This window comes from Malania oleifera, chromosome 8 (assembly GCF_029873635.1).
Source record: "Malania oleifera isolate guangnan ecotype guangnan chromosome 8, ASM2987363v1, whole genome shotgun sequence".
In the NCBI taxonomy this organism is placed as follows: domain Eukaryota; kingdom Viridiplantae; phylum Streptophyta; class Magnoliopsida; order Santalales; family Ximeniaceae; genus Malania; species Malania oleifera.
Genome location: NC_080424.1, coordinates 76,263,938 through 76,336,026, shown reverse-complemented (window position 1 = coordinate 76,336,026; position 72,089 = coordinate 76,263,938). Strand labels below are relative to the sequence as shown.

The 72,089-nt window shown below is 36.0% G+C and overlaps 2 protein-coding genes across 3 annotated transcripts; one reads left to right on the top strand and one right to left on the bottom strand.

Annotated features, from left to right (window-relative positions):
- Nucleotides 1–22,158: 22,158 nt before the first annotated feature.
- On the bottom strand, nt 22,159–22,867 carry LOC131162736 (uncharacterized). The gene is made up of 3 exons (XM_058119341.1): nt 22,729–22,867; nt 22,526–22,685; nt 22,159–22,417 (listed from the first exon to the last, which is right to left on the bottom strand). Exons 1-3 carry the CDS (start codon nt 22,865–22,867, stop codon nt 22,159–22,161), a joined length of 558 nt encoding a protein of 185 aa, XP_057975324.1.
- Nucleotides 22,868–34,363: 11,496 nt separating this feature from the next.
- LOC131161586 (QWRF motif-containing protein 2-like) lies at nt 34,364–62,992 on the top strand. Of its 2 annotated transcripts, XM_058117433.1 has the most exons (7): nt 34,384–34,472; nt 34,632–36,107; nt 52,904–53,023; nt 54,108–54,224; nt 54,351–54,440; nt 61,563–61,670; nt 62,549–62,992. In XM_058117433.1, the coding sequence occupies exons 2-7, from the start codon at nt 34,725–34,727 to the stop codon at nt 62,621–62,623; spliced, it is 1,893 nt and encodes a 630-aa protein (XP_057973416.1). In that variant the 5' UTR covers nt 34,384–34,472; nt 34,632–34,724; the 3' UTR covers nt 62,624–62,992. The 2 variants fall into 2 exon arrangements, with proteins under 2 accessions (XP_057973415.1, XP_057973416.1); XM_058117432.1 differs by having other exon boundaries at nt 34,364–36,107.
- Nucleotides 62,993–72,089: the final 9,097 nt, after the last annotated feature.

Sequence of the window (72,089 nt, the reverse complement as noted above, 5' to 3'; positions counted from 1 at the left end):
AAATTCTCAAGAAAGACATCAGGAAAATCCCTCACTATCGGGATATCCTCCATCCTCAACTCACCCTCTGGTACCGCCTTTACACATGCCACAAAAACCATCTAACAGAAATCGCCTCACCTAAATGGCGGATAACAACTATAGTGGAGTACGCACACAAGACCCCACAAACCGATACTTTTGTCCCCCTGGAGGTTTGAACACTACCTTCCTCTGATGACAATCTATACTGGTATAGTGAGCAGCTAGCCAATCCATACCCAGTATCACCTTGAACCCATGGACATCCAAGAAAACTAGATTAGCCATTAAAATCCTCCCCTAAATATACACTAGACAATTTCTAAGTACTTTATCACATATCCCCACAGCCCTTGTTGTCGTAGCCATTGAAAAACTGACACTCAATTGCTATGTTTGTAACCCATAAAATTTAATATACTCTCGGGCGATAAAAGAATGTGTCGCCCCCAAATCAAATAAAGCAGTAGTTGTAAATGACAGAATTGAAATTGTACCTGTCACCACATCTCCTGCAACCTCTACATCTCCCGGTGTCAATGCATAGACTTGAGATGTGGAAATATTCCTCTCCTATCTGCCACGAGGTTCCTGATGACCTCCTCTGTACGGTCTCGGAGCAGGCACTGTCGCCGATGGTGCACGACAATCCCTCGCCATATGTCCCAGCTAATAACACTGATAGCAGACCGTCTCCCTAAGCCAACATTTACCCAAGTGTCTCCTATAACATATAGGACAAAGAGGGGGCACCTGACCACCCTGTACAGCTTGATCCCTCACTATATGTCTCCATCCGCCTCTACTGTTCTGCCTCCCCCATGACCCTCGACTAGACCCTGCCTGAACATCTGAAGACACATTCCTCTTTCCCTGACCTTGCACTGCGGTGCCTCTCTGAAGGCCACCCTCAATCACGGCAGCTCTATCTACCACCTCTACAAATTTCTGAGCCCGAAAGCCTATAACCTACTAGAATAGATTATGTCTCAGACCCTCCTCAAATTTCTTTGTCTTCCTCTCCTCATCAGGTACCAGATACGGAGCAAACTGAGATAGCTCAACAAACCTCGCCACATTTTGTTGTATTTTCATCGGTCCCTGCATCAGATGCAGAAACTCTGCCGCCTTTGCACTCCTAACAATAGTGGGAAAGTACCTCTCAAAAAACATCTCCCTGAAATAGCTCCACGTCACCGCTACATGGTCCGGTCTCTGCTCCTCTAACAACCTTGCTGATCTCCACCAATGCTTTGCCTCCCTTATTAGTTTAAACGTCATAAATAAGACTTTCTACTCATCTGTACATGGCAACACTGCCAACATATCCTCAATGTCCTGGAGCCAATTTTCAGCTACCAATGGGTCAACTCCTCCAGAAAATGATAGGGGTCTCATCCGAGTGAACTTCTCAATTGTGCAACTCCTCCCCTAAACCTCTAGCCATCTCGGCCATCACTTGCTGGGTGACACTACATAGTACAACATCTGGGTTTCTTATGCCCATACTAGATGACCCTGCATCATCACCTCCAGCCTGTGCACTACTACTCCCTGGATCCATCCTGCAAAGGATACAAAATCATTTTAGAACTTTATCATCATAACTCACTATCACACCCAGCATACCAAAATCCACAATATATTCCATTATACACATCTCTCTATCCCCATTCAAGATTCAATCCTACCACAAAGAAACACGATCCGGTGATAGTATCTATGGTTTTCTAGAAGTCGCCACCCCAGGACAAACACAGAAACAACCACGGAACTCCTGCTTCCAAGTCGCAAGACAGAATCCTAAATTCTAATCTCATCCTCTAACAATCATCAGACCCATATCTCATAAATATCCATTCATATACTCTGGTATTATATTCCATTGTTTACTAATGTTTGTAGAACCTAGCAAACCTAGGCTCTGATACCAAACTGTGATGCCCTGATTTTTCATACCAATTTTTTTTTTTTTATAAACCACACATATCAGCCATGTCAACCACTGATACCATAATACACAACCCGACCCGCAAGTGGGTACCGGGTATACATCATACACACATACATAATCCTAACAACGGAAGTCATTTCATATTCATATATATACATCCCACAGCAAATACACATACCAGAGTACAAAACCATCCATATATACAAGTCTAATACAAAACCTCTAGGAAATCAACTTCCCTGACTCAAAATACTCACCTTGGCTACTCAGGGTATCTGCTCCCCTCTATCTTGGAGCTCTTTCACCGGATCTATCTCGGTTTCCTAAAATATTTAAATGATTGGATGAGACACATCTCAGTAAGACAGAATAAATTATTTACAGTGTGTGGAAATATGAGATTCATTATATCGTAACATATAAGCATACTAGTGTTAGTATCTTCTGAAAAAATATATCATTCCACATTTACTATCATATAGATATACAAAATAAGCTTTCAAAAAGCTTCTATTTCCATTTCTAAAATCATTTAGTATAACCCAAATTTACTTGCGAAGTTCCTAAGAATAAGGAAGCTTACCCACACATACAAGCAGCTTCCCTCTGCCCTGATATCATTTGCAGCCTAGCTCGATTAACTCGAGTTCAGCTACAACTGATACTTATCAGAGCACTCACCTTACTCAGTAAACCCTCACGCGGTGTGTTTTACTTCGCTTTAATTATTTATTAACTCACACTATTCATTCCTCATTTCATTATTGTTCCCATTTTCATGTTCATTTCCATTCTCATTTCATTTTCATTTTCATTTTCATTTTCCATTCCCTTTTCCTTTCCATATCTATATTTAGCTCATGAGTTCACCATATTGAGGTATTCGTGTCTATACTCATGACTGCCCTGAGGATCTAACTCCACGTCATGCTTCCCCCTCATGAATAGGGTTGTGCGGCCCGAAGGCTAGACCTAACCACGGCTAGCCGACCCAGTTAGGTCAAATGTCACCATATATCTCATGTCTATAGTACAACTGGTCGTCCAAAGCTTTGATTCGGACTCAGGGGGAACAACAACTCTACTATACGGCTCAGTCTATTGCCACGCGACACGCTCCATAAGCTCGTGTGGTTGCATTGCTCCACTAGCAATGGTACCATGCTCTCATTATCATAATCCATCATTAGGGTTTTCATATTTATCCATCAGGGTTTTCACTGTCACATACCAACAATCATTATGTAGTATTGGCATTTCATCCATCACATGTATGTATTCCCCGTGCGGAATTCCATATTTCATTTCTCACAATTTAATATTCATATTGCAGAATTAACATGCAATATTCACATTTCACATATTTACATTTCCCATAATCATATTTCACATTTTCATATTGCCGAATTAATATTGCAATATTTTCATTTCCTATATTCACATTTCTTATCATCATGTTTCACATATTTACATTCCTCATATTCATATTGCAGAATTTTGCGTTGCAATATACACATTTCAAAATCAGTATTCTCAACACGTTTTATCATATAACGTCTCTTTTCACAAATATTCAGTATGTCTCAAAACACATTCACATATTTCACATTTCCTCATTTTCTGCATATTTTACTTTCATCATTTTCCCATAATTCAATTCTCATACCATAACACATTTCAATATCACATATTTCACAAGGTAATTCGTTTATCACAGTTTAAACATTTCCTAACACAATTCATATGCCACACAAATTTCATCTGATATTTATAGTATAAATAAATTTTAGGTAAAATATCATATACCATTTTCACATATTTTCCAACCCATAATTTCCATAAAAATACTACTATAATTTATTCCTCTTACCTGGCTTACTGAGATGCTCACAACAACACCCAATTTGACGCTAATTGGCGTTCCCAAGTTAAAAGCCTAAAAATCATATTTTTACCAAATTAGTCAACTCATTTCCCACAACAATTTCAGTATAATACTACCTACATTTCAAATACTCCAAACAACTCATAATACCCTTAAATCTCTTACTTATCCTAATTTTGGGATGGTGCCCAAGTTGGCCTAATTAACAATCTACTCCGGCAGACTTGTAGAGAATCTCCCCAGGATCAACGTGGGGACTTCTGTTCGTCGAACCGGGAACATTGGGGCTGAAAATATAAGGAGAAGGCAGAGAACCCGAGCTGGAGAGAGAAAATGTGAGAAAAAAGTCTAACTTCCTCGCTGAATCCTGATTTTGGCCTATAAGTAGAGTGTTGTCCACGTGGCCTCATCGAAGAAACACGTCACCTCGTCAACGAGCGTAAGAAGGGAGTTTGTTGACGAACTCATAACTCTCGTCGAAGAAATTCAGGCTGTCGATGAGCCACGAGTCCACGTCGCCGAGCCCAAGAAGGCTGCTCGTCGACAAGCGCTCTGCGTTCATTGAAGAGACCCTGTTGAGTCCCTTTAGCAAAAATCCTTCTCTCTCCTTTCTTTTATTTACTTAATTTCTATAATTCTTCGATTCTCTACACAAAGAATGCTGAAGGAATTCTTTGGACATTACGTGTTGATCTGGAAGGTCATCCGCACGGCTCGACACATCTTGGAACATTATGGATTCAGATACGCTTCCGCATTTAGTTTAATGTTCTTGATGATTTGACATGATTGATTTTAGCATGATGATGGTTCTTATCACTTGAAGAAATACTCTTTTAAGTTCTTACAAGTGGTACCAGAGCGGCTTCATGTTGAATCATTAGGAAATATGCAATTTAGCTACGTTATGGCACAAGAGATTAGGTCATATCTCCAAACGGAGAATAGAGAGACTTATGTCAGACGAAATTCTAGACCCCTTAAATTTCACAGATTTTAATGTTTGTGTAAATTGTATTAAGGGAAAAAAACCAATAAAAAGATATTTGAAGCCAATAGGACCTTGGACGTCTTAGAACTTGTACATACGGATATTTGTGGGTCATTCCCTACGGTTGCTTGGAATGGTCATCAATATTTTATAACGTCCATAGATGATTTTTCTAGATATGGCTATATATATCTCATTCATGAAAAGTCACAGTCATTGGAAGTGTTCAAAAATTTTAAAGCTGAAAGTTAAAATGAACTCAACAAAAGGATTAAAACCATCAGATCTGACCATGGTGGTGAATACTATAGTAGATATGATGGTTCAGGTGAACAACATCCAGGGACATTTGCTAAATTCCTAGAGGAATACGGTATTGTCCCTCGCCCACTATGAATGGTGTTGCTGAGAGACGAAACATGATGCTTAAGGATATGGTGAGGAGTATGATTAGTCATTCCACCTTGCCAGAATCACTTCCGGGGAGAAGCACTTAAGGCTACAGCATGTATACTTAACAGAGTCCCAACTAAAGCAACTATTAAAAACCCTTATGAACTTTAAACAGGTAAAAAACCTAGTCTAAACCACTTTCATATTTGGGGATGTCCAACTGAGGCAAGACCTTATAGGCCTAATGAAAAGAAACTGGATTCAAGGACGGTGAGTTGTTATTTTATTGGGTACTCTGAAAGATCCATGGGGTTCAAATTTTATGATCTCAGAACTATGTCGTTTTTTGAGTCAAGAAATGCCCGGTTCTTTGAGGATGTCAAGTTTACCGAGGGGGGGGGGAGGAGAGAGATAAAACTAGGGACTTTGTCTTTGAAGAGGAATATGTAGATATGCCCAAAGGTATTATTGGCATTGATCAAGATTGTATTCCTGACCCTGTTCAAGACACATTAATTCAAGATAATGTCGTAGAACCTTCCACCCAAGAAATTACTAGATTCATATGGACGATTATATAATTTCTCTTTTTTCATCCCATCGCCAAAAGAGAATACAGAGAATGCAGAAGGAATTCTCTAGATATTACATGTTGATCTGGAAGGTCATCCGCACGCCTCGACACATCTTGGAATGCTATGGATTCAGGTACGCTTCCGCATTCAATTTAATGTTCTTGATGATTTGACATGACTAATTCTAGCATGATGATGATTCTCATCACTTAAAGAAATACTTTTTTAGTTCTTACAAATGGTATCAGAACAGCTTCATGTTGAATCATTGGGAAATAGTTTCTCAATTTTGGGTTGATTTAAATAAATCTTTGTTTTTTTTTTTAATTTGGAAATTCGGATAATAATAATAATAATAATACAAACTTTTTTGGAAATTTTGTTCTTTGCAGGGATTGTGAGATATTTAGTTGCAGTTTAAATTTAGTTATTGTATTTTTGAGATAAAGATTTGGTTTGAATTTTTATTTTATCTTTTAGTAAAGTCAAATCAAATTAAAATTACGGCCCAACATTTTTTAAAGGGAGGATGGTCAAAGGATGGAAGTTATAAAATAAATTCAAATATGGGTATTTTTAAGGATATATATATATGTTTTGAAACGAAGTTGATTTAAACAGCAAGTCACCAAAGTGACCACTCCTCTAACAATCAATTTTGTTTTAAAATATAAAAGGCTTGTATGCGTGTAATGTATGTAAAAATTGATCGACCCAAACGAAGATAAATTTTTTACAAAATTGCACGTGCACCTATGCTAATAAATGCGTGATAATTTTTCAGTCTATTTAACATGTGAATAATAGTTCGGCCCAAAGGAAGATTTATTATTCAACATATTCTTATTAACAGCATTTGATTACTACACCAGGATATCACTTACAAATTAATATATTTGTCCAAAGATAAAATATTAACAGAGTACACGATATCTAGAGATGGGAATTATCTGTTTTTGAATTTAATTTTGGTTCAAGATTTATGTGAGCTTGTTTTAATTTTTATGGTTGTTTGTTATTCTCTGTTTAGCTATGACTCCTACTAATATTACATCCAACATCAATTCTATTCCTCTGCTAAATGGCTCGAACTTTAAGTTATGGAAAGAGAATCTTTTAATTATTCTCCATAAACACTATATATATAATCGTTGGCTATATACGTGTATTTTCGTTTTCGTCCATCATAATAAACGAAAATAACCATTAAAGTATCTACACATTAAAGGTTCACAACCATTTCGGATACATTAAGTCCATTGTAATTCAATATAATCGATCACTTTTAAATAGGGTCTTTCCTTATTAGACAGTTCACAACACATAATTATTTCACATATATGTCCATAATTGAATTTTGATCCAACATTCTCCTCACCCTTTTTTTGCCTCAACTTCTCTTTTTTAAAAGTAAAAGTTCGGTCAAATATGTTTGATAAATAGGTCTTTAGTTTCTAAAAGTTAGCTTTTAACTTTTTTGGTGAATTTTTAAAAGTTACATATTTGAAACTTTTAAAATTTCAAAGCTAATTCTTTTTCAATAAATTTTGCAATTCCATTGTTGTCAAATTTTTTTTTTTCAAATATTACAAAACTATCAATGCATTAATATATTTCCTAAAATATAGATCTATTTTAATCATTTTAAATACTCTTAGGCATCTTATAACTTTTTTACCAAACACTAAAGCCAAATTTTCTTTTCAACTTCCTTTTCACAGGGAACCAAACATTTTAAAATTTATATAAAAAAAACTCTTTTCATATGCTCCTTTTTAAAAGATCATTTTAAAAGTCACTGAAGGAGGGGGTCAAATTAAGCCTCCATATTTATACTACTTATTGACACAAGTACGTAATTTAAGTACTTTTCCTTATGAGTATTTACTTTTTTAAACGTTGCAAACTGGGTTGAATTTTTATCGGCCAATCCCAGTAATATAGTGCCTTTGTCAAGGGTTAAAGCCCATTTCATATTCACGGGGGGTATGTACAAGTGTGTTTGCACTTTGCATTTGATGGGCATGACGGTTTCATTCTCTTTGTGATATATCTGATGCTAGGGTTTGAGGATTTGTGTGATTATGATCTTTGATGCATGGATGTACCATTGTTCGATTCAAAATAAAAACTCTTTCCTTCCTCCCAAGATGTATCGGCTTCGAAGCATAATCACATAAATTTTGGTGTTTGTGTTTAATTGTCTTTCTTTGTTTCATTTATTTGCATTACTGTTGTGTTTGTTGCGTTTATTCTTAAGAAAAAAATACTAGTCAAATAGAAATGCTTAAGTTTCACTAGATGGGATCAGTTAAACACTATTAAATTTCCTTTTACTATCCTGATCCAATCTTTTTTTTCCCTAGGCCTCCGTTTCCTCGCACATCAACTAAATTAGTTCAAAAATATTGGAAAGGGAATATTTTTTATTTAAAAAAGAAATGAAACAAACAAAGAAAGTAATGTTCTAATTAATGTTGTGGAAATATTTTACAGCTGCATTGGCTACTGCCTGCTGAGCTTGAATGATATTTAGACATGGCCTCCCCTCCTTGACCAACTACAATGAGATGAGCAGAGAACATGAGAAGAACAATAATCATACCATTACTAACAAAGGTACCCCATTTGCAGTTGCCACAGGCAGAAGGAAGAAGGATGGGACCTTGCACTAGCCAGTGTGCCCATTTGTTTTCCCTTTCTTTGTTTCAAATTATTAGTCTTGAATTGTGTTCAAGGGCAAAAAGAATAGTAGTGCTAATTAGCAGGGGAACTGGTCCTCGTAGGGTGACCACAGCAGAAGCTAAAGGCGCAGAAAGCCAAAGCAAGTGCAATAATCAACAGCACCAAGCCACCAACCTCATTGACCCATTTCTAAAACAATGGGTGATCCCTTCTTCCTGAAGCTAATTTTCATTACCCATCTGTGGTTCTTCTTCAAATTCAACCAATCCTCTGCCACCACATTTAACACTTTCGGAATGTGACAACCCCATCAGTCCACATCTCCACCAAGTGCATCACTGACTAAGCAAATCAAAAGAAACACAAGAACAAGAAGTTAAATCTTTGTCCTATACCTGTGAAAATCTTTGGGAATGTGATATTCAGACACACAACACTAGGTGAATGTGCAGGTAGGCTTTTCATGTAAAAGTGAAGTTTCTGGTACTTACAAATTTCAAGTGAACCAACCTTGTCAATACGTGTCACAATTCCATAATTTTTTTTTTTCTAATCTCTTAGATATTGTTTCAAAGCTTGGAATTTGGGCATTTAGATTCATATGAATAGGATAGATTTGAACGAAATGCATTATAAACTGATATCAAATTTTATATGAATATGCATAAATGTAAATGTAAAATTAATACTCATGTTCTTAAAGGCAATCTTAATTAATTAGTGATTGATAATTAGCTGTCACAGAGTGGAAAGGAGAATCCTCGTCCCAAAGGAAATGGACCAGGGAAAATCATTTCTGTGCTAGGCCTAGAATCACTTTTGAATGTGGGCTATACCATACTTGAGTTTCCCAAACATTGCTTTTGGAGATCTGTTAGTTTAACTTTTAATTGTACAATGAAGTGTTTCTCAAGTCATGACACTTTCCAACTCCTTGCCAACATCTTTTTCTAATAAAGGTATGGTTTAACTGAACATCATCCCAATTAAGTTACTAATGAAATGACCCATGCAACAACATCACAGATCAGCTTGGACCCAAGTTCTGTCCTCGCCTACTTTTCTTTCTGTTGGTTCAACCAATGATGTTGGTAGGATCTCAGGCTCTGTTTGGCTGCAGAGAAAATTGAAGAAACTGATTTCAGCGTTAGAGCAAGCTTTTTGGGAAAAGTTTGGTGTTGATATTACAATTTGGGAAAATTAACCTTAGGTTTAGGAGCTTAGATTTCAAATTATGGATTTGAATTTGTGTGGATTTAAATAAAAATAGTATAAACTTGTATTCAGGGTCATCTAAATCCATACAAATCGAAATTTTCAAGAGTTGAAAAATGCTACCAAACATTACTTGAGAAAACTTCTTGATGAAGTTATAAAATTTTGCCTAATATTTGGAATCTTAACTAGAAGTTAATTGGAATCATATACCTTGCTTAAGTATGCATGTAAATCCAAAATGGTAGGTAAACGTAGACTACCAATTTTCTTTATTGTAGTTAAATTGTGCAGAAAAGATAGAACAGAAACAAAAGAGAGTATTTGCAGCACCCCGACCTACCACGTGGGCCCAGAGTGTTATTAAAATATAAAATACTCTCTGATTCCGCATATATATATTGCAACTCGCCCTAATAAAGGAATCCCGGGTGCACCTGTCATTACTAGAATTAAAAATCATACAACGGAAGATACTAAAACATTAAAACACTTTACCAAAATTCTAACTATTCCCAAATACATACATACAACTACATGTCTATATAATACAACTCAATAAAAAAACAAAATGTAACAGCTGGTCACTCATGAGCTCTCTCTATCACCCCCAAAGTCTAATCCTTGCCCCGTAGTAAGCTAGGCACAATTACATGAAGGACCTGAAAAATGATTTGTATAATGGGGTGAGACGCTTCTCAGTAAGACTGATTATATTATTATCAGTGTGTGGCTAGCATGAGTTCCCGTGTGAATATAAAACTTCCATTATTTAACCGTATATGAAATGACATTTAAACTGTACTTTCGGCTCAATGTAACCCATAAATAGTAAATTTTCTCATATATGCATAAAAGATACAACTTGTACTGTTGAACTAGCGTCATCACGCTTTCACAAACTCATACGACATGCTTCCCCCCATGACGGGTTGTGCGGTCCAAAGGCTAGACTCTGCATATGGCCGGCCAACCATACCTGAGTCAGAAAAGGGAGTAAGTACGATTATGCCTACCCTTAACCAGGAATTGCATCGAGAAGGATCACCCATAACTACTTTGGATGGGGCCTTCGGAACTGCCTCGGGGTAGTACTGTACCTAGGTCTCCAATCGACTATCCTGTATCACACTTTCATCCTAGTGTGATTGCACCACCTCCCAAAACTAGCTACAGTATCGTGCTCATAATACAACATCTCATATCCACAGGATTCTTAAATCCTATATGGCAATTTACATAATAATACCGAAATCATCATTCATTTTTCATAACACTGTATAAAACATAAGTTGTTCATAATCTTGTAAAATATCTATCATATTTAGTCTCGGTCTAAAACCGGTATATCAAATCTCGACTTATAGCCATCACATCATACTGTATAATATCAGTTAAAAAATTCTATTCAAATATGTCATTTAAAAACTATTCTCATGCCATACAATTTTTATCTGATAAACCATAAATAAAATAAACTAACGGGGAAACATACAAGTTGCTGAAAACAAGGGTATAAGCATCTTCAGGGTTTTATTTAACTCAAACTACATATTTTGTTGAAAATAGGAGATGTTCAAACCATTCACGTTAGTTTTCCCCAAAAACATATAAAAGTCAAAACAACCATTTTCATATACTTGATTCATTCAGAAAAGCATATATACTATTTCTGTAAACATAAATTGCAATTTAATCGGTCCATATTTTAAAAATAACTGACATAATATAATCCCCTAACCTGTTCCTGAAGAAAAAGCCTAAAACCTTCGAAACCATGAAAACCCTAACCGCACTAATCTATTGAATATCAACGGCCTACATGCCGAGAGAAAGGAGAGAGGACCGGAGAGCACTTGCGAAGAGTTCTCGACGCTAGAAAGAGAGTGAGAGATGAGAGGGAGGGAGAGAGAGTGAGAGAGAGAGAGAGAGAGAGAGAGAGAGAGAGAGAGAGAGAGAGAGAGAGAGAGAGTTGTGAGAATTATGAAGAAATAAACATAACTTAGCCCTTTGGTAACTCTGCCCGCAAGAAAACCATCGACGATTTTGTCGGTTTTTCTGAGCTTGACAAAATCGTCGACGGTTTGGCGTTTAAACAGCTCTCAGTAGTTTACCTGCAGGAAAACCGTCGACACTTATTCTGATCTCACAAAACCGACGACGGTTTGGTCCTGGCCAAACCAATTTCCTCTTTTTCATTTTCCTTTCTCTTTTCTTTTATTTATTTCTTTATTTTCGTGGTTCGGGTTACTACATTCTCCCCTCCTTATAAAAATTTTGTCCACGAAATTTACTAACTGATTTCCATCACATCCACTAAAGGATTACTAATCTTCTGATCCGACTCTAATAAGAGCCGGTAGCCACCCACATAGCAGCCTCGTCCCAAATTTATTAAATACCCTCACCTCACTTGTGGCGAAGGAATATCATGGTTACACATACTATTTTGAGAGATTACAATACCCATACAAAACTCTCCCAAATACCAACCATATACTAAAACAGTAAACAACTGATAAAGCTAAAAAAACCTACTCTAAGCAACCTATATACAAAACCAACACTTACCTACTGTTCTACTTACCTATCTAGTGTTGAGCCTCTTTGAATAGCTATGGATACTTCTAAGATATTTCCGTCTCTAATTCCCATAAAGCTTCCTCCATTACATGATTACACCAAAGTACATTCACAAGTGAAATTCTCTTAGTACGTAGCTCCTGCTCCTTACGATCTAGGATATGTACTGGTATCTCCTCATATGCCAAAGTGTCCCCAAGCTCCAAAGACTCATAACTGATCACATGCAAAGGATCCAAAACATATTTCCTCAACATAGACACGTGGAACACGTCATGAATCCTAGATAGTGCTGGGAGTAATGCTATTCTGTATGCTACCGAACCAACTCTCTCCAGAATCTCGAATGGCCCGATGTATCTAGGGCTTAGTCCCTTTTTCCCAAATCTCATTACCCCTTTCATCGGAGCAATCCTCAAAAATATCGCATCACTTATCTCGAACTCCAACTCTTGCCGGCATATATCCACATAGCTTTTTTGCCAACTCTGTGCTATCTTAATTCTTTCCCTGATAAGCTGGACCTTCTCAGAGGTCTGCTAAACAAGCTCCGGCCCCAAAATCTTCCGCTCACCGACCTCGTCCCAATACAACGGAGATCGGCACCTTCGACCATACAATGCCTCATACGGTGCTATCCTGATACTAGCCTGATAACTGTTATTGTATGTGAATTCAACTAACGACAAATATTCAATCCAACTTCCCTCGAAGTCCAGTACACACGCCCGCAGCATATCCTCTAGAATCTGAATGGTCCTCCCTAACTGACCGTCGGTCTGTGGGTGAAAAGCAGTACTAAAAGTGAGTTAAGATCCCAATGCTTCCTTTAGACTCTTCTAAAACTGGGAAGTAAACGTGGGTCCCTATCTGAAACGATGGACACAGGCACCCCGTGCAGTCTAACTATCTCCTTCACATAGAGTTTTGCCAACCTATTCATGGAATAACTAACTTTAATTGAAATGAAATAGGCAATCTTCGTCAGTCTGTCAACAACTATCCAGATAGCATTCTATCCATGAAGTGCCAATGGCAATCTCGTGACAAAGTTCATGGAAATGTGCTCCCACTTCTACTTAGGAATGAGAAGTGGTTGCAACGGTCCTGCTGGCATCTGGTGCTCGGTCTTCACCTGCTGACACGTCAAGCACTGCTCAACAAGATAGGCGATCTCTCTTTTTATGTTAGACCACCAAAAAGATTCCCGCAGATCTTGTACATCTTTGTACTCCTTGGATGCACTGTATATAGAGAGCAATGTGCCTCTTCCATAATGGTCCTTTTAATCTCAATGTCATTCGGTACGCATATCCTGATGTGAAATCTCAACACCCTGTCATCTGAGACATTGAAATCTGCCTTCAATATACTCTGTACTCCATTCACAATCTCTACTGGTAACGCCCCGACCATCTATGTGGGCCCAAAGTGCTACTAACCCATTCATTTACCTGATAATCCACATTCTAATATCATTTATGCAGCGAAAAACATAACTATAATCTGCCAACAAATATAATACCATAGTTTTCTACTCCTATCTATACACCATAATAAATTAATCATCCACCTACATTCAAATATATACACATCTCCAAAACATAACCTACACTTCCAGTATTCTCAACCATTCATATCTCATAAGACTTAAAACATAAATCATAAAACATAAAATATACATATCAAAATTAACTTAAAAGTATACCATTTTCTCTTTCTATTTCCCAAAAATGTTATAAAATCTTGAGCTCTCTAAGCTCGATCTCAAGGAAATCCTGAAAAAGATAAATTCATATTCGGGTGAGACACGTCTCAGTAAGGAAAGAAACAATATATTAAAACAATGTGTAGCTAACATGAGTTTTTGCAACAATATATTATTCATCATTTGAAAATCATTAACTTAATCTCTAAAATCATTTTTTGATCCTAATCATACACATGCAAGACATTTTACCCACGAGATTACTTAAGGATAGAGGTGATTATCCCCCCCATACAAGTAGCACCCCTCTGCTCTGATACCTAGGCAACCCAAAGGTCACAGCTAAAGCATACTAGGGCACTCACCTTACTCAGTAAGCCCTAAAGTGATAAATTGATCTCGTACTCACACAGTTCATACAAAAGTTTACCGCCCAAGGCTCCCAAGAATAGGGAAATCTACTCGCCTATACAAGTAGTTTCCCTCTACCCTAGCACGTTATGCAGCCTACTGCTGCACGTGATACAACCAAATCACTCGCCTTTCTCAGCAAGCCCTCGGCCGAAGAGTTTGCCCTGCCCAAACGTAACATGTTCTACTAGCATAAATACTACTAATACCATAATACATTATTTTGTTTGCTATTATTCTACATCTATCAACTGTTCATGTTTTCATCTTTTACTTTTCATTTCATTTCACTTTACGTGGCTCTTTCCTATTTTACATTGTTCACATTTCACATTTCATTTCCATTTCATTTATTTCTATTTTCATTTCATTTCATTTCATACCCAGCATCTTTCAACTGTTTTACCCAACATCTTTCAACTGTTTTACCCAACATCTTTCAGTTGTTACACATTTACCCAGCATCTTTCAACTGTTTTACATGGTTGCATTAATACTAACATGCAACATATTTCATATAACATTTTCATACTCAGTTCATTTTATGTATATCCTGCATCTCATACATATCACATATTTTCACACAACATTCTTATTTACTCATGCCACACTATTTAGTAGTAAAATTCATATATTGCCTAAAAATAAGCCAACCCACATTTAATATTCATATACTAGAAAAATACCTTTAATTTCTTACATAATTATTCTGAAAAATATTTCACTTTCATTAGTTCAATTTCACATATACGTATCTAATAAACAGTCCTAAACTCGGAAAAACATAATTTTAATGGTTAGCATTTTAAACTCATACCAAAATATATACACGTATTTATAACACAATTCATTTTCCATTAAATTCATAAAAATTCTGATTTAATATATATTTTTCCCCTTACCTGATTTCTTGAACTACGCCAACAGGGACCCCACAAAATACTTGCGGTGCTCACCCGAACCTTGAATAAAAAATCCTAATTCCATTAAATTAATCCTAAATAAAATACTATTTTAATATTTTCTAGGCCCTTAAATACCAAATAAACAATTATATCCTCAAATATAACCAATTTGCCAAATTTTTCAAATCCCACTCTCGCTTTGGAGTGGGACCTAAAAAACCCCAATTGGGAATTTACTCATATCAAAATGATGACGATCACGACTAGGACCCCATGGTGGTGTCTGATCGTCGATTTAACAGCGGATTTAATGAAAAATTGAGAAATTAGGGGAAATATACCTTTCCCCAGGAGTGGTGCCTACGCCGCTCCCACGACAAATCCGCTCAAGTAGAAATATCGGTGGCGGAATTAGGAATCCAACGGCACCTTCCGTTTCTCGATAGAATGAATATCCGTCAAAAAATGAGGGGAGAGAGAGAGACGCAGACGAAGACGACGGAGAGAAGCTGAGAGAAGGAAGAGAACAGAGACGTTGGAATTCATGTTCAGGTAAGCTTCTTTAATCTTCTTCATCTTTCTTTCTTTTTTTTTTCTTTTTTTTTCTTTTACTTACTTTAACATAATAACCTATTATATTATATACTTATACTTATAATAAATATTATTGAATTAAATTAATTAAGTTAAGTAAAATGGTGGTTTATATAATTATACTTATACTTATATATATATATATATATATATATATATAAGTATAAGTATAATTATATAAACCACCATTTTACTTAACTTAATTAATTTAATTCAATAATATTTATTTAATTAATTAATTACTAATAAATAATTTAAATTTAATCTAATAATTTTTTTTACTATTCCTTTTATTTGTTTATTTAACACATTAATTTAATAATGTTAAACTAATTAATTGATTGATAATTTTAATTAATTAATAATATTTTTTTTTCGGGTTATTACATTCTTCCCTCCTTTAAAAAATTATGTCCTCAAAATTTCTTTACTAATCAATCATCCATAGCCAAATTAAATCATTATTATCTTAATCATAAACTTATACTTGCCCCTTTAGCAATATCTACCTTAGTCGGGATCAACAAGTACACTCGTGCTGAGCCACCTCCACCTAAAGGTACTTGCTGATTTCTCCTGATACCATGACCTCTGAAATCAACTAACCTAACTGTCGAATTCAAATCCCAAGTTCGAATTTCTCTACTCAGAAACATCACCATTGATGGATTTACCATGATTTTCTGAAGCTAGCTACTTCTTTAGAAAAACACAAAAGGCCATCAAAGGATTTCTGCCCCCAAACTTACAAAACACAACTCAGAATTCTTAACGGTATCTTAATCTACCCATTCCTATCCTTAGCGCAACTCAATCCTATACTCTGGTATAAATCATCCCTAACCTAATGCTCTAATATTTCCATATCCAGACGATGTGAAATTAATCACACTTCTGGTTGGACATTGCTCTGATACCATCTGTAACGACCCCCCTTTCAGGCGTTGTCACTTTCCTTATGGGCCTTGCACCCGTAGCAACAACGGGTACCTATCAGAGCACTCACTGAGATTGAGGTGTTATGTATCGCTGTCCCTCAATTCAGCAAGCCCCCAGGCAAAGAGTCTTACTTCGCCATAATCATTCATAAGCGAGAGTTCCCGAGGATCAAGGGTAACTACCCCTTTGCTCTAATACCATCTGTAACGACCCCCCTTTCGGGCGTTGTCACTTTCCTTATGGGCCTTGCGCTCATGGCAACAACGGGTATCTATCAGAGCACTCATTGAGATTGAGGCGTTACGTATCGCCGTCCCTCAATTTAGCAAGCCCCCAGACGAAGAGTCTTACTTCGCCACAATAATTCATAAGTGAGAGTTCTCGAGGATCGGGGGTAACTAGCCCTTTGCTCTGATACCATCTGTATCGTCCCAACCCTCTACGTGGGCCTGGAGTGCTATTAATCCATTCATTTACCTGATAATCCACATTCTAATATCATTTATGCAGCGGAAAACATAACTATAATCTTCTAATAAATATAATACTAGAATTTTCTACTCCAATCTATACACTATAATAAATTAATCATCCACCTATATTCAAATATATACACATCTCCAAAACATAACCTACACTTCCAGTATTCTCAACCATCCATATCTCATAAGACTTAAAACATAAACCATAAAACATAAAATATACATATCAAAATTAACGTAAAAATATATCATTTTCTCTTTCTATTTCCCAAAAATGCTATAAAATCTCGAGCTCTTTAAGCTCGATCTCGAGGAAATCCTAAAAAAGATAAATTCATATTCGGGTGAGACACATCTCAGTAAGGGAAGAAATAATATATTAAAACAGTGTGTGGCTAACATGAGTTTATATAACAAGATATTTTTCATCATTTGAAAATCATTAACTTAATCTCTGAAATCATTTTCTGATCCTAATCATACACATGCAAGACATTTTACCCATGAGATTACCTAAGGATAAGGGTGATTACCTGTCCATACAAGTAGCACCCCTCTGCTCTGATACCTAGGCAACCCAAAGGTCACAGCTAAAGCATACTAGGGCACTCGCCTTACTCAGTAAGCCCTCAAGTGATAAATTGATCTCGAGCTCACACAGTTTATACAAAAGTTTAACGGCGAAGGCTCCCAAGAATTAGGAAATCTACCTGCCCATACAAGTAGTTTCGATCTGCCCTAGCACATTATGCAGCCTACTGCTACACGTGATACAACCAGAGCACTTGCATTTCTCAACAAGCCCTAGGGCGAAGAGTTTGCCCCGCCCAAACGTAACATGTTCTACTAGCATAAATACTGCTAATACCATAATACATTATTTTGTTTGTCATTATTCTGCATCTCTAAACTGTTCATGTTTTCATCTTTTACTTTTCATTTCATTTCACTTTACGTGGCTCTTTCCCATTTTACATTGTTTACATTTCACATTTCATTTTCATTTCATTCATTTCCATTTCCATTTCCATTTCATTTTGTTTCATACCCAGCATCTTTCAGCTATTTTACCCAGCATCTTTTAGCTGTTTTACCCAACATTTTTCAGTTGTTATACATTTACCCAGCATCTTTCAGCTGTTTTACATGGTTACATTAACACTCACATGCAGCATATTTCATATAACATTTTCATACTCAGTTCATTTTCTATATATCCTGCATCTCATACATATTACATATTTCCACACAACATTACTATGTACTCATGCCACACTATTTAACAGTAAAATTCATACATTGCCTGAAAATAAGCCAACCCACATTTAACATTCATATATTAGAAAAATACCTTTAATTTCTTGCATAATTATTCTGAAAAATATTTCACTTTCATCAGTTCAATTTCATATATGCATATCTAATAAATAGTCCTAAACTCGGAAAAACATAATTTAAATGGTTGACATTTTAAACTCATATCGAAATATATCCACGTATTTATAACACAATTCATTTTCCATTAATTCATAAAAATTATGATTTAATATACATTTTTCACCTTACCTAGTTTCTTGAACTACGCCAACAGGAACCCCGCAAAATACTTGCGGCCCTCACCCAGACCCTTAATCAAAAATCGTACTTCCATTAAATTAATCCTAAATAAAATACTATTTTAATATTTCTTAGGCCCTTATATATCAAATAAACAGTTATATCCTCAAATATAACCAATTTGTCAAATTTTTCAAATCTCACTCTCGCTTTAGAGTGGGGCCTAGAAAACCCTAATTGGAAATGATGATGATCACGACTAGGACCTATGGTGGTGCCTAATCATCAATTTAACAGTGAATTTAACAAGAAATTGAGAAATTAGGGGAAATATACCTTTCCCCAAGAGTGGACCCTATGCCGCTCTCATGACAAATTCGCTCCAATAGAAATGTCGGTGGCGGAGTTAGGAATCCAACGACACCTTCTATTTCCCAATCGGTCGAATATCCGTCGAGAAATGAGGGAAGAGAGAGAGAGGCGGAGACAAAGACAACAAAGAGAAGCTAAGAGAAGGGAGAGAACAGAGATGCTGGAATTTATGTTCAGGTAAGCTTCTTTAATCTTCTTCATCTTTCTTTCTTTCTTTTTTTCTTTTTTTTTGTCTTTTACTTACTTTAACATAATAACCTATTATATTATATAATTATACTTATACTTATATACATATATATATATATATATATATATATATATATATATATATATATATATAACCACCATTTTACTTAACTTAATTAATTACTAATAAATAATTTTAATTTAATCTAATAATTTTTTTTACAATTCCTTTTATTTGTTTATTTAACACATTAATTTAATAATGTTAAACTAATTAATTGATTAATAATTTTAATTAATTAATAATAATTTTTCAATTATTTTTTTTCCGGGTTATTACACTATCAGCTCTGCATCTTTCGTCTGAGTTGTCCTGATCCTTTCCCGTAAAGTCGATTGCACTACCAGGCTAGCAATGAACGTCTGGTGATTTCCTTCCACTAATTCCACACCCAACCTTTCTAGGTTCATCCTGATCCAGTGCTGAACTACAACTGCTGGTACTGACGCACCCACTGACTTTCGACTCAAAGCATCAAGTACCACATTAGCCTTTTCTAGGTGGTAACTGATGGTACAGTCGTAGTCCATTATCAACTTAAGTCATTTTAGTTGCCTTATGTTCAACTCCTTCTGAGTGAAAAAGTACTTAAGACTCTTGTGATCAGTAAAGATCTCGCACTTTTCACTATACAGGTAGTGCCTCCAGATCTTTAATGCATAGACTACTGCTGTCAATTCAATGTCATGCGTCGAACAGTTCTTCTCGTACTCCTTGAGTTGGTGAGAAGCATACGCGATAAACTTTCCCTATTGCATTAATACACACCCTAGTCCTTTCTGAGATGCGTCACTCTAGATTACAAATCCACCATCTTCTGATGGAATGGTCAACACTAGAGCTGTAACTAGTTGTTGCTTCAGTTTCTGAAAACTCTGCTCGCACTCACCAGTCCACTCGAATTTCATGTTCTTCCTCGTGATCAGTGTCAGCAGACCTAATAGTCTATAAAATCCAGCTACAAACCGACGGTAATATCCTACCACACCCAAGAAACTTCTAACCTCATGCACATTCTTTGGTATCGCTCAATCAACTACCGCTTCTATTTTGCTCGAGTCGACTTAAACACCTTCCCTGGACACTGCATGTCCCAAAAATGCCACTTGCTCTAACTAGAATTCGCATTTCTTGAACTTTGCAAACAACTTTTTCCCTCTAAGTACCTAAAATACCAACCTCAAATGAGTTGCATGCTCCTTAGGACTCCTCGAATAAACTAGGATGTCATCAATGAATACCACCACGAACTTATCTAAGTACTCGTGGAACACCCTATTCATCAAGTCCATGAATGTCGTAGGAGCATTGGTCAATCCGAAAGGCATAACCAAAAATTCATAATGGCCACACCTAGTACAAAAAGCCATCTTTGGTACATCCTCTGATTTAACCCTCACCTGATGATACCCGGATCGCAGATTGATCTTGGAGAAGATCTGTGTGCCTTGTAACTAGTTGAATAGATCATCAATTCAGGGTAATGGGTACTTATTCTTTACTGTCACTTTATTAATCTCTCTATAGTTGATGCACATCCTCATTGACCCATCCTTCTTCTTTACAAACAACACTGGTGCTCCCCAGGATGAAACGTTCGGTCTGATAAACCTCTTGTTAAGAAGTTCCTATAGCTGCTCATTTAACTCCTTTGGTTCAGTTGGAGCCATTCTGTATGGAGCCTTAGAAATAGACGTTATCCTTGGAAGCAACTCAATGGCAATCCTGGTAAGTCCACTAGGAAAACATCTGAGAACTCCTTTACCGCGGGGATATCCTCTAGTTTAAGTTCATCCCTTGGTGCTTCTTTTACAAATGCTAGGTACCCCTGACATCCCTCTAGGAGTAACCTTTTTGCTTGAATGGCTGAAAGAATCTATGGTGCAAAGCGCACACACGACCCGACAAATATAAACTCCCGCTCCCTAGGAGGTCAGAACACTACTTCCTTCTTGTGGCAGTCAATACTTGCATAGCTGGCTACTAACCAATCTATCCCCAGAATGATATCAAAACCATGCATATCAAAGATAATCAAGTTAGCAGGCATCATTCTCTCCAGAATCTCCACTGGGCAGTCTCGGATCACTTTACTACACATTACCACTGACCTTGTTGGTGTGACCACCTCTAACTCGGCATCTAACAATTGTGTTTCTACCCCGCACAATTTAACCAATCCTCGAGACATGAAAGAGTGCGTCGCACCTGAATCAAACAACACTACAACACTATTTGAAAAAATGGAAATAGTACATGTCACCACGTCATTGGCGTTCTCCGCATCTCCCAGCGTAAGTGAGTACACCCGCGCCTGGGCGGTGCCTCTTTGGTGACCACCTCAAGATGCCTGGTTAACACCCTAATACTGATGCTATGGAGGTGCGAAATTCAATGTCGTGTGGCAATCTTGTGCCATATGTTCAAGCATACCACACTGGAAACAACCACCTGGTCCACCCCTGCACTCTCCCGAATGCCTCTTGCCACATGTAGGGCAAACAGGGTATGATGGGGTACCCTGAAATGCTCCACCACCCATATTTTGTCACTGGCCTCCATCGTTACCATGCCTCCTCCAAGGATCCTGCCTCGCACCCGTATGAGAACTAGAAGGCATCGACCTCTTCTTCGGATTCTAAACCTCCATATCTCCCTGTAGACTCGTCTCTGCCACAGTGGCCTTATCCACCAGTGTAGAAAAAACTTGCACCTGCAAGACAGCCACTTGCTTTAAAATATCCTGCCTTAGACCCCTCTCGAACTTCCAAGCCTTTGTGAACTCGTCAGGTACCATATAGGAAGCAAAACGTGATAACTCCACAAATCGGGCGGTGTACTGCTGAATAGTCAGCTGTCCCCGAGTTAGGTTCAGGAACTTCTTTGCCTTTGCTTTCCTAATAGAGGCTAGAAAATATTGATCAAAGAAAACCTATTTGAAGTGGCTCATTGTCGTCACCATCGGTACCAGTCTCTGCTCCTCTAGCAGCTTTACCGCTTCCCACCATCTCTCGACCTCTCCAGTCAGCTTAAATGTGGCATAGAGCACCTTCTTCTCATTAGTAATCGCAATACAGCCAAGATCTTTTCGATTTCCTAAATCCAATTCTCCGCAAGAATCAAGTCGGTACTTCCCGCGAAGGTAGGAGGCTTCAGGAGAGTGAACTGTTCGATAAAACCCCCTAGCTCAATAGTTGGACGATCCTACCCCGAAAACTCTGCATAACCTCAGCCATAAAGAGTTGGGCGAAGTCCCGAAGCACCATTGTAGAATCACTACCACCCTCATGGGCAATTCCCTCACTGCTACTCCCTCTAGCGATAGCGTTATTGTCCCTGGGATCCATCCTGAAGATAGAACCAAAATGAATTTAGAATTCTAATATCCTAACATGTCTAGTGCAATTATAACACTAAAATGCTCACTTTAAATAAATTCCAAATATTAGCCTAAATCTTCTCCCCTAATTTATGACATACTTTGCCAATTTCATATTCTAGTTCTAGTTTTCAAGTTTCTGCCATTCTGCTTGGAAACAAAACCATCAATGGATTGCCATGGTTTTTTGAACCCGTCGATTGATCCAAAAAATCACAGAAGTCGTCAATGGATTTCTGCCTCCAGGATTATAGAATAAACTCAAAATTCCTATTCTACCCATTCCTATCCCCGCCCTTAATCTAAACATATACTCTAATAAAACCATCTGATACCACCTGTAGCGCCCCGACCTGCCACGTGGGCCCAGAGTGCTATTAAAATATAAAATACTCTCTGATACCACATATATATATATATATATATATGTATATATTGCAACCCGCCCTAACCAGGGAATCTCGGGTGCACCTGTCATTACTGGAATTAAAAACCATACAACAGAAGATGTTAAAACATCAAAACACTTTACTAGAGTTCTAACTGTTCCCAAATACATACATACAACTACCTATTTATATAATACTATAGTAACCCGGGAAAAAAATTTAAGATTAATTATTAATTAATATTATAATAATAAGATAATACTTTTGTCTAAGTAGATATATATATATAAACATATGATTGCTTCTTTTGTAAGCATCAGAGAACCAAATTGAATTTGGTTTTCTCCTTGCCGTACTCTCAAGCTCACTTTTTTTCTCACTCTCCGTCTCTCTCCTCCGTCACCTCTCCTCTCTTTCCTCATTTTTTGATAAATATTTGGTCGATCGAAAAACCGAAGATACTGCTAGGTTCCTATCTCCGCCACCGACATTTCTATCAGAGCAGATTTGTCGTAGGAGTGGCGTAGGCACCACTCCTGGGGAAAGTTATACTCCCTCTTTTTTCTCAATTTCTTCTTAAATCTTCAGCTAAATCGACGATTGGACACCACCACGGGGTCCTAGTCTCGATCGTTGTTATTTTGGCCGAAGTAAATTTTTAATTTGGGGGTCCTAGGCACCACTCTAAAGCGAAAGTGGGATTTAGGGAATTAAGGAAATTGGTTATTTTTGGGAGTTTAATTATTATTTGAAATTTATGGGTCTAAGAAATGTTAAAATAGTATTTTATTTAGGATTGATTTGATTAAATTAGGATTATCGAATCAAGGTTCGGGTGAGCGCCACAAGCATCATTTTGGGGTTCCTATTGGCGTAGTTCAAGAAATCAAGTAAAGGGAATATATTAAATCAAGATTTTTAAGGAAATAACTAGAGAAAAATGGAAATATTATGCAAATATGTATATGATTTTCATGTGGGTTCTGAAAATGTCAACCGTTTGAATTGTAAATTTCTGAGCTTAGGGTTGTGCTATTAGATATTATTTGTGAAAATGAAAAATAAAATGGCAGATTTTCTGGTTTATTGTGTAAGGAATTAAATGTATATTTTCAATATATCAACGATGATAATGGGTTGACTTATTTTCAGTGAACGTATGAAATATGTTGCTAAATTGTGTGGCATGTATAAAATGAAGTTTTTGTGTTAAATTATGATATATGTATGAGATGCAGGAAATACTAGAAATGAATTGAGAATTAAATGTGATATGATTTATTTTGCATGTGTTTGGTAATGTTAAATTATAATGTATGGTTGGAGAACTCCGGTGGACCAAAAAAAAGGGCACAATACTATTGCGGTAATGTATGGTAGCGCTAGTGCACCCACCCACACGTCTTAGATAGAGTGTGGAGATGAGATGGTCGATTATGTTGGGGAAGGGTAGTGTCCCCCTAAAGTCTAGACCAGTGTGGGAATAGCCAATCGGACCTATAGACTATAGAATGTGGTTGATTTAACTCTAAAAAGCCAATCAGGGTTAAGTCCAGCCTTTGGGCTGTACAACCCGTCATGGGATGGAAGCATGATTATGATTATCACTGGTATAAAAGGTTCTAAACGCATGATTGTAAGTTTAACCATAGATAATATGAGAACAATGGATATGGAAATGGAAATTATGGAAGCAATGGATATAAGAATAGTAGACGAAAATGATATGAAAATAGAATATGTGAAGATAGACATGAATATAGAAAGAAATGATGAATATGTGACACATGAATATAGAATATGAAAGTGAATGTAATGAACAGTACAATGATAACAACATAAAGGGTAATGTCATAAGGTATTATCAGTATTAGATATAGTAGTATTACATGTATTTGGAGCGGGGTATACCCTTCGCTCGAGGGCTTGCTGAGAAAGGTGAGTGCCCTGATAGGTATCAAATGTAGTTGTAGGTTACATAACGTATCAGAGTAGAGGGAAACTACTTGTATGAGCGGGTAATCTTCCCTATTCTCAGGGTACTTCTGTCGGTAAACCTTTGTGTGAATGTGTGAGTACGAGATAAACTAACCACCTGAGGGTAGGGCTTATTGAGTAAAGTAAGTGCCCTAATATGCTTCAGTTGTGACCGTAGGTTGTTTAAGGTATTAGAGCATAGGGGCGCTACTTGTATGGGCGGGTAATCACCCAAATCCTTGGGAACTCTCGTTGGTAAAATACCTTGCATGTGTTTGAGTAGGAACAGAGAATGATTTTCATAATTGTGGTTTCATTTGAAAATAATGAATATACATATATGTTGTACTTAAACCTCATGTTTGTCACACATTGATTTAATGTATTCCATCCTTATTGAGATGTGTCCCACCCGATAGTTGAATTTCATCTTTTCAGGACCTTTGTAGGATCGAGCTTAGAGAGCTCGGGTTGTTGTAACATTTTTTAGAGAGAGAGAGAGGGTATGGACTGTTGGTTATGTATATTCTCTTTTGGGTTTGTTTATGTTTTCAGAGATATTTATGGATGTTTGTTAATACTGGATGTTGGTTATGTTTTTGAGATGTATATAGATGTAGAAACTCTGGTATATTTTATTGAGGAGTTGTTATTATTTCCGTTGCGTAACTGATATAGAGCCAGGTTCAGGTAAATGGAACACGTGGCACCCTGGCCCCACTTGGCGGGTTCGGGGCATCACGAGGTGGTATCAGAGGTGTTCTTCAAATAACACTCCAGACCCTAGTTTTGGGTTCGAGGCGTTACAAATACAACCCAACAAAATAACAAAATGTAACAGCTGGTGACTCACTAGCTCTGTCTACCACCCCCAAAAGTCTAATCCCTGCCCCGTAATAAGCTAGGCACAACTACCTGAAGGACCTGAAAAATGATTTGTATAATGGGGTGAGACGCTTCTCAGCAAGACATATTATATTATTATCAATGTGTGGCTAGCATGAGTTCCCATGTGAATATAAAACTTCTATTATTTAACTATATATGAAATGACGTTTAAATTGTACTGTTGGCTTAATATAGCCCATAAATAGTAAATTTGCCTATATATGCATAAAAGATACAACCTGGACTGGTGAACTAGCATCGTCACACTTTTACATACTCATATGACATGCTTTCCCCCATGATAGGCTGTGTGGCTTGAAGGTTGGACTTTGCATATGGCTGGTCGACCATAGCTGAGTCAGAAAAGGTAGTAAGTACGATTGTGTCTACCCTTAACCCGGAATTGCATCGAGAAGGGTCACCCCGAACTACTTCGGATGGGGCCCCAAGAACCGCCTCGGGGTAGTACTATACCCGAGTCTCCAATCGACTATCCCGTATCACACTTTCATCCCAATGTGATTGCACCACCTCCCAAAACTAACCACAGTACTGTGCTCATAATATAACATCTTATATGCATAAGGTTCTTAAATCTTATATGGCAATTTACATAATAATACTGAAATCATCATTCGTTTTTCATAACACTGTATAAAACATAAGTTGTTCATAATCCTGTAAAATATCTGTCATATTCTATCTCAGTATAAAATCGGTATATCAAATCTCGGCATCTAGCTGTCATATCAAATATCGGCTTATAGATGTCACATCATACTGTATAATATTAGTTAAAACATTCTGTTCAAATATGTCATTTAAAAACTGTTCTCATGCCACACAATTTTTATCTGATAAGCCATAAAATTAACGGGGAAACATAAAAGTTGTTCAAAACAGGGGTATGAGCATCTCTAGGGTTTTATTTAACTCAAATTACATATTTTATTGAAAATAAGAGATGTTCAAACTATTCACGTTAGTTTTTCCCCAAAACGTATAAAAGTCAAAACAACCATTTCCATATACCCGATTCGTTCAGAAAATCATATATATTGTTTCTATAAACATAACCTGTTCCTAAAGAAAAAAACTAAAACCTTCAGAACTATGAAAACCCTAGCCGCACGAATCACCCAAATATCAACAGCTTACGTGCCAGGAGAAGGGAGAGAGGATCGGAGAGCACTTGCAGAGAGTTCTCGAGGTTAGAGAGAGAGTGAGAAATGAGAGAGAGAGTCTCCAAAAACCCTAAGTAGAGAGAGAGAGAGAGAGAGAGAGAGAGAGAGAGAGAGAGAGAGAGAGAGAGAGAGAGAGTTGTGAGAATTATGAAGAAATAAACATAACTTAGCCCTTAAGTAACTCTGCTCGTAGGAAAATCGTCGACAGTTTTTCTGGGTTTGACAAAATCGTCGACGGTTTGGCCTTTAAACAAGTCTCAGTAGTTTACCTGCAGGAAAATCATTGACGATTTTTTTTATCCTCATAAAACTGGTGACGGTTTGGTCCTGGCCAATCCAATTCCCTCCTTTTTCCTTTTTCTTTCTTTTTTATTTTATTTATTTCTTTATTTTCTTGGTTCGAGTTATTACAATATTACCAAAATGTGATTTTTAGTTTCCTTTTTTCTCTTATCATTATCATTGGTATGTTTTGTTTCAGGATTACAATGGGATTGCAAAAGAATGAAATGAAAATTTGAATGAAGAGTATGACCTACCAAGTGATTCCATTCCCTCGGATTCCATACCATTCCTATACACCAAATTCCTTGTTAGAGTGCTCCTTTAAATGCTCCTAAATCCTAAAGCCACATTTGGTAGCATATATTTCAAGTTTTGAATTTGAATTTACGTGAATTTGGATAAAATTTAATATAATTTTGTATTACATTTCTTAAAGATTCATACAAATCTAAATCCAAGGTTTCTCCCAATCACATGATAAAATGTATTTTTGCTCATCATCTTAATTTCATTTTTACTACATGAACACTATAATTATGTAATTGAAGGATTAAAGTCTCTTTTTTCTTGTGGAAAAATGTTTTTAATTTTTAATTTTTTCAAAAAATTATAAAAATGTCTAATTTTTTAGAATTTTTGTAGAGTTTGAAAAGCAATTTAAAAGAAAATTTTCAAGTTTCTTAAAAAAAATAATAATGATTTTTTTTTTGTAATTTTAAGAAAATAAAAAATAAACAATACTTTTCACAATTATAATTAAAAAAAAAAAAAAAAAACCAGAAGAGAAGATGCATCAGCATGATCCAAGATATAAAAGTTACAATTTGTCTTTACCCTATATTGGGAGATTGAACTTTGGAGATTATGATTTATGTGAGTTAAAACAAAATATATTATAAAATTATACTAAATTTTGTACAAATTGACAAAAATTTAAACTCAATACCTATAAGTTATGTCCTCAAACACAACCTTAATAAATTTGTCCATCTAGTGGAATACCCTCAACAACTAATCCAATTTCGATGATTAATTCAAAAACAAACTTACCCTATTCCATTATTCATTCCCTGATAAGTTAGATGGAATAAAAAATTTTTACTTGTAGGTTGTCCTACATAGGAGAGCATAGCAAAATGAATTAAAATTTGTGGGTCAAGTCTTACAACAATGAGAGTAAAAGAATGAATTAAAATTTTCTGATAAGCTCCTACATAGAAAAGTGTAGAAAAACGAGTTAATTTTTGGGTCAAGTATAGTGATCATATGCATCAAACCCACCCATAGCACATGTTGGGATTGTCCCACATTAGTTGTGGAAGGAGCTTGGTAGTTAGTTATTAAATGTGAGAAAAAGTCTCATCCCGTGAGCTAGTTTTTGGAATTAAGAAGACCCAAAACTACTTAATACTGGTATCAAAGCCCATGGTTTCCCCCTGAGATATTGGGCATGTGGTGCTGCTGATATGGTGAGCCCAATTCGTGAGGAGTTTGGAGTTCGATGTGTGAGGGAAAGATTGTTAGAGTTGTCCCACATCGGTGGTGGAACTGGTTTGATAGTCAGTTATTAAGTGTGAGGAAAAGTTTTGTCCCATAAATTAGCTTTTGGGGTTGAGAAGACCAATACCACCCAACAGTACATAGAGATTATATAAGCAATTTTTAATCTTTGAACCAAATTAATTTGGAAGGTTGGGCTCTAACTGGCTTCCCAATTGAGTCTGTACTAACCTGCTGGGTCAGGTAATTGATAGCAACTTTAATTTGAAGGAGATTCAGCTTTGTTTTCTCACATCCATTTTTTGGGCGTACTTATTATTATTTGGCTCTGTTTGGCAATGATTGCATGCCCGCTATAATGGTCTTGGAAAAGCTATTTGCTCATAATCATGCTGCCTTTTATGTGTTACTTTTTTTTTTTTTTCCATTGCTTGGTATTGTGCATCATGCATTGGGAGGCCCAATGTGTAATAAAAATACTAGGTAGAAGGGGCTAATCACTAACTCTTTTATAGTTTCTTAATAAATATGTATCTAAAGCATATGAGAAATTGATTGTTGCTGAATGTGTATTATGTTTTATGATTTTCTGATTTTGTATTAGTGTGGGTAGGGATGGAAAAACGGGTTAGCGGATCGAGTTTGGACGGGTCATAATGGATTTAAGTTCGGATTGACCCGTTTCCTAATGGGTGACTAGCATATAAATTCAAAATCGTCTGTTCAATAAATGGGTAGCTATTAAGAATTTGTTTAAAAATATAATTTATTTTTTAAAAAAATTTTAAAACATTTCATATAAAGTGACACGCTTTTTTTAAAAAATAACACTCTTTTATTTTATTTATTAATATCTTAACAAAAAAACATAAAATGTAAAAAATAGTATATATTTTTAGTTAATATTTTTTTCAACATTATATATATATAAAATTGAACGGGTCACCCGATGGGTACCCAATCCAAACTCGCCTAACCCATTTATTAAATAGGTTGAATTAACTCATTTATAAACTGGTCACATTCCATTGAACTTGAACCCGATTTATCACTTGTTGAGTTCGGACCCTTTTTGTCACTCCTAACTGTGGGTTATATTTAAAATATGAAAGATAAATGATTGATGATTAAAAGTTGTTATGGTGTTTCTGTAATTAGTAATTAAGTTAAGAATATGCACAAATTCTGCTGCATTTGTTGTTTATTATAAATATTTTTTAATATTATCGGATACTTATATATATGAGTTTTGTGAAATTATGAGTGGATGTTTATATTGATTAATAATAATAATAATAATAATAATAATAACATGCATTTGCAAACTTAATCATGATTATTTAATTTACTAATTCACCCATTATTTGAAAATGTTTTTTTACACTTGAAATCGAAAAAGAAAAAAAATCTTTTGCCAAACAAAAAATAGTGAAAGAAAAAAAAACGAAAATTTCCAATTAAATGTGGGACAAAAATACATATTTAAAATAGTCTCAACCATGAATTAAAATTAATTTATCAATTTCTTTTCTCAAAAATGTGAAAATTTGTGGCCATATTTTAGAAATTCAATATTTAAATAATTTTTTAAAAAAATATCTATCTATCCGTGTTTTGAAAATATTATTATTTAGTGATTATTCATGAAAGTTATTTTTTTTTTTTGAAAATATGAGAATGAAAATATAATAATTGAAAATTATATTTTATTTCTTTGACCAATAATTGAGATTTAAACAAAAATTATAGATGTATTTAAAAATGTTAAAGCATAGCACTTCCAATAATTAGAATGGGAGATATATCTATTCTTACCACTTAAGAAATTGAGACTGGCTGACCAAGTGAAGTGATGTGGGTTGATAAAAGGGGAAGGAGTAGGTTTGCAACCAACCAATCTTTCTCCTCTTCTTAAGTTGCCACTCAGTGAAAATGTTGTAAATTGGAAACCACAAATTCACCAAAGGATGCACACAAGCTCCCATTAAACCTATACATGCTTTTTCCAAAAAAATATTATTGTCACCTTACATTTATATTGTTTACTAATTAAATGATAATTTTATTTTTAATTTGAATTTATAGATAAAAACACAAAAGGACAACCCAGCGTACAAAGTTTCTGTGTATGCAGGGTTTGGGGAAGGAGAATTATTTTAAAAAGAGGAATGCAACATGAGGACTTCCTATGAGGTCATCAATCCTGGTATTACTCTCGTCCAAGCACGCACTATGAAGTTTTGATGAGATTCGGTGCATTAGTGCTGGTATGACTTTATAAATGAAAAAAATAAAACAAGAGAGATCAAGTTCGTTGTCTCATTGCGAGAGGAAAAACTAATGGAATTCTAATGGTATTTTTTTGAAGTATTTACATCTCATTTTAAGAGATTGGTGTTTGAGAAAAAGTAATTACATCACGAGTCCCTAATTTAGCTGAATTGCACTTCACTCCCTAAATTTTAAGTTGTGTCGATTTGATCCTTCACTCCCTAGAGGCAGTCAACTTGCTTTGCCAGTTCAATTTAGTGCAACGGATTATGGAAGGACTTGTATTCTCCAGTAGTTACCTATTTAAATTTGTGGAAATCAAAATCACAATTTTTTTTATTCTCGAGATAAAGATATTTTAGAAGTTCTCTTCAACAATTTAAATCTTTGACAATTTTGGAAGTCTTTGAATTGGACACGATTCAAATAGGAGGGAATTTCAGTTACTTTGAATGGTGAAATGCTTCTTGAATGCATTTTATTATGGTAGCTGCTCTCTGAAAACTAAAAATAATTGATTTTAACTTGAAAGAGTTTTTGATATTTTTTTTTTGTAAAGATTATAACTCTTTTGTTAATCCTATTAGTTAATGTTTAGTAACATAAATTTCAAGTATTAGAGTTGAATTTATGTGTTTTTTTTAAATAATATAAAATAATATTATATTTTTATCTTAATTATATATACAATATAAAATTTATATTCCCAAATATAGGATTAATAAATTTAATATTTTTTTTTTTTAAATTGTGCTCATTATCCATTAATTTAGTCATCAACACTCAACAGCATAGGAAAAAATAAATAAAAAAAAGGGCACACGTGGAGTACACGTGGAGGAATTTGAATTAGAAGGAAGAGGGGAGGCGTGGGTTAGTTCAGACGTCCCCCGCACGCACGCACGCTTGGAGAAGCCAAATATTAATTGGTGTGGCTTAGGATTAAATTAAGGAGAGTTTGTTAAACCCCACGGAGGTGAGCTATGATTATGAATGCTGTCTTTTTCCTTTTCACATAGTTATAGTTATTGCCTATTGGTGGATGTGGTGCTAACTGCTGAGCCCTCCCCCTCTCCCCTTCTTTAATTATTGCTTCTTCATCTAGTTTTGTTTCATCATTCTCTATGGTTTGCTTTTCTCTTTCTTTTGTTTTTCCCCGGTTAGTTTTGAGATATACAATACAATCATGTATTAATCTTATAAAGATAAATTAAGTTCATATCGTGCGAAATATTTTTTATTTATAAAATAACGATACTTAATTGGTTGAGCTAAATATTAGCTCATCTTTTTTTTTTTTTTTGTTGATTATATAGGAACCTAACAAGTCCTTCAGATCCCCTGATACGATACTAAACCTATGGATCAACGTCCTTTCCTTAGGTCTCGTTGATCAGGTAAAGTCCAGAATGCAGACAGGGCTTCCGTACATCAATTGAACGTTCGGCCAACTCGACCCTTGAGACACATCTCCATTACCATCCATGGTACCTGTTGGCTCACAAAGAACTTTCACCATCCATGGTCCCCAACTCACTTTATTATATATATATATATGTAACAATGTCTTTCTTGAATGTTCAGTTAACTATAAGTTTGATTTCAGAAGGAATCGAACTCAATATGATGTTAATTGTTCGTTTCAAAATCTGCTTTCGCTGTTGTTGTATGCGATGGGTTGAGTTATTTTTAAATTTAAATTAAATGTTATTCTTTTATTTACAAAAAAAAACAATTTTTTTTTAAAGTATTTTTTGAGTATGTGGTGAAGAAAATGTTGCAAACAATAATGCAATAAAATAGGCGAACATGAAAATAAAAACCCCTAAAGACCCACAAGCACTCGACATACCATGTGTCTATCCAGTTGTGTTGAGATCCGCTTCAATGTAAAACCTAGTGAGTAGGCTTAAAGTGAAGGGGCATATAGCGTGCATCTATGCCTAGGCCATGTTCTTTGATGATCAATAGGTGCAAAATATAAAAAATTTGGGAAACATGAATATCATAGATAGTAAGTAATTTGCTTTCCCTAATTTTTTTTAATATATTCTTTATTAACAAAATTGGCACTGAAGCCTAATATGTGATTTTTTTTTTTTTGAAAAAAAAACATAATGTTAGATTTAGGAGCTTAAATGATAATTTATGTGGGATCAAAAAAATGGTACGTCGATTTAAAAGAAAAATACGTTTACAGATTTACTTATCTATTTTAATAGGATTGTAGAGGAAAGAACAAGAAAAATGGTAGCTAGTCATATGGATCGAGCATAGGCATTATATAGTTTATATAGACCATTTTGTATTTTAAATGATAGTTTATTCTTTAACTTTTATTTTACAATCAAGAAGATAAAATAAAAAAGAAATGATGAATCTATTAATTCATGCAATAATAAAAAGTAAAAGTAATATTTTAATATATAAAAAATAAATATAAAAATGTCAATAATATTTTTTTGGGTGTTAAAAATATTTTAAATTTAATTTAATTTCATTTTTAAAATAAAAACAAAATATATGTCCTAATCTTTAAAAATTAAGTTTGAAATTTCGTCTTAAAAATAAACTACAATAATTATATTTTATATCATTAAAAAGAGTGAACGGATGTCAATTGGTTATTCAAAATTTTAATATCAAGTCAACAAAATCTTCTATTTCTTATATTTTGGATTAAATTTTCATATTTATTAAATTTTCCAAAAATGTAAAAAAAATATTAAAAAAAAAAACTGAAATAAAAAGCCATTTACGTAACCGGACTAAGTCTCTTCGAAGACCCCTAAGACGCCGCCTCGGCGGGCCGACGAAAGTTCGAACACGCGTCTTATTTTGTCAGCAACATTACATACAATTACCCAAATACCCTCGTTTTAAAACGTTGCCATCAAATGCTGGCGAGTACCCTCAATTTTCGTCAACCCTGCGAGTACAGAATACTGTTTTTCCTTTATTTATAAAATTACTTAATATGATATATTTTCAGTCCAAGGCGCAAAGAGACTCGTACGACCGTTATGCTCCCAAATCTCGCCTAAACTACTCGCACCGGCGTCGCACGCCGCCGGCACGGGTAACGGTCTTTTTTCCGATCCCTTTTTGTTTCTAAAGTTTCCATAAAAGCTCTCTCACCTTCTCACTTACACCCTCAACTCTCTCTCTCTCTCTCTCTCTTCAAGAGCACCAAACCCTCGAGCGTACCCTTTTTATGTACTGGCTCCTTTTTTTGCAGGTTGTGGTAGCAGTGCTTGAGGAGAGAGAAAATTAGGGTTTCTGAGTGATCGTTGAGGATGAGATTTGGAGTGAGTTCTGAATTTAGTATTGTATGATGGTGGCTGCTGTGTCTGCTGCGCCGAACCCTAAACCCTCGTCTCATCGGAACCCTGTGAGGCCACCTCTGCTACCATCTGAGGGCGACAATGGAGTCGGTCCTCGGAGGCCTAGGGCGAGAGAAGTTACTTCCAGATACATGTCTTCTTTATCGTCTACTTCGTCGTCGTCTACGTCTTCTGCGAATTCCTTATCTTCGAGGCGGAGTGCGTCACCCATCGTTTCAAGGACGGGACCTACTACGGCTGCAATGACGCCGGCGAATAAGCGGTCGCAGTCGGTGGAGCGGAGAAGACCGGGGACTCCTTGGGCTAGCACAGTTGATTTGAGGGCTGGCAATGCCGCTCAGGGCTCGACTGCTTCGAGGAATTTGCTCACTTCGGCTAGGAGTTTATCGGTTTCGTTTCAGGGTGAGTCGTTCTCCCTCCAGGTTAGTAAGGCGAAGCCTGCGCCATCGTCCAATGTTAGGAAAGGTACACCCGAGAGGAGGAAAGCGACACCAGCGAGAGGAGTGAAGGGTGATGAATTGGTTGGAGCGGATCAGAGTGAGAACTCCAAGCCGGTTGATCAGCAGCGATGGCCGGGGAGATCACGCCAACCAAATATCATGACTAGAAGTTTGGATTATAGGGACGATAGGAGGAGTTTGGGTTTATCTGGGAGCGTGGTTAGGGCACTGCAACATTCTATGATTGATGGAACTCCTAAATTACAGTCAAATTCAGGCGACGCTGACCTGGAAAAGGCCGCTCTGCCTGCCGTTGATGGGAATTCGGCTATTGGATCTGCTGAATCTTCGGATCCCGTTGCGTCTGATACAGAAAGTGTGTCTTCTGGCAGCACTTCTGGAGCACGGGAGTGCAGCAGCACGGCTCAAAGTCGGGGTGGGCCACGTGGAATCATGGTGCCGGCTAGGTTTTGGCAAGAAACTAATAATCGGCTGCGTCGCATGCCGGAGCCAGAGTCGCCACAGTCAGGGAGCCCTGGATTGAAAACAGCAGTGCCGGTAAAGCTGTTTGGGCCTAAGAAATCTGCGAGTGATAGCCCTGTATCATCTCCCCGAACAATCTCAACTAGCAGGGGTTTGTCATCTCCTCTTCGCGGCGCTGTTCGGCCAGCATCACCGAGTAAGCTCATGACATCTTCAACCTCTTCTCCAATGAGGGGAATACCCAGTCCGTCTCGGGTAAGGAATTTAGTAGCGAGTACCCAGCCAAATATTCTCAACTTTGCTGCTGATGTTCGAAGAGGGAAGATGGGGGAGAACCGGATTGTCGATGCACACTTATTGAGGCTTCTATATAACAGGCACTTGCAATGGCGTTTTGTGAACGCGAGAGCAGATGCTACCATGATGGCTCAGAGGCTAGCAGCAGAGGTACAGCTACAGCACTTACTGTTGTGAATGATCTTTTATTTTTTCCATTGCAATAATGCATACCTTGGATTTTTTTTTTATTTAATGCATAGTACAAATTTTTATCTTATCTGATGACAAGTGTTTTAACCTTTTGTTTCTTTGCTGCTTGTTTTTTAAATTTAGTAATGGTTCCTTGTGAAATTTGTTCTTCAAAATAACAGTAATGAGATCATTTCGAACATATTATGATGGAGAGGTAATATTGATGACAATCAATGTCAGAAGGTAAGCTTGCTGATAGAGTAGCATAAATTAGAGGTGGCTTCATTTTAAACCAAAAAATAAGTAGGATAGAGAACAAATTTTCTCAGTTTGAATGACATTTCCTATGTGCACCTTCACTTAAGTAAAATTACTATAATGGTGAAAATTGAAAAATGATTATAGCTGAGTCAAGTGCAATATCCTTTTGCATATTTTGAAATATTTGTTAAAGGAAGAAGAAAATGCAGGAAATCTTATGAAGGGGGGGGGGGGGGGGGGCTTGTTTTTGCAATTTGCCATTTTTTAAAATGCTGGACATAAATCTTCATGAAACTAACCAGAAATAAGTGAAATGAATGGTGTGTTTCAATTTATTAGAGGCTAGGAATGTGAGGACTGTGGAATGCTCTTCTAGCAATGAGTTAAAGGAGGAGTTTGACTGTTGCTGTAATTGGAGTGAGTTTCATGGAAGCAAAAGTTGCAGATCAGCTGGCTTAAAGGGAATGAAATAGCTATTTTTTTCCATCTGTCAGAGTATCATAGAAAAGTTGATCTTATTTTTAATTCAGGTTATCTTTGTGATGAAAGAGGAGCAATAGACAATAAAAGGTAGTGCCATGGATTTATAGGCTGTACCAAAAGAAGCTAATTTGTGAATCCAGTGCTCAGTAGTTAAATTTTTTAATCTTTTAATGTTTATTTTGAAGAGTGCATGGAGAGGTTGATTGATGGGTTACTAATGTGGGGGGGGGGGGGGGTATCAAGGGGGAAAGGACTTTTTATGCATGGTGGAGGATGCTGAGATTTTATCATTAATTATTGGGATTTATCTTGTTTTGGAAATTCCAAAAAAATGTGGCAAATCTTTCATCATTTGATTCCTAACAAGAAGGGCTTGTGTGCATTTTACGTTATAGGTCACCAAATTTGTTGGTTAATATCTTCATTTTGCTATATAAGTCTTTATTTTATGGTTGAAACGTGGGGATTTTGATCCCTCTTTAAATATACTTTCAACAACTGCTTCAACACGGGGGAAAGAAATCGCCTCATCTGGAACAAAAATGTTTCAATTCTTTGTTTTATACAAGTTAGATTTGGTGGTGGTCAGATTTATTTGGATTTCCTTATTAATTTGAGATGTCGATTGGGGCTTGGAGATGTGTGAAGGAAGTGAATTTTTGGTTGAAGGTTTGGGGGTATTGATGTAGGGGATCCATTCTCTTGATTCTAATTCATTTTGATGATCAAGGCATTGGCATGGTTGTTAGAAACTTTAAAATATGCGGCTTTGGGAGGATCATTTGAAGTTCTTGCCATCAAAAGTAGTTTGGCAGTTGGGTGTGTAAAGATGTGACTTCTTCTATTTTCTATGTTGGTGTCATGCTAATTTTGCAAGCAGGGAATAATCTTTGTAAGCTGGATTGTTTTATGTTGATATTTTCTTCGGAGGCAAATTTGGAAAAAAAGTTAGAATTAGTTCGTAGGCTTTAGAATAAGTGGATTGATTTAGCCTATGGTTTTTACAAATTGATTTTTGGTGTCTTGACACTGTTACACGCCACTAAAGCAGTGGGAACAAAATTCACAGCCGTAGTGGGCTTCTTCTATTTTTTTTTTTTTTCCTTTCACATTTTCTCTCATTTGTCCTTTGGTAAATCAAACTCAATCAGCTGAGTGAATGGGAGGGGAGAATATTAGAATGAGGATGATAATGATACAAAATTATTATTATTATTATTATTATTATTATTATTTTGTACTATTCACAAAAGATGCATTAATTAACAATTTGATATGAACAAAGAATTGTTGAACAAAATTATTTATTTTGAAAATATTAGTGATTTTTTTTATTTCTTTGCTATATTGTTCAACTTCAATCTTCATCTCTTTTCTAGTTTTTGTCTTGTTCAAATTGTTAATACTTTGGTTTTTTAATGATATATTTTATTTTATTATTATAATATTTTAGTTTTAGCTTAAGTTGCATGGACCGCATGATTATACATTATAACTTGTTGGTTTAAATTGATTAGATTTTTATTACTTGACTAACAAAATAAAAGAGCTTGTCTAATTTATTGTGTGTTTTTATGCGTCTAACAGATTAATTGAGTATGACATATTTTGTTTATCATGCATATGATTAATGAAAAGTGAAACAAATTTAATTTTTCTGTCAATACTTCTTTAAAACTAGTGTAAAATTTCTTGCCCTTACTATACAAGGTTAGTAACTTGAAATATAAGATCCAAAATCCAGTAAAAATATTTTCGAGAAGGGTTAAGGACTTTTTTGATTAGCAAAGGGAAAATTTATTAATGAGGGAAAAATGGCATCAAGGGGATGCCATGCAAGTACAACGAAGAAAATGAAAACATTACAACCATTGTTGTCAGGTGTCAAGAAAATCAAGAATTTCATAGATGTTCCTCCTAATCATCTTACTCTGCCAATTAGAAATCATAGCTTAACTGATGATCTTTGAGAACATGCAGAGGGAAAGTTGTTCCCTCAAAATCTCTTCAGTTCCTTTCCTTTTGACCTATTTGCCTGGATCCCAGCCCAAGCCCATCTCACTCTCCACTGAGGTTGCAGTTACCCACCTCTGCCTAACCATGGAAATGGCCAAGCTCCAGAGGTTTCTGGTCCAAGAACAATGCAGAAGGATATATTCAACCGATTCAGCTTGCTCAAAGATCAGTGAGAATTATTCTTGGGGTTGGGTGGTTTCAGGAATAACTGATGTTCCTGGCGAAGGGTGTGTTGGAAGGCTGGAGTTTTACATTTAGCAGGCATTCCTCTGCTTTCATTTGGAAAGGCAGGCAGCTAAGCAGGTATGTGGTTGCTGTGGGAGGAAGATGCAAGATGAAGTCTTCAGTGTCCTTTGCATAAAGCAATTCACAAGAAGTCGAAGTTGCTAAGGGTAAGGATTCCCAGGAGTTGAGTCCAGAGGTGGCTAGGGTTTCCCTCATGGAAGAAGAAGGGATGATGAAGCTGGCTGGGTGGGGCCTGGGTCTTTGATGATTATCTTTAGACATGGGCTGTTTATTAGATAGCAATGCAGGACTATTAAAACTGCTGATGGGCCAGCTGGATGAGCAGGCTCATAACCCGACTTTTGTTTCTTATTTGGGCTTGTTTGATGAAAAGGAAAAATCCTCTGAACCAATCTTTGAGCCAGCTTAATGGGTAGGCCCAAAAACTTATATTGTACCTACTGGTATAAATATCCTGGTTGAATGACAGGTCCCAATTGGAATGAAGCCTGTTGTCTTTCTTTAAAAGGTGGCAGGACTCCATTAATCTTTGAAGCATAAGAAAGATGCTACCGTCACAGTGCTTCGCTTGACTTAAAATCAGATCCATGGTGGTCAAGAGGAGAGAAGTAGCTGCTCTGAAAACAGAAGAGAGAAAGGTTGGTTTCTAAAAATTCAGTTGGTATTTTAGAGAGTTTTTTCGCCCTAGAATGGAGGATCGTTAGTGGGCAGGTTATCGAGGATTAAATAGGAGTTTCCTCCAAGAATCATATTTTTTGTGAGGATGAAATGAAATTCAGGATTTTATTGCTGGATTTGAGGGAAATTCAGCTGTTAAGGGAGTAAATTCAGATAATTTGAGGAGTCAAAAGGTTTATCTTCACCATAAGGCCAAGCTTGTTTTTTGAAATGAGGAAACATGAAGAAAATTGAGATTCTTCTAGTGAGAAAACAAAAAACGTTCTTGAGAGATTGAGGTGTCTTAAGTATATTGGAGGGGCCAATTGGGAGAGGGCTAGCACTTGTAAGAATAAAAAGAGGTAGGGAAATGTCTCGGATGATTATAGTGTAGGAAGTAGTGATTTTGAATGTGACAGGGGCTTGGGGCTTACTTTTGGATGAAGTTTAGGATCAGCAGTGCTATTTTTCTGACTTCTTCTTCTGATTGCCTTGAGGAACTATCTTATGTGCTGCTGCCTCCACTACGAGGTTTGGATGGAATGAGCATTTTTAAGGATGATGCTTCAAATAAAGAGCTGAAGGTTAGTGTTGGGATACTGCCCACCAGTTCAAGGAATTCCTGGGGAGGACCTTCAAGCTCATATTTAATTGGATAAGAATTTGGGCCTCAAATTTTTTGATTTTGGAGGAAATGGAGTTCAGCATGATGGTGATAAATCTCAGGTGAAGAAGGGTTTGAGGGAATTAGCTAATTTGAATTATTCAGCGGACTATGATGGGAAGGGCTTGAAGAGAGGTTTTCTTGGTAAATTTTAGTTATTAATTTATTCTTTGTGTTTTTTCCTTTTCAATTTATTTTTGTTTTTGCTTTTGTTTTTCCATTTTATTTTTGAGGTATTAGTATCCTTGCACGGATTGTAGATTCTCTCTCTTAATGTATCTTTTTTTAATCAAAAGAAAAGAAGCTGGTTAGAGAATTTAATTTGCTCCTCACACCAAAAGAAGCTGTCTTTGATGGCATGGAAGGACTCAGATATCAGGTGTAATTTTAACATTTTGACAATCTGTTCTCTTTCATGGGACAAAGTAGCGATGGGATTACTGGAGGGAGAATAAGGGGGTAATTGGTGCAAGAGAAAGATCATATAATGATTTGATCTTCATGGTACAGAAAATAGGCAGCATTGATACATTTTCTCCTCAACCTTGATGCAAGACAGTCAAAGAAACAGAAAGAGAGAAATCAGGGAGGAAATAGAAAGAGAAAGAGAGAAGGAGAAGAAGAGAGAAATGGTAGGACAGAACAGAACAGAACAGACCAGACATTAGAGATGAGTCCCTCACAGAGCAGAAAATCAACAGGACAGAGGGAGAAACAGAAAGAGGAGAATGGAGGAAAGAGAAGGAAGTAGAAGGAAGGAGGAATAAGGAGAAGAAATTGGAAGAGAGAATAAGTCCAAAGTACTTGCAACTAACATTACACGGACAATACAACTAACAAATAATTAGATAATAAGCCCAGGCCCCAGAGTACTTGAAATATAAAGTAGCCAATTATTAACTGAACTTCTAAAATGAACTAGAATTTTTTCAAACTAAATAAAGATCTTAGTTCTAAAGCTATAGCAATATAAGCATCTAAGTTCTCCACTTGTGGTGCTCCATTGACCCTTCTTCCCAAAAGAAAGAGAAAGGACTATCATTAATGAGCAAGAGAAAAGCATCACTAAAATCTGATCTGAACTTAAGCTCTATAAAGCAATAGTACTAATAAATATATAATTTTAGTGACTAGAGAGTCCTGCTAAAAATATAGGCAGAATTTAAAATGGGACCCAGTAGGCAATGGACTGTGGATCATGGACTTGACTTCTAGTCTGTAAGGGCATTGATACTTTCTTAAACAATAGGTAATGTATGTCTGGAGTCTTTTCCTGCAAATCTTTCTATTCCTATATTATTCAACTTCCTACTTCTTTCTCCATGGTGAATCATATTTGGAAAGCTAAGATCCTTCCAAGGTAGGGCTTTTGGTTGGCAGAGCTACTACCAAAAACCTGTTGCAAGTTTGAAGGCCTTATGAGCCATTGTCTCTAGATATTTGTTTGATGTGTTGTAGTAGTGTAAATCCCATTCTCATTTTTTTTTGTGCATTATTATCCCTTGGGCCTTGGGAGTATGTTGAATAGGCTATTGGTTTTTTTGGTTTGTCTGGAAAGCAGCAGATTGCGTGGATTATCTGGATGTTTTTTGGGAAAGATAAAGGGGTGAGGATTTTGTGCAGCTGTGTTGCTGTTGCTTTGATTTGTGGTGTTTGGTTGGAGAACGGTCAGACCTTCAAGGGTCTGCCTCTGACCCTGCTTTGGGATTAAATAACATTTCTTGATTCTTTGTGGACTTCTTCTGTTGCTCAGGCTTTTAAAGGGCTGCAGTTAACTGATATTCAGTGGGATTGAAAAGCTTTGTTGTGCTGATTTCGTCTTGTCTTCTTTCTTGGATTTTGTTGATTAGGAAGATGTCTTATCCTCCTTTTGTTGTACTGGATTGAAAAGATTTGTTGTGCTGATTTCTTCTTCTTCTCTTTTGTAGTTTTTGCCTTTTGGTGATTAACAGGTTGTCTTGTCCTCCTTTAATTGTACTGTTTGTTCTTCTCTTTTTTCTCAATAAATTTCTTCTTTTATGAAAAAAAAAGAAGCAATATATGGCTAGTGATAGATATGCTTATGGGTTTTGAAAGGCAAGTGCTGTGAACTGACAAAGTTGACAATTCCACCAAAACAAATACCAGGGAGTTGGAACAGAGTATGCTTGGATGACAGTGTGGTTTGAGGTTGCCATGATATGAAAACCTGCAATGAAGTATATTTTAAATTGTTTTAGCCTTGGATCAAGGGGCCTTTCTACTGGAGGTGGTTTGGTTTGCCTGGCTTGCCCTTATGAATCATGCATATTTTGTATAAATAGCTATTTGGAATAAGATTCTGAAGTCACATTTGACAGTGAGATGTGAGATATTGAATAGTTGTTTAAATTTTATTCTGAATAGCTGTGGAAACATATATGTGTTTGCAAGGGTGCAACGCAACTCAGTTTGCTTCAACACAAACAATATGTAGAGTCTTCCTAAATCAGCCTGTAGGTGTGCCATGGTGTTGCACACTCAGTGGACAACTTTCTAGTTCTTTTTTTTGCTTTTATAAATTTAAAATATAAAAGGGCAGCCCGGTGCACAAAGCTCCCGCATATGTGGGGTCCAGGGAAGGGGCAGACCATGATAAGTCTATAGTACGCAGCCTTACCTTGCATTTTTGTAAGAAGCTGTTTCCATGCCTAAAACTTCTCAACTCTTTTTAAAAAAAGAGGATAATTACTTTTTTCTTGATTATCTAAAAAAGGAAAGGATAATTTCTTTTCTTGTTCTATTGCATTTGAGTTTTGGCATCTGTAATTCTCATTCTTTGAGTTTTGTTGGTTATTGTAAAGATTGATGGGGGATTTTTATCACACTTGATGAATTAGAGGAATTGCCCGTAATTAGGGGTGTACAAAAATTACCGAAAAACCGAAAACCAGACTAAAACCAGACCGAAATCAGTTTTTATTCAGTTTTTGGTCTTCGGTTTCAGTTTCTAAGCAAAAATGGAACCGAAAAATCTAAAAATTGAAATAATTAATAAAAATATAATAATTTTGTATATTTATAGAAGGCATATTCTTACCCAAATACATATTAGTGAAGTTTAACTTTTATTCATCAATACATATTCCAATTTATTAATATTTTAATTCAATTTTAATAATAATATTAAAAGTTTGTTAAATTATATTTCAATCAAATTGAAAGAGAAGGAAAAGCCTGAATGGAATTTTATAGATTGATAAAATCCTCACTCTTTTGTAAGTTTTCAATGTGGGAACTGGTAGCCTGGGAGTACTGATGTGTTGCTGATGTTGTGGCTGTAGCCCACAGAAAACTCCCCTTTTATTCTTGTCCCACATCGGCACATCGGTTGAATAGAATTTGGGAACTCCTTTCACTTCCTATAAATCCTCTACAATGCTCTCCAATGTTGGCATCCTCCGGTCATGGGCTTCCAATTTAGTTGTGCTTAGCCTTATTTGGGCTAAGATCCCAGCTACTAAAATGTAGCAAGTGTTGGCCTTAATGGCTTGTTTAGTTTAAAATTTTAAAAATCGTAAATAAACGAACCAAGCTGCTTAATTGACGGATTGCGGTTTTTTTAAACGAATGGTTATGGTTCTGTTCCGGTTTTTTATTTTTAAAAACCGAGCGCTTCGGTTCGGTTTTTGGTTTAAGCCATAACCGAACTGAATAAAACCGAGTTCACCCCTACCCATAATAATAGCATGGAAAGCAGAGATGCCTTCTTTTATGTGCATGGAAGGCTTGTAGAGAGAGCATGGATGGCTTACCATTTGCTTTGGCAAATATAATTATATTCCCTAGAGTTTTGTTTAGTATTGTAAATTCTGATTGTAGATTTTATCATTTAATGGATTAATGTGAGAAATTGTCAAGAATACTGGCCTGGAAATCAGAGATGCATTCTTTTGTGAGCATGGAATGCACGTAGAGAGTTTTTTTGAGCGCATTGATCTCCTTCTTGTCAAGTTGAAGACTTGAAGGATGCTTTGTGAATGCCTTTTCTTTTCGGTTCCTTGTTTTGGTGATTTTAGAGGATCTGTTTTCCCCCATCATTAAGGTGCTTAGTGAGGTTTATTTTTTATTTTTGTGTTTCTTTTCAATCCCCTAATGCAAATAAAAGTGTCAGAAAACACACACAAGGGAAATGCTAACCTAATTTGGAAGATTAGCTATGTCCCCACATTTGATATGTAAAGGTTGCGGCAGTTTTTGTATTTCTACTATTTTTCATACAGCATGAAGTACACCCACCAACATAGCAGCATATGCAGTGGCCGACATCATTCCACTACACCCTACATGCATGCATCACTGCTATGAACCAAAATCGGAATAATCCTGTCTACCTGTCATTGATGGTCATCATCACAAATCTCTGTAACTTTCTAGCTCAAACTTTGCCACTTGTGCACTACTAACTGGCCATTGTCATTGGTCACCTCTTAACTGTGGAGATCATGCATTTGCTAGTATACCGTTCCCATGCACATTAAGAGAGAACTAAGAGGAATGATTTGTTGAAAGCAGTACCATCTAGTTATATTGGAAATTTTAGAGCTATGACAAGGTGTAGCATAAATCCATTTCACTACTAGTTGCCACCACCTTCATGGTATGGTATAGCCAACAACAGTATGAGCCTTCCTTCAAGGTTATTGTAAGTTGTGCCAGCTTCTAAATTTAATTTGGCTGTCTTACATTAATAGGTTAATCAAAATGAGTGAATGATGGCGACAGAATTTGTTTGTAGAGAAGGGGCTAGCCAGGAAGGCCTTGTAAGTTAAGAGATCCAACAGATTTTAATTGTTAATTTATTTTTATCTTCAATAATTCTTTTTGGGAAAGATTAGGGCCTACTCATAGTTCTATTTTCCATTTCCAGTTTTCTAAAGAATTGCAAAATCTCAGCTTGTTTTCCAGTATTCCCAACGACCAATGTCCAGAAAACTTGGAATACAGCTTTTTATTGTTTTCTGCATTTTCTATATATTTGTTTTGGAAAACAAGGTGGTATTTTTTCTATTATTATTCAAGGTGATATTTCTGTTATTATTTGGAAAACCGAAAATGAAAAATAAAAATTGTTCTCTGCAACTGAACAGAATTTTATTTTGGATAACTGAAAAACCAAGAGATTAAAGAGAGCTGCCTACCAATTCTTTGAACGTCAGAAAACGATACACCCCAAAAGAATCAAAATGAGTGGGCCCAAAAGGAAGCCGATAACAGAACCCTATCCTATAACAGACGAGAAGTATTGAACAAATTCTCATACTTTCAAAGAGTTCTTGCTAAATACTTTGCTGCCGATAACAGAACCCTATCCTATAACAGACGAGAAGTTATGTACCCTTTTAATTTTGGAAAGTGGATTGAGGGATTTTCCTATGTCTGTGATAAATGTTTGGAGAAGGCAGTGCTGGAATTAAGAAATTAAGAATTTAAGTTTTTGGTTTATTTTTAAAAAATCTTTCAAGCTAGGACAGTGCGTGATGCTCTAGTTTGTAATGGAGCGCACAGTTGGCGGTTGCTGTTGCAGCTCCACCACTGTCAGCCCGTCACCACCATCTCAGTTCACTCAGGTAGAAATTTTTTGTTAGAGAACCCAACTGAAGTTACTACGAAAATGTACAAAATTTATAAACATTAACACAATTTCTTAGGGGGACGAAGATAAAATATCACAAATTTTGGGCTCAATTAAAATTCATATTATAAATTTTAAAAAATTTAATGGGCCTATGTACAAGTTTTGAAAGTTATCAGCCCCTCTTTTCTCTGCACTGTTGCAACTGTCTACCACGACAAATTTCAGCCCTCTCCAATCCTTGAGCAGTTGAGCCCCCACTGCAACTGGTGCAGCTAGACCCACACTAATGGCACAGAAGCCTTGTCAAAACTTTGAATTAAGCAGCAACCAGCCCAATTGAAGCCCAACAATTTAGATTGATCTTTCTTCACATCCAGAATATATTTGTCATAATGGAAGCCTGTCACAGCATTGCAACATCCTGACACTCGCTCATACCTGTTGCTGACTAGCTGCCAGTTTTTAGTTTAGTACCTTGTCATCCCTCTTCAACTTCAGCAGACTTCATATCTGACTTATGATTGGAGCTGCAGCCCTTGCTGTTGCTACATTTCCTTTGTGGCTTTTTTTTTTTTATTGTGTTCAGAAGAACTGCTAGGAGGAATCTTAAGTTGGTCCAACCTTGACCTAAGCCTGACCCCACCTGACCCAATATGTTTGACTGTACTAGATCACCATTTCTTCGTAAAGTGTATGATGTTATGCTGTGGCCTGGTGGAGGAACAATGTAAATGAAGTTATTGAACACTTGCCCTCATGTGTGATCCTGTCTCGCACATGAAGGGACAAACAGATGAACTTGAACAACCAATACAAAGACAAAAATAACACGACTTGAACTTGGAGAGGACTTGGAATTAGAGCTTGGATACCATATTACTCGATAGAAGAGAGGAAGGGAGACAGAGAGAGAAAGTTTATGTACGAGAGAATTAGCGCAGTGCAGTAGGCCCTAGAGGCTTTGGCTTATACATGAGTACAATGATAATTGGGAGTTAGTTTGTCTTCCTCCTGGAAGGTCAGATTTTGGGTGCTTGAAGGTTCTCCTTGATGGCACTGTCCATAGGCTAAAAGCTCACTTGGTCACATTTATGGTCTTGATTATTGGGATATTTACTGGGGTACAACCTACATTATTTAGGCTGCCTATTTGCATACTTATTTTGGCATAGATTTGGGAAACTATGCATGTATTATATTTTTGATTGTGTTGAAAATATTCTGTTATGTTGGGGTTAATATGTAATTATATGCTTTTATAGTTTTGGTAGTTATGTTGAATAGGACTGTTCTCATTTGAATTTAGAATTGCAGAACTGGTCTCCTTCTCACCCTTGTGCAGCTTTACCCTTTCTCTTCTTCTTCATCTTCTTCTCCCTCCTCTCTTTTTGTTCCTTCTCCTTCTTGCTCTCTCTCTCTCTCTTTCTCTCTCTCCCTTTTGCTTCTCTTTTCTATGTATTTCTCTCTTAGTTCTCTCTTTCTTTCTGTTTCATTTACTGTCCTGCATCAATCTGGTATAGAGCAAACCTGATCACCCTCATTCTTCCCTCTATAATTGATCGACCATCTATGTTCCAATCTCTATAACAATCTCTCTTGAAGAGTCATAAAAAATTCAACCACAGCCACAAAACAACTGCAGTTGTCTTCTTTTGCTGCCTACACTGCTTCAAAGAAGAAGAATCCTAACAATTCATGCACAAAAGCCCTGAAAAATTGGAAATTCGAAGCACTGTTTGTCAACCTTAACTTCCAGAAAATTGCACACCATATTCTACGCATCATTTCACAACATTTCCATTGTCATTACAAATAGAATGCCCCCCTCCCCCTGAAATTTTATTGTCAGTCCACCCAAGATCTGCCACACATTGGCCAAACATTTCCCAGCTGAGCCGAAAGAGGACCCTTGCTGGTGGCGCATGCACCCCATATGCCAGTGGTGTACATGTGACACAAAGCCAGAACCTTCAGCAACTTCCAAAATTGCAAGAAATTGAATCTAGCCATGATAAATTGGATTGCCTGCAGATATCTTGAAGCTGAAATTGAAGAAATTCAAGCACTAGTTCTTGTAACTTATTTGGGGAGATGAATTCAGCTCTGCCAATACCCTATTCTGACCTATTTGCTGCATTTTCCTGCTAGTTCCTGATTTGGACGTGCTATTTGTGGGTTATTTTTGAACTCTATTTCCGTGGTGGTTCTACACTTTTTCCTCCCTGGCGTATGCAGGGGAAAAAACCTGCAAAACAAACAAATTAGAGAATTTGTATTTTTTTATTGGACGACTATTTGTTAACAGTGAGGCCTTCCTGCATTTAGCTCGGCTATTCAGCATACTTATTTTTGTCATAGATTTAGGAAACTGTGCATGTTGTAGATTTTTGTTTGTGTTGTATATTTTCCTTCTATGTTTGGGTTGTTATATGGTTTTGTTAGATGTAGGTATAAGTTCTTTGTTTGTATGATGTATGAGACAGTTATCATACTTGGTATCAAAACTATTTCCCTCTCTCGCTCTCTCTCTCTCTCTCTCTCCCTCTCTCTCGTGCAGTCTTCTTCTTTATTACTGTTTATCTGTTCTTTTCATTTCTTTCTTCCTCTTCACTTCTTCTCTCTGTTTCTCTCCCTTACTTCTGATCTCTGTTTCTGTTTCTTTTTTTTTTTGCCTACATCACAATTGGTGTACATTTTATAAACCTTGTACCTTCCTTGGGGGATATTTTCGTTATCTAAAGAGAAATTTAGCTTCTTCTGCAACTTGGTAAAACATTACAATGTACAAACTTGTAATTATGATATATAGATTCCATTTCTACTCACCTGAAGCAAATTTAGTTTCCTATCAGGCAACATAAAAAAAAATCAGGAGGGACTGGAACCCAAAAAAACAGGGTTGGGGTGGATTGCAAAATGTTTTGTTGAAATTGGTTGGATTCAACAAAGAACTCAATAATCAAAAAGATGTGATGCTTTTTAAAGACATGAACCTCTAGCTCCTCATTGTTGTAAGTACACTTGGATAGTATTTGTTAATTTGGCATAGACTCTAGGAATCAGAATTGGAAGGATTGATTTAGATTCCTAGTCTTTGTTTCTTGGTAATAGATTCCCTCTTTAGCCCATTTTTTGATTCCTGCGTCTTAGCTTGGAATCAATTGCTGATTCCTGAAAACACAGTATATATTGACTTACTCACCATAATGCATACTATAATAATTTATATAATACAACATATGTTACTTAAATTTTAAAAAATAATATTGATATTATAAGCCCATTAATATAAATGAATAATAAGAACATTTATTATTATAATTTTATGGAATAATATAATAATATTTTAACACAAAAAAATAGAATACTAGTAGATAATAAAATACTATGATTTTTGATTTATTTTATTATTATTTATAATATTAAAGTAAAATAAAATATTTATTACTGCCATTAATTATAAATATATAGATTAATAATGATATAATGTATAAAAGGATGTATAATACTATTGTATGATAAAATATAATGCTATGGTTATTGTTTTATATTCAATAATAAATTATATTGTAAGAATATAATGCTTGATATTATTTAATTTAATAAATTACATACTAATAAATTTTAATAATTATAAAATATAAGATAAAATGTAATAATAATTTGTAGTTTAAACAAACTATTATACAACAACAATAATAATCAGAAGGATTCATATCATAGCGATTTGACAAGTTTTACGCGGGCTGTTAGCTGTCTAACGCAATCCTCCTTTACCCAAGCTTGGGACTGGCTGTTTGTGAAAAGATTAGGACATTGAGTGCGTCATAGGCTGAGTAATAATAGAAAAAATATAATGAAGTATAAATACAAAGTATAATCAAGTACATGATGATAATGATACTATTATAACAATTAATTATTGTATAATTAAATATAATAATATTATATAATAGTTATAGATTTATACTATTATTATTCTATATTAAGTTAATTGCATAAGTTATTAATACTATATAGTGGCATATTTGATAAATTAGACTTGTTTTGATTCTTAGGTCTATATATACCAAACACTATAATACAATTTTGATTCTGATTCTGCTAGGAACCATATGAGGGTAATCTAACATTCCATTCCATTCCCAATGCATTTCGATTTTGATTCTGATTTCAGCCAAACACTAGCGTAGTTAATTGTTCAAAACATATATGATACTTTTTGGGATGGTGATTGGAAAATAGGGGATATCATATAAGCAAACACACTTTGGAGTAGGGTAAACTAGCTCTATTGAAAAGATAGCAAAAGAGATTTTAGGTGAATCTAGATGAAGATTCTTGGCTAATAAAGTGAGTTGGTGGTAGGATCAAGATGTCCAAAAATCCTTGAAGACAAAAAAGAATTTGGTTTAAAACAAGGCAAAAATATATAAATATGAAAAACTTTGAGAACTATAAAGAAGCAAGAAAAGGTGCAAAAAGGCCATGAAGCTAAACATGTAGTATCTAATAATTTATATACTAGACTAGATACAAAAGGAGGGGAAAGGGACATCTTAACTTGCTGTGAAGCTAAAGAAAGAAAGACCAAGTACTTAAGTAATATAAAATGTATAAAAATGAGGATGATAGTGTCTTTGTTAGAGAATAAGACAAACGAAAGATTACGAAGTTACTTTAGTAACCTATTTAATGAAAACCAAGTAGAAGGCTTAAACTTAGACTTGACAAGTGAGGGAAAGGTTAACAATTTGAGATTGAATTTAAATTTGCATTAAAAAAAGGTAAATGGAAACGCTATAGGTCCGGATGACATACCAGTTGAAGTTTGAAGATGTCTAGGTGATAACAAAATTATTTGGTTAACTAATATATTTAACATAATTATAAGAATTGAGAAAATGCAATGGAGGATAACATTTCAATACCTATATACAAAAATAAAGGAGATATTCAAAATTATAATAACTAGTGTGGAATTAAACTTATGAGTCATACAATGAAACTATGGGAAATGGTAATCGAACAAAAACTAAGGTTAGAAATGAGGATTTCTAAACATTAGTTTGATTTTATGCTTGGGAGATCAACTATAGAAGCTATATGATATTGTTTTTGTTGATGAAGCTAGAAGTACAATAGAATCTAAGTTAAAATTATGGAGAGAAGTTTTAGGATCTAGAGGTTTTAAGATAGGTAGAAACAAGATAGATTATATGAAATGTATATGAGTCTTGGTAGGAGGAATATTGAAGAAAAGATTGAACTTGATGGTCAAGAAATAAATAGTAGTAGTAGATTTTGATACCTTGGTTCCATTATGCAAGTTGAAAGAGAAATTAAAGAATATGTAATTCGTGGAATTAAAAGGTCGGGTAAAATGGAGAAGTGCTTCAAGCATGATGTGCGATCTTAGAATACCATTAAAATTAGAAGGAAAGTTTTATAGCAGAACCATAAGACCAACTATGCTATGTGGATCAAAATGCTGGGCAAATAAGAAATAACATATCCAAAAAGTGAAGTTGTTGAAATGAGAATGCTAAGGTGATTTTCTAGTGTAAGGAAGCTTCAAATAATAAGTACCTGCAATTTAGGCTTTTCCTGAGTTCATTGACAGGCCAGGCTTTCACTTAATATGTCAACCTTCTACCCAACTCTATTTTCACTTGGAAGGACATGCAGAACCAGTTCCAGTCCCATTTCTCTAGGACAGATCCTGGTGTGTCCATAAGCGGTAGGACGTCAAAAAATAAATTAAAAAATGAACATATTTGCAGTAATTTATGCTTAGCACTTGTCAGAGAGAGATAAGGGACAGGCAACTGAGATGGTTCTGGCAGTAGATCAAATAGTGCACCAATGAGGAGTGAGCTAATTACTGTCAGTGGCATTGGAAGGAATCAGGATAGGCTTAACCGCCTAAAATAACTTGGAATGAGGTAGTAAGGATTTAATAGCCCTCTAATTGTGGAAATTGGCGAAAAGGGATTTATGTAGCTTACCTCACTTGGTGGGACTTCAGAGTTGGTGTATTGATGTTGTATATATAACTCTTTAAGACATGAACCTCTAGTATCTCACTGTTGTAAATTTTTATGTTTTAGGCAGTGCCTTTTCCTTGAATTTTGGACAAGTCTTTGCAATTTACTATTAAGGAAGCCATGTGTTTTGAAAGAAAGTCATGCAAGTGTGTTTTTTGTAAGTTTCATGTCATTTGTTGATATTGATAGGTGCCTTATCTTATCAGTATGTGAATTTGAAACTAGTTGAGGAGATTATACTTGTGCATCAAATGAAAGTATATACGTGCACATGCACAAACATGCACACATATTATTTTTTTGACACAATGGAAGGAGAGCAGAATTGCAGATTGAATGATGTCTGAGTGATGATAAATTTTATGAGGGCTGGGGGGACAAGGAAGCAGGCATTCAAACAATGCTAATGAGGGGGAGGATCCTCAAAACCACAGCAAACAACACATTTGCTCAAGGCAGTTAAGACTGACTTTTAAAGCTCTCCATCTTATTGACCTTCATTTGTTTATAAGAAATCTCTATGCAGATGCATGAATATGCCAATTATCAGTTCCTTCATATCTATCTAGGGAATTATGCAAATATTAGAATGGAACTGGTGTGTTTAACTTTTGCTGATCATAGCCATTTGGGGGAGATGGGTGGGTTGGGTGTGGACATGCAGATATTTACTCAGTTTAGCACATTGAAATATAGTACTGTGATGCTGCTTGTTTGTGTTACTATTTTGCTTTGTAGCTAATTTTATTAGCAAATTGAAATCTTAAGAGGAATTCTTTTGTCCAACTTTTCTTCGTTTCAGAAAAGCTTGATTGATGCATGGGAATCTACTTTGGTATTGCGTGATTCTGTTAGAGGGAAAAGAAAGGAATTGCAGTTTTTGAGGCAATATTTGAAGCTAACTGCTATACTCAAAGGGCAAGTAAGATTTATTGCTTCATTCTGCTTATGCTTCTTATTTAAAATTCACGGCTTCATTCTGGTTATGCTTCTTATGCACTCTGGGTTTGATCAATATATTGATTGATTCCCCCACATAAAATAATCATTGATTTTCCTAAATAATGGACCCTAAGGATCTGAGCTGGCCTTATCGTGCGCAGAATTTAGTTGGGCCTAGTGCATTTTTTTCATGATTTTGGCAGTATCAAGGTTCGAGAGTAATGATTTCACTTAAAGAATAAAATTTGAGGATACGTACATGCTTTGCCCTTAATATTTGGAGGTTAGAGTCAATTCCCAAACGTCTTAATTTGGACACATCAACCCTTAATGTTTCAACAGTGACACATTAGTCCAATTTCTATAGGAACTGTCAAATTGCAGATGGATATGGTGTCAGCATGTCGCTATATATTCAAGCATTGGAGGATTATTCTATCCAAATTGAACTCTGCAGACCAAATTGACACAACCCCAAACATTAGGGTCCAAAAGCGTATCATTGTCATCATCATCATCATCATCATCATTATTAAAATAATAATTATATTATTTTTATTATTATTTTGCAGCATACAGTGTAGAGTGAGCAACCTCTGAATAGAGAAAAAACTCAACCTAAGGGAAGATTGTAGCTATTGTGTTGAGCCAATGGTTGAACTAACATCCCTCTAAGTTAATGTGTCCAAATTGAAACCTAGGGACCATGTGGACATAACCACAAATGGTAGGGACCAAAAGTATGATTATAGTACCATTTTTAGTGGACAAAGAGCAACCTTAAATTAAATAGAAAGCTCAGCTTAAGGTGACTGAAGCTGTTGCTACGAAACTGATGGATTGGGTGTTAAATTTGTCCAAGTTGAAACATTGGGGATCCAATTTACCCAACCCCCAAACATTAGGGATTAAAAGTGTAGTTTTTCATAAAATTTAATGACTGTCTAATTATATGGAGAAATTGGCGTGCATGCTTATTCATGTAGAGAATTTATTTGGACTGTTTACTTATACTTGTTAGAGGGCTGCATGCTAATCTGCTTAGATTGTACTTTTGAGTGCAGATGCTATACTTGGAAGAGTGGGCCCTTTTGGAGAGGGATCACTCCAATTCTTTGTCAGGGGCTATTGAAGGTTTAAAGGGTAGCACCCTTCGCCTTCCAATTGTTGGTGGAGCAAGGGTATGTACTTCCTCCCTCTGCACCCGCACTCCCACCCCCACTCTTTCCCCAATTTAGAAATAGGATTTAATCCGATGACTTTGTCTTGTATGGAGCTTGATGAGATCTTCCATTTCATCTATGCAGGTAGACATCCAAAATGTGAAAGAAGCAATTTGTTCGGCAGATGATGTGATGCAGGCAATGGCTTCCTCGATATGCTCTTTGCTAGCTAAGGTGATCTTGTTGCTCTTTGAATACATGCCTTTTTGTTACTCTTATTGTAGATTTTTTCTTTTATTCTTCTTATTGTCTCTTTCCGCTGAGAGACTCCCAATGATTTCATAATTAGTGAATGTTGCTAGTGTGATGTTGTTTCTCTCTCTCTCTCTCTTTGTGACTATGATGCCCAAGGGCCTAAAGTAAATAGTCTCGGCCCAACACTGGTGAAGTATAAGGTGCCCTCACAATGTTAAAACCTAAGTGTTCCTTATATGGCCAAGATCTCCCTAGAACACGCTCGATATGGGATCGTGCGAGGTTCCTAGGATCTCCCTTGTACACACCTGATGTGAGATAGGAAGAGGTTTTCCTGTGTGCTCTTTGAAGCCCTCATTAAAGTAGCCCATAGCTCTATGCAGGACTGACTCAAATGGTAATACCCTCAAGGTGGCTCTCATACCAAATATACCCAACTTTAGTAAGATATTGTCTGCTTTGGTCCATTATTTCTTGCAGTTTTGCCACATAGAAGGCATCTTACAATATTGAAACCTAAAGCATTCTTGTTTGGCTACCATACCCCCCCCCCCCCCCCCCCCCCCCCCCCCCCAAAAAAGCGGGTACACACTACACGCATGTTGTGGGATTGTGACACCTAGCATGCAGTTCATTTTATTTACAAACATTGTTGTGATGGATCTCACATACTCAACCAATGCTTAAATCTTGCCTACCTGAAGTTGGGCCAAAAATTTTAGTTTTCATTTAGCTGTATCTAGGGCCACATGAGTTATTATTTTTAGGTTTGAGGTTGCAAAGTTTTGAGAGTTAAGGTTCATGCTTCTTGTCTACGTCACAATCTCCCTGTTCCAATTTGCAATTAGCCATGTTAAACATTGATTATATTATATTGCATAACCAAGAAGCACTGAAGATCAATTTAAGTGGAACAGAAAGTTCTTTAGCCCTAAATCTATTGCTCTAAATGCAAAGGGTTTTTTAGGTTGTACAATCAGTAGCTTTGGTTTCTTTGGTCATTTGGTGCCTTCTAATTCTTAAAAGAGTTGTTTGAGATGAAGCCCTGCTAATAGTGAAGATGGTTGAGCAAGTTAATATGAATTGGCCTTGAACGAGACCAGAGTGAGGCAAAACAATTTAAAAAATTATTGTTCTCATCCTCTATCACATGTTGTGGTACAGGTGGGTTCTGGATTGACTGTCATATGGACTAATGGTCAATGCACTTTCACCTGGTGCCAGATATAGAGGTGCATACCTGATTTCCATTGAAGTTGAAGCCTTATGGCTTGTTTACATAGCTTATTTTAAGGCCATGTTTCTAAACCCAGCGCAGTCATGAGCTGGAGAAGGGGGTCAAGGGTTAGAGGTTGAACCGGGGGTTTAACTGTGACTTTACTATTGTGATACGAATAAATATATAATTAAGTATATAAAATGTTTTCAGTTTAAAATGTCAAAATGTAAAGAAAATCTTAGAAAAATAATAGAAGTCATTATGACAATAATTGTTAAATTTTATTTTTCATCGATGAAAATATTAGAATTGTACCTATTTTTTGTTTCACTCATAATTTTTAATCTAAATTGTTAATTTAGATCATTACAATGTATACTTGTAATGTTGTGTTCAGATCATATTACAAATTTTTTTTAAGAAAAAGGTAATGATCCCATCCCAAATGGATCATTCGTGGGGCTCCCAATCCCACACCCAAGACAGCCCTTGAGAATGTCAAGAGCTTGCCCTTGAGTGCTCTTCAGGGTTGCTCAGTTAGTACCCATTAGGGTATCAGGTGACGTAGGATGCATACCTAGTGTACCCCGAAGAGTCATTCTCTGAAGTATTCTTGGTCATATGCGAGGAACCTTTAGGAATCTAATGATCATGCATCTTAGATTCAAGAACACCACAATTAGAACTATCCAGACCAATCACAACGTCATTGAGACATATCGAAACCATCCTTTCTATATATGGTTGGGCAACTAATGCCTTGTTAGTTCTTACGTACATATTGTATGCTAAGTGAAAGCATTTAAAGGTTGCAAAAACATTTGAGAAATACAGTTGTTACCCCAATAGTAACTCCTTTCATCCAAAGGTAGAGGCACGGGTCAATGGGTTCAGGCATAGTTGTCAAATCGAGATTCGAATCGTGAATTGAAATTTTACTTTTGGAAATTGAGAATTGAATCGAATTGTAAGATATGGTAAATTTTCCAAAATCAATTATTAATGACATGCATATATTGATATACAAACAAGCAGCAAAATAATAAAATACATTTAAATTTTGATAATAAGAGAATCATATTTCATGTGTATGTTTTCCCTTAACAAATTAAAGGTAAGAGAATGATTTTGGAAATATTAATAAAATAATGAACTTGTTGCTGTTAAGGGAAGGAATCAAGAAAAAAATTAATAAAAAATATGAAAATTTGGTGTTTATAAATAATTAAATATATATATATATATTTCATGTATATTATTTATCAGATTAAAAAGGAAAAAATAATTAACATAAAAAAATTATAATAATTGAACAAACCATGGTTTGAAAACCTAGACCGGACCAGACGGTTCAATCTGGTTCAACCAGAACCAGTCAACCGGTCGGTCTGGTCAACTTACCAGAACCAGAAATGTCTTGAATCAGGATTGATCCAGTCAAACTGGCCATAACTGGTCTGAACCAGGGTTGAAGGTGGGTCAACCTGATTCTTTTTTTTTTCTCACAAGAGAAAAAATATTTAGAGAAGTGTAGGGGCTTGACTTGAACCCAAGAGACGCATGGGGGAGAGAGCATATGGCTTACCACTGCACCAATTTGTTGGCTGCACTAAATAATGGAGCATGTTTAATATATTATGCTTTTAAATTACTTTTCCCAAGCTAATAAATTCTGTCTTTTTCCAAAATAAAAAAATAAAGTAATAAAATAGATACACACTAGGACAAAAAATTCACCAACTTCAGCTAATATTTTTTGAGTAAAAATAAAATTATAAATTATAAAGAATATTTTATGTAAACAAGTAATTCAAAATTTTAATTAAGGTAGCCGTTAGTCATTATTTTGACTTTCAATGAACTAATATGTGTAATTCCAATTACCATCTTTGTAATGTTTATATATATAAATGGTGTAATATAATTTTTGCAAGAAAATATTGTGTTGGCATCATTGGTTTGACCACCGGTTCAACCACTGTCCAACAGGTCGGACTGACCGGTGGCTTCACTGGGTCAATCACTGGTCTGGGTTTTAAAACCATGGAACAAACTAAAAGAACTAACTTTTGAATCTTAACAACACAATGAAACATGAGTACCACCTTAGCTGGTGAGTGTTCTGCTCCTCAATGGCAGAGCACTATACTCCTTGAGTGAAGAATGGATTTTTGAAGGAAAGATGAGACCTAAAGTTCTATTTTCTTCTTTTTTTAAGCTCAAAACTGACATAAACAAGGAATGGAAGGTAATAGTGTAAAAATAAAAGCAATACAAAAGAAAGGAATGTTATTTTTTGGGTTTAAAACTAGCTTGAATTGTCAGGGTATGATAGGTCCAGAATTTTATTCATGAGGTGCATAAATAAATTCGGCAGTGATTCAGTTGATTTTATATTTGCTATAAGATTTGAATCAATTTAGTGTGGAATTGATACGAATCGTACGAATTGAATCGTGAATCATAATATTCTAAGTTTCTAACAACTGCGGGTTCAGGGTTAACCTCCCTGTTTGGCCAGATTTGACTGGGTTAGACCACGGTTATGGTCCAGTTTTCAGCGGTGAATTGTACAGTGAACAGGGATAGTTCCTGGTTTAGCTGGTTCAATCAGCTGACTCAATCCTGTTTTAAAAACTTGTCTGGTCCAGTTTTTCATTGGTGAATTGAATGTGAACAAAGACAGTTCCTGGTTTTACCAGGTTTGACCAGCTGATTAGGTCCTAAAAGCTTTGATGTAAAGGACTCTTTTATGAGATTTTTTATAGCAAGTGATGAATGTTATCCTAAGAACCGTGACCAGTTAATGAGATGAATATTCCTCTGAATTACCATTTTTAGTGGTGAATTGGACCTGATGAAGGATAGCTCCTGGTTTAACTGGTTGCTGATCTGGTCAGATTCTAACAAGTAAAAACATAGTTGCAAAGTTTTCAACTCTTCTGTATTTGAGATATTTGTAGCAAGGGATGGTTTGTGATCCTATTAACTTTGACCTGTTGGTGAGTCATGAATATCCCACTAATATTGATCCTTTTAAACCTTTTTTTTTCCATAAGTCAAAAGTGAACCTTAAACACCCCCTCTCCTGTCCCCTCTGGCTGCCCTTGAAAAACAAAACAACCTTACCATCTTGTGAAGCTTATGGTCAAATCCATAAATACCAAAAAATGCTATACCCTAGGAAAATGTGAAAACATGATACACTTTTGTTCCAAAACACTTAATATAATGATCCAAACTTTTAATTCAATATTATTCGTATAACATATTTTTTATTAGTTAAATAATAATAACTAATAAAAAAATATGCTATGCAAAAACTATTGAATTAACGGTAAGGTTGCTCCCTTGTGATCGGTTGGTCACGGGTTCGAGTACAAGGAAGCAGTCTCTACAAAAAGGCAAGGTTAAGGCTACAGACATTGTGACGACCTTGCTCCTACCCTCGCAAAGCAGGGAGCTTTATGGCTCGGGGATGATGCCCTTTTTATATTTTTTATTAGTTAAAGAGTGAAATTGTAGCATTTTAATTGTATTATCTGTAATTATTAACCCATTTCACCAAAGAAAGTCTTTTCTAGATTTAGAAGGACCTCTACATCCTCCAAAATTTATGATTGTTATTGCACATTTTTCACCAATATATCTATGTAAGTATACCCTTAACTTTCCACATTTTAGAGCTTGTTCCATTTTGTGATCTTGTGCTGGTTCATGTGGAATGTTCCATGTTCTAGGTAAGATTGGTCAAATCCCTATCATCTGGTTAAAAGTTATTTTATAAATCCTTACCATCTAGGCTTGATCCTCTAATTTTGGGCTCAAGATTTTGTGATCCTATGAACTCTGACCAGTTGGTGAGTTACAAGTACTCCTATGAATTGTGATCCATTTAAGCATTGTTTTCTTATGCAAAAGTGAGCCTTCAACACCAAACCCAACACCCCCCCCCCCCCCCCCCCCCCCCCCCCCCGGAAAAAAAATCAAAAACTATTTGAGTTCAAATCCCAATCATCTGGTCAAACATTATTTTTGAGATCCTTACCATCTTGGCTTGATCTGCTAATGTTGGACTTGATTTTGTTTTAGACCAAGTAACTCATAATGTGCTCAAGGATGTTTTATGTTCCAGTGTGAGTTGACTTTGATAAATTCTGTGGTTGTCATATACTTAAATGATGGTCTTTTGAGAGCTGTGAAAAAAAGAAATATTCTCGCTATCTCTTTGCCTAAGATGGAGGTATTGTAGACAATGTGTGATTTTATCTCGAAACCATGGAAGGGAACTATGATATTGAAACACCAAGACAGTCCAAGCTGAGTTAAATTTTAATGTTTCTATTGGCATAAAAATTCAATTATTATCTGTCTCAATGTTTCTTGGTTTGTCTTTCCAACTCAATGGGAACATTTGAACTTGCATTAATTTGATTATGTGTGCGTGTGGTTTTTTTTTTTTTCACTATCACTCTTCAGGATGATAATAAAGACAACTCAAGTTGTTAATATTGGATAGATGATATTTTGGTTTTTTTCTAGAGGAAAGGCTTCCCATGTACTTCTGAGTAACACAGATTAATCAGGGCTTATAAGCATTATATCTGCGTTTGAGTTCTTATTATGTGCATAGCTTTTCTTTCACTTTCACCCTCAGGATGATAATAGAAGACAACTTAAGTTTTTAATTATTTTTTGATTAGTAAAGAGAATTTATTGAAAAGGCATCCAGGGGATCCGGCCATTATACGTAGAATCAACCACCCTGAAGGGTGTCACAAAAATCAAAGATTGCATTTTAATCATTAACAACAATCCCACTATGCCAGCTAGTAACTATAGTAAACCACTTTTCTTTGCTGATTTGGAGTGCTGAGGTTTAGTTATTAAACACTCCTGTTCCTTTTTTTCCAAACGCACCAGAAAATTGCAAGGGAAATGGGAGACAGCCTTTCTTTTCTAGGGGAATGGCTTCCTCTGTATTTTTGAATGACACAGATTAATCTGGGCTTATAGGCATATTATATCTGCCTTTAGTTCTTTTATTACTTTTGGCTGAGCATGTTTTGTCCCTTGATTTTTTATCTTGATGGCCATTGAATTTCTTGTCTGTTAATGCTTGACATAGTTGGCCCACAACCTAACAGCTTTAAGTTTTTAAGTGGTAATCTAACTTGGTATTAGAGCTGGTTATCAGGAGATCCTGGGTTCTAGTCTCGTGTTTGAAAAATTATTATTTTTCCTATAATGGGCGTTACCTATTGCGTGTGTATTTCTCCATGTGCTGCTGGGCTGCATGTGTGGGTGAGTGTTGAAGCTTGATATACGTTGTTGGCCCACAACCTAACGACTTAAGCTTTTAGGTAAAGTGGTAATCTACCATTGTCATTTGCCAGTCGAGAGAAATCAGGTGCAAAACCATAGGTCCATAAATAGCCTTTTGTTTAAAGAAGCATTCAGCATTGCCTAGGCGTCTAGTTGTGGGGGGAGGTGGGGAATGGGAAACAGAGAACGCAGTATGGATGGCAAATAGCAGAAACCTCCTGATGTTTCAGAAGTAGCAGCACAAAGCCACAAGCAAGGTGATTGATTAAAATCCAAAGCAAGGGCCCAGTCTGTATTGTTTCCAACAGCATTTAAATTTTCTGGGGTCTTTGCATAACATATATCAATTAGCGAAATAGGAACTGTTGAGAGGGATCTTCCAATTTTTGTCTTAATTTAAAAGGGTGATTTTGTATTCAATTGGGTATGTCTCAATTTGAGTCGACGCCCTTTGCTCCCATTCTTCACTCTCTTTTTACTTAAATTTGTTTGTATAAGTAGTTATTTTTTATCCGTTTCTACTTAAATTTGTTTGTCTAAATAGTTATTTTTTATAGGTGGAGGAAAGGCATTCCTTGGTTGCTGAGCTTGCTAACATAACCACACAGGAGCGTGATTTGCTTGACCAGTGCAGAGATCTCTTGTCCTCAGCAGCTGCAATGCAGGTAAGAACAAAATTCAGTTTTCCCTGAGAACATTTTAAGGTTTGAACTTCAACATCTAAGGACTTATTTGGCATCATTGCTGTTTTCTATTTTCTATTTTTGTTTCTCCACGGTGAAGAAACAGATAATAAAAATATGTTTGTTTCTGTTGTCAGTTTTCTATTTTTGTTGTCGGTTTTCAACTGTTTGTCAAAAAACTAAAAACTAGATTTTATGATTTTCATTTATTTTGACATGTCAGATTTTTTAATATTCAAAAATATTTTTTTGTTAAATTATTCATTTTATACATTTTAAATTAAAATTAAAATTAAATGATCATATGAATTTAAATATAATTAAAATAAAAATGTACATAAATTTCAGAAGATAAAAATAAAGCCAATTATAAAATGTTTTTACTATTTTTCAATTTTCACGTCCAACAAAATTTTTATTATAAAATAAATTTTGAAAATAGAACAGTTAAATAAAATAATTATGATAAATTTTATTTTTGTTATAGTAATTTTTTAATGTGTATTATTTGTAATTTTATTATTTTAATTTTCATGTCTAATAATGTATATTAGTTTTATAAATGTTAATCAAACAAGTATTTGGTTTCTAGTTAGTTTTTATTTCTAGCTTTTGGTTTTTGGTTTTTCAATTTTTGACAGTGATATCAAACGAGCCCCTAAGACTGTCGAAAAAATAATGAAGTACTCTTCAGAGCATTGGCCCTGTTCTTGGATATTTCTTTTAAATTCTTTTTTACCTAAACTATAAGGATGATTTACTGTAATGTTGCCTGGGACTTGGTATTATCCTAAGTTCTTACTGTCTTTTTTTGGTAGTATCAACTTATTTTCTGACATTTAACTCATTTCGCAAACCAGGTGACGGATTGTAGCCTAAGAACACACACATTACAACTAAAACGTGTACCCCCAAGCCTGACAGCAAATGTGTAAAGCTCCTCGTGTAGCTTGACTGCCTACACTATACGCTAACATCACCTTGAATCTTTATTTTTCAACCGGAGTTACTAGGAAGATATCTCTCTCAATCAAGTGGTCGACAGCAGAAGAGTGCTCGTTTTGTTCCAGAAATTGGCTGTATGATGTATTTTGTATGCATAGATGGCTGGAAATCATGTTTCTCAATTTCAAATTAGGTTGTATACACGCACTGTTTCTCTAGGCTAGAAGGCAAAGCACATGTAAATATGTGTAATGATCTTTCCATTTTTTCTCATTCTATAGCGCTATTCTTTTGGGGGGTACTCGTGTGAATATCTCTCAATATTTCAAAATTGAAATTCAACCCAAATTTAACTCAAATCTCAAATCGATTTTAAGATTATTGAACTTCAAGTTAGACTACATTAGCCCCAATTTAAATAGAGCATAGTACAAAATATGTACTATATAAATTAAGAAACCTGAGTAAAATAAAATTACGCAAGCATGCAACTTAATGGCAAAAAATTTATAGAAGTTGGAAACCCTGGACATCTCTATCTGATCGGAATTTTTAAAGGTATCGTTTCAATTTTTACTGGGTGAACTGTATGGTTGCAAAATTAAAACTAGGCTTGTTGCCTAAGCTCGAGTTAGTCATGAAGGGGTTCGACTCCTGCTTCTCATTCATGCCCTAATTCTGCACTTGAATATGTGAACAGTGTGCAAGAATGGCCAGCACATGATTTGAAGTGGGTAGGCCCTTTCTGATCAATTAGGGGGCGATCGAAGTTGCATGGAGGGCTCGGAGTGTCCAGCAGCTAAGATGGATGCGGAAGACTTTAGGTCCATTCCAACCCTAATTTTGAGAACAATGAACTTCCAATATATAACGCACACACCACAAAAAAAATGCGAGTGAGGTGACTTGGAATTCCAATTCCATCGAAATGATGAGAATCAATTCCCGGGAAATCTAAAGAAACATAATTCCGGGAGTGGGGAAAAAATGAAAGGGGAGGTGGGAAATGAAGGGAAGGGGGTGGGATCCACCGCCAGATGCGGCGACATGCTGCCTTGCACAGCCAGCAACTCCGTCCATCCGCCACTTTCCGAGTGTCCTTTTCATTCTCATCAGAGCATTTTTCCAGAGAGAGAGAGAGAGAGAGAGAGAGAGGAATGGCGTGGAACCCACTTCCATTGGAGGAGGAGAACTCCAGCCAGAAAGCGGGGTGACGTGCATCCCACCACCTTTTTACTTTTTCTATTCAATTCTTTTGGCTCTCTCTCTCTCTCTCTCTCTCTTCATATTTTGGATTTTTGTTTCCGTTGTGGGATTTTGCTGACATGAGAAAGAGGGGAGTGGGCCAAAGTTCAGCACTTGCTGAGGGTTTGAATGGCTACTGAAATCCCGGTGTGTGTGTGTGTGTGTGTACCAAACTGGGCGAAAAGTATAAAGGGAAGTTATTGCATTAAGAACGTGTCTCAATTGGGTATATCAAAGATGCATCTGCTGTGCTGAAAAAGAAATGGAAAAGTTTGATTGGCTGGGGAGAAAGTACTGAGAAAGTAATAAAGGATTGATTGGGGAGAAAATAGGAATTAGTTACCCTCTAGTATGTTTGGTTCAAGTGGAGAAAATTTTAGTAAACTATTTTATGGTTTGGTTCACTTAATGCCAAATGAGAGATAAAAATAAAGAAACTTTGTAGTCATTTTATAATATTATGCTTAAGAAAACTGTAGGATGCTGAGCTAATGGGTTTTCTCTTTTTCTGTTCTCCACTTCTCCCCATTATTTTTTTTTTCTTTCTTCTTTATGTGAATCAAACACAAGGTATGGACACTTTTCTTTTTTCTTCTCTCCATTTCTCTCCACCCAAACACACCCTAAGGCTTTCAAGCCCCTAACCTTTTGTGTGAAATTTCCCTATTTTGAAAGATCCAATAACACAATGGTATAGTATTTTTAAGTCATGACATGTTACCATATCATGTAAATTGTTATATTTTTTATATTCTTATTTATTTTCTTTTGATTTACTATATATGCTTTGATAATTGTAGAATATTATATATATATATATATATATATATGCATGTATATACATATTTTTGGTATTATAAATCACATGCAGAATGAGTGATATTGGATGGATTAGCAGGTGCATTGAACTTGTCATACCTATATGCTTAGGAGAAACATGATTAATTATGATGATAAATTGAACAGAAACGATAAAGAAAAAGGGTCATAAGAAAAAAAAAATGAGTGGAAAATTATTTTTTATTTTTCTCTCATTTTTCTTTCTTTCTACTTAGAATTTCTTGAATTAATATGATAATCATTCCTTTTTTATTTCCCAATGAAAAATATTCTCTCAGCTTCTCCTATCTTTATTTGACCTAGTTTTGTTTCATTCAAATATCGCTGGCACAAAAACAGACCAATGTGTCATAATAGATATGTTAGAAAGACCTTCCTTTTCTCTTTTGGTAATTAGGGGAGGAGGGGGAGGGAGTGGAGGAGGAAATAAACAACAACTAATAAGAAATGAATATATCATCTAGTATAAGTTGAATCGATCCTTTTGACGAACCTAAAAAATTGGTTTCACTCCAAGATTTGTCTTAATGCCTATCCTCCTAGAATCTTCTTGGTATGTGATGGTAACCTTTCACTCCATTGTTTGTGCAATGGAATGGAGTGAATACAGTGAATGATGAGATGTCGAGATAATGTTTCAACCATACTTCCAAATTATATTTAAACCTTTCTAAATAGCTCATAACTCTACGATTGCATATTCTCAAGGTTATTGCAAATTTGATACTACTTTCTATTGGTCTCGAGAAAATGTTTTTAGTGTGCTTTTGTCCACCCTATCTTCACAATTCATTATTCGTGTCTTTAAATTTCGAAGCATGTTGCTCGTTAAGGCCCATAATGAGAAATATTTTTGTACCTTTTGTCAATCAATGGAATAGGGTTTCATTTGCCGATATACTTTTTTTTTTCCTTATTTTTTTAATTTCCACCTCCAAAATATTGTGCTAAAGGCTTGTGTTGAAAATATCTACAAAGAGAAATTTGCCTCCCAGTCAGGGAAAAGAGCTATTAGATGTTTTTCTTCTTTTTACATTTTTTAAAGAATAAGAAAGAAAAGAAAATTTCAAATTTAGCTATTTAAAAATCCTTAGAAATAATAGGTATACAATTTTTGACATTGTGAGACTACAACTCGCCTTTTGAAGCTTATAATGTCAAATTTAGTTAGTCTCTTTTTTTAAAAAATGATTATAAAAAATTTTGCGACAAAACTACATCCATCAATTAAGCTCATTAAATTTTAATTGATTTCATTTCTAGGCACAATACGTTCAACACAAATCCCATTTATCGGAATTATCCAATTCTCCCTTGCATGTTCATTGAGCAAAATCTAATTATGTAAATATTTAGGTCAAATAAGCTTTTATTGGCAAGAGCACAAATCATCATTTTTATTTAGCAATATATAAATTAAAATTTGCCACACATGATAAAAAGAGACGCATAATCCACCTCGTACTAATTAATTGCATAATAAGTGTGAGATTAAAGATGAGAAAGCTATCCATTATTTTAAGTTCAATGAGTCGTAAAATTTAAAATATATTTAAACAACTCAGAGTGAAAAAATACAACCATAAAAATGCCAAAATTTATTATTCCATTTATAATCCAACTTATTATTATTATTATTATTTAAAAAAAAAATAAGGATTGAACTTTTAGGACTTAGAAGTCTTATACCATTTTATACTGCTCTACTGAGAAAAAAAAAAAATACTCTTAGCGTGGTTTTCTCTTTCTCTACCTTATTTTCATTTCTTATTGCTCGAGTGACGTCATCAAAGGCCGTGGTGAGAAACATTTTTATAACCTTTTTGCCTTTAAATAGGAAATTAGATATAATTTGATAAAATCTAAATATATAAATATTTATGTAAATACTTAAGTCAAATAAATTTTTACTTTTCGCCGACAGGTTCACAAACCAGTAATTCTTAACGTTGAATATATTAAAATTTGGCATATGATAAAAAAAAAATAAAAATAGATATATAGGTCACCTCTCTTATTGATGATTAATTGCGTAATACGTGGAAACTAAAGATGAAAAAATATATTTGTAAATTAAAAATATATATAATATGAAAAATTAGAGGGATAAAATGCATTTCCTTCCTTCCTTCATAATTAATTAATTTGTTAATCTTTATTATTAAAAAAGATACTGATGGGCCGGCTGCTATAATCTCACAGGTTCCCAAATAAAAAAATTAAAATTAAAAGGGGCAGTAATGGGTATGTGCCCGCGGGAAGGGAGGGGGCTTAGGAAATTGTGCCCTGTAGAAAAGGAGAGTACCCAAAATCAGTCAGGTCCAATGTCCAATCCGACGGCCTACGCCAAAGTAGCTAGATCGTGATGATCACTCTAGTAGGACCCCTCGGATGGGACATGTGACTTGTGCGGTAGTGGGTCACTGTCCCCATAAAGAGGAGAGAGAAACTCCTTTTAGAGAGAGAAAGTAGGGCACTTTCACTTTGCGGGGGCAAACGGCTCTGACGTGACCCCACACATGGACTTATTACGGCTCCGCCCAACAGAAATGGTACGTGCGACACTATTTCCTAAACCATACATTTGTTAAAACTAAATGAAATGGATATGGTAGGATTTGGGAAAAAAAAAAAAGTCCCAACTCATCTTTAACATTAATTATTGATTTTTTACTATCAAGTGGGGCCGACGAAGTTTTTTCCTCTTTAATTTTATTTTATAATAAAATATTAAATAACAGTTTGATTAGAAATTTTTTTTTTCCAATTTGATGCTTATGCATGTAATTTCCCATAGCGAGATTTGCTTCAGAAATGCATACGGTGCTGACGCGTGGCAAAACTCGCTGGATGATCAGTCCTTTATGAGGCTGTTCCTGTAATTGATGACTATGGTTTGCGCATTGTGTTGGATATACATTACGTAGGTCCAATATATATAACTGTGCAGTCATATGTGGAAAGCATTATTCAAATAGGTTATACCGCGGATAGGCAGACGGGGACGCCTGCCGAACATATGGATGAAGTAGAGGAAGCCACCCAACAAACACGTCATTATAAATTGACTGCGTGTAAAAAATCTGTCTTTTGTATTCTACTCCTTCTTCATCTTTTTTTTTTTTTTTCAGTCGTTTTTCCTTTCTTATATATATAAAAAACTTAACTTTACTATACAGTTTTTCATCTCCTAGACTCAAGCTAACCACCCTGATTTATGGGATGTTACAAATTTCAAATGCCTCAAATCTCTCTTGGTTGTTTACAATGACAACTCACACCAACACTTCCCCTCAAGTTGATGCATAGAGGTCTCGCATGCCCAACTTGTCAAGTGAGTTGTAGAAGTCCTTGCTAGATATAGCTTTTGTAAGGATGTCTGCCAATTGATCTTCGGATTTCACAAACGAAAACCTAATTGTTTTTGCTTCAAGATTCTCTTTGATGAAGTGTCGATCTACCTTCACATGTTTAGTACGATCATGTTGAATAGGATTGTGAGAAATGACAATTGCAGCTTTATTGTCACACAAGAGATCTATCTCAGAAGTGAGGGCAAACCCGATTTCAGTGAGTAGCTTTCTTAGCCAAAGGAGTTCACAAAGACCTTTAGCCATTCCCCTAAACTCAGCTTCAGCACTTGACAAGGCTACCACTTTTTGTTTCTTGCTTCTCCAAGTTACAAGATTTCCTTCAACAAATGTAAAATATTCTGATGTAGACTTTCTGTCAGTGATATTACTTGCCCAATCCGCATTCGTATACCCATAAACCATCGGCTGACTGTTATGTTTTGAGAACATAAGTCCCTTGCCCGGGGATGACTTCAAGTATCAAAGTATTTGAATCACTGCTTCCATATGACTCTTACTTGGATTATGCATAAATTGACTTACGACACTTATAGCATAGACAATATCTGGGCGAGTATGGGAGAGATAAATGAGTTTACCAACTAACCTTTGGTATCTTCCCTTATCTGTTGGTACTTGGTCTGGGTATTCTCCAAGCTTGTGATTTTGAACTATGGGGGTGTCTGCAGGCCTACACTCCAACATCCCTACTTCGGTTAGCAAATCTAATATGTATTTCCGTTGGGAGAGAAATATGTCTTTCTTAGACCTAGCAACTTCAATTCCCAAGAAATACTTGAGTCATCCCAGATTTTTTATCTCAAATTCAGTTGCTAATTGCTTTTGAAGCAGAGAGATTTCATCTTCATTATCTCCTGTAATAATAATGTCATCTACATAAACTATCAAAGCAGTTACGTTGCCCAACTGATGCTTTAAGAACAAAGTATGGTCAGAGTTACTTTGTTGGAAGCCATATTTTTTCATTGCCAAGCTAAACCTTCCAAACCACACTCGTGGTGATTGCTTCAGTTCGTACAACGCTCGCTGCAATTTGCACACCACTCCATTCTTTGAAGATGTTGTATAACCAGGAGAAACATCCATATAAACCTCTTTTTGGAGATCACCGTTGAGAAAAGCATTCTTTACATCAAATTGATGCAAAGGCCAATCAAGATTTGCAGCAAGAGACAATAATACCCTAACTGTGTTTAGCTTGGCTACAGGTGAGAAAGTCTCCTGATAATCGACATCATATGTATGCGTATATCCCTTCGCTACCAGTCGTGCTTTGTACCGTTCAATAGATCCATCTGCTTTGTGTTTAATAGAGAACACCCATTTGCACCCCACAGTTTGTTTTCCTTTAGGTAATGGAACAAGAGTCCATGTATCATTTTTTAGTAGTGCCTCCATTTCTTCCTTAATAGCTCGGGTCCATCTTGGATCTGCCAATGCCTTATGAACACTGGTAGGAATTTGACATATGGAGAGTTCTTGTGAAAATTTCTTAATCGGTTTAGAGAGTTCCTTGGTGGATACATAATTAGCAATAGGATACCTCGACCTTCGTTCCTCAATATCTGGAGAGAATCTATTAGGTGGCTTGCCACGATTGTACCTGTAAGGTAAGACATAACCCACAGAAGCATCTATATCATCGGTATGTAAGGGTGTAATAACATTATGCACCTCAGGAGTATTCTCAGGAGATGATTCGGCTGGCACTTCAGAGGGAGAGGATATAGGTTCAGTCTCAGATGTTGCATGCTCTGCAGTAGGATATATCTCAGCTTCACAGTTCACAATGCCTAAGTTATCATTCGGCCCAGCTTGCCCCTCATGTTCACGTGGCCCCTCATTTGGCGCCAACCAATCAAACTTATTTGGCGCCTCATGTTGGAACTAATTCAACTTTTCATTATGTATCTCCCCCTAAAGAGGAGAAGTAGGTGTCGAAGAGGAAAAGAACATATCAGTCTCCAAGAATTGGACATCCATAGTCACATAGAGTCTTCGGGTGGTAGGATCATAGTACCGGTACCCTTTCTGATGGACGCCATAGCCCAAAAACAAACATCGACATGCACATGGATCAAGTTTAGTGCGTTGGTTCTTGTAGAGATACACATGGACAACACACCCGAAGACGCAAGGAGGAAGCATTAGCGCAGTAGGTAGTGACACATAAGTAGAAAGACATTAGAGTGGTGTCTTAAAGGATAAAACCTTGGAAGGCATTCAGTTAAGAAGATGGACAGCAGTTGAGACGGCATCGGTCCAAAAACATTTGGACATATGAGCACCGAGAAACAAAGCACGGGCAGTCTCAAGAACATGTCTATTCTTCCTCTCGGCAACACCGTTCTGTTGAGGTGTTTGTGAGCATGAAGTTTTATGAATTAAATCATGTTGAGTAAAGTACGCTTTAAGGTGCTTATTGACATATTCACCACCATTATCAGAGCGGAGAACCTTCATGGTGGCACCGTACTGAGTACCAACCATAGCATGGAATGTTTCAAACACACTAAGAACCTCATCTTTGTGTTTCATCAAGTAAAGCCATGTCATACGAGTACAATCATCTACAAAAATCACAAACCAACGAAAGCCAGACATATTAGTAACAGGTGACGGCCCCCATACATCAGAGTGAATTAACGTAAATGGAGTGTCACTTTTATTCATGCTTAAAGGATAAGTAGCGCAATGGCTCTTAGCCAAAATACAAGTGTCACATTTCAAATCAGGAGTCTGTAAATGCTTAAACAAATAAGGAAAAACATGCTTCAAATAAGGAAAAGATGGGTGTCCCAAGCATCGATACCACAACCAAAGTAGTGTCTCTTTATCGGCATGCGGATGGTTCATGTGATTGGCTTGGCCGATACTAATGTCTTCCACATAATATAATCCCTCCCTCTTAGTACCACGCCCAATTATCTCCTTGGTGAGAATATCTTGAATAAGATAGAAATTGGGATAAATAAGCACAACACACCCAAGGTCTGCAGTAAGCTGACTTACAGACAACAATTTATGGGATAAAGACGTAACAAGTAAAGTATAGATAAATGCAGGGATGGAGATAAAGTCACAGAAGCAGCGCCAGTGACTGGTGAGATAACACCATTTGCACTGGTTATGCTAGTTCGTCATGGAAGAGAGGTATGAGAGAAGTCCGAGGTAGCAAAAGTCATATGGTCAGTGGCCCCCGAGTCAAGAAGCCATGCACTATAGTCTGCATCTCGATGGGAGGTAGGAAGAGCAAGATCAGGGATACCTGAGTTCAAATTAGGAGAAACATCTGTGGACGTTGCAGCTGGTTGTATAAGGGAGAGATGAGGCTCTGCAGCAGCAACAGCAGCTGTGCTTGAATTTCCATTCGTTCCGGTTCCAGCAGGACGTTTACGAGCTTGAAGGTCATGCCACCGATCAGGGTACCCATGCAATTTGAAACAAGTTTCATGTGTGTGCTTCTGGTTTCCACAATGAGAACATTTTTTTGAATCAGTGGAGTTTCGGGGCTTGGAAGATTTACCAGGGGCAGAGGTGCTTAATGTAAGTGATTTTGAGGCCAAGACAGCCCCCTGGAGCCCATCGAGGTCATGGGTAGTCATAACCTGTTGTCGAATAGCCTCCCATCTAACACGCGCATACGCTTGTTCGACAGTAGGAAAGGGTTTCATCTATAAAACATCAGCTCGTATTTTGTCTAGCCGATCGTCAAGACCATCCAAAAACACATAAACACGGTCTTCCTGAATGATCCGATTATAATGCTGAATATCAACAGAGCATTCCATAGGATTTGGCCGGCGGAAATCAATTTCACGCCATAAACCCTGCATCAGTATAATATTTTTCCAGGGAGCTAGCGGCTTGCTTCAACCATGTCACACGGTGTCGAAGATCATACACTTGTGATGTATCACTACCATCAAAGAAGGTAGTGGCAATGGAATCCCAAACCGCCTTTGCTGTAGGAAACCGAATAAAATTGCCAATCAAG

Excerpts from the sequence above, each read along its gene's own strand:
- LOC131162736 (XM_058119341.1), bottom strand. The coding sequence starts at position 22,867 with ATGGATCCCAGGGACAATAACGCTATCGCTAGAGGGAGTAGCAGTGAG. Across the intron at positions 22,686-22,728 it reads GGTTATGCAGAGTTTTCGGG|TTCACTCTCCTGAAGCCTCC; the intron begins GTAGGATCGTCC and ends TTTATCGAACAG. Across the intron at positions 22,418-22,525 it reads ACTGGAGAGGTCGAGAGATG|GAAAGCAAAGGCAAAGAAGT; the intron begins GTGGGAAGCGGT and ends AGCCTCTATTAG.
- LOC131161586 (XM_058117432.1), top strand. The coding sequence starts at position 34,725 with ATGATGGTGGCTGCTGTGTCTGCTGCGCCGAACCCTAAACCCTCGTCT. Across the intron at positions 53,024-54,107 it reads CTGCTATACTCAAAGGGCAA|ATGCTATACTTGGAAGAGTG; the intron begins GTAAGATTTATT and ends TTTTGAGTGCAG. Across the intron at positions 54,225-54,350 it reads CAATTGTTGGTGGAGCAAGG|GTAGACATCCAAAATGTGAA; the intron begins GTATGTACTTCC and ends TCATCTATGCAG.